The 72089-nt window shown below is 30.8% G+C and overlaps 2 protein-coding genes across 3 annotated transcripts; both read right to left on the reverse strand.

Annotated features, from left to right (window-relative positions):
• Positions 1-17555: 17555 nt before the first annotated feature.
• Positions 17556-55181, reverse strand: LOC126681312 (lupeol synthase-like). 2 transcript variants are annotated; one of them, XM_050376838.1, is made up of 17 exons: positions 54876-55181; positions 47297-47482; positions 47113-47202; positions 46786-46983; positions 46612-46696; positions 46358-46524; positions 45744-46046; positions 45207-45326; positions 43154-43276; positions 42965-43063; positions 42281-42337; positions 42149-42195; positions 41518-41661; positions 40801-40978; positions 30054-30134; positions 29873-29956; positions 17556-17832 (listed from the first exon to the last, which is right to left on the reverse strand). In XM_050376838.1, exons 1-17 carry the CDS (start codon positions 55074-55076, stop codon positions 17710-17712), a joined length of 2286 nt encoding a protein of 761 aa, XP_050232795.1. In that variant the 5' UTR covers positions 55077-55181; the 3' UTR covers positions 17556-17709. The 2 variants fall into 2 exon arrangements, with proteins under 2 accessions (XP_050232795.1, XP_050232805.1); XM_050376848.1 differs by lacking the exon at positions 29873-29956.
• Positions 55182-59974: 4793 nt separating this feature from the next.
• Positions 59975-66381, reverse strand: LOC126681880 (scopoletin 8-hydroxylase-like). Its single transcript, XM_050377436.2, has 6 exons — positions 66324-66381; positions 65065-65174; positions 65001-65017; positions 62619-63194; positions 61149-61494; positions 59975-60411 (listed from the first exon to the last, which is right to left on the reverse strand). Exons 1-6 carry the CDS (start codon positions 66379-66381, stop codon positions 60163-60165), a joined length of 1356 nt encoding a protein of 451 aa, XP_050233393.1. The 3' UTR covers positions 59975-60162.
• Positions 66382-72089: the final 5708 nt, after the last annotated feature.

Consider the following 72089-nt stretch of genomic DNA (forward strand, 5'->3'; position numbering starts at 1 on the left):
CACAGGAGGTCTAGTAATAAAGTTTCCCTCTAGTTGACTAGAAGTACTGAAATAGGATCCACCGTGAGTAGCCATAGATAAACTCTGAAAATGCTAAAATAGCAAGAAGCAAGCAGATCCTGCTCTAATACCAAATGTTGGTCCATATGGCTTTCTCAAAGGGGGGGGGGATGTGAATTGAGAACTTAATTTTTTTTTTAAACTAAATGTAAAAATAGCTTATAAAATATTTAAGAGACTGATTTAAGAGCTTTATAAGCTAAACTGGAAATAAACATAACAATTATAAAATAAAGAATACTGAGTTTTATAGTGGTTCTGCAACTGCATTCATCCACTACCCAAGATATCACCGCTTAGGATTTCCACTAACCAGTTTCTTTTCCGGGCAAGAAACAAAAAATCTTGAAATACAACACTAAAAACTACATGTGCTAGTTTCATTTTCCAACTCTGGTTTTACCAAGAACTAGAAATTTACAACTAGTAAACTTATCACCTAGGCGTTTACAAAACCTTAAAAACATAAATTTTTTTCTCGTGAAAAGAATAAACTCCAAAAATACATATTAAGCTAATAAGTAAAATGAGTTTAATAAAACACCAAATATTTAAGCTCAAAAAACCTTTTAAAAAATGAATCATAAATGCATAAAACTGTTTGCTGCTTGAAGAAGATTTTTGCTCAGAAATCTCTTACTTGAAATGAAGAAGATGATGTACTATTTATAGAGAATTGTAAAATGCCCTCTAGATATTTTGCAAAAGATTCCTTTAGAAATATTTTTATGCTAGAGGATAACAAAAGAAAGCTTCTAGAAGTAGAAAGAGAGAAACAGCCAGTGCACAAAAACCGTTATGCAAATCAGAGAATGTTTTTCTTTCCAAAAATGTGTAATCTTGTGTGCACATGTGATTTGGTGATGTCATCATTTCAAAATGAATTTAATGCAAGGAAACAAATCTAGAAGATGCATTTTGATTGAGCTTTGATATTTGAAATTTAATTAAGCCTACAAACCTTTACATAAGATCCTATCTGCTGAAAGCCCATCTTGAGTTTTCTTGAATCCATTTCTTACTGTTGATCAACATTAGCCTACTCGATCAAAATTAGCTTCATTATACCTGTGATTTTATAAACAGTAGACATCAACTGTTACTTCGACCTTTTCAGATATAGTTGGAAGACCTTGATAAGAGAGGTTCCCCTCTCTCCAGAAGCTCAATTTGGCTCCAGGTAGGAATAGACAAGGATCTGTGTACTTATAATGCAAGTCATTTTTGATTCTTTCGAAAACTTGAGATTTCCATTCCTCCATCAATAATTAGTTCATCACTCATCATAATGCTTGAAAAATGATTTAATTTTAGTAAGATAAAAAAGTAAAATTATGCAAAAATTATATTATCATATCATTACAGTTCAGATGTAAAAGATCAACAATAGATTTAGTAACAGCTAACAACCTTCAAAAAAACCTTCATAATTTGCTTGAACAGTGAATGAACGTGAACCCTCGAATTTCTGAGCTGTAAATACCCAAACTGATCTTTCCCGATGATGTCTAAACGATTATAAAAATGAACCAATGTTATAATTCTCATTCGGCCAAATGGTTATTGGAAACCAACTCGACAAACAAGGTTTCTCTTAAACATGAAAAAATTAATCATTTCTTTATAAACAAGCCTAATATGAGCAAAATCCTTATATCCAATTATTTAACAGTAAGTCCACATTCATGCCTACTCTCCGTCTAAATTGCACGGAAATTTTTAAATAGAAAACATTGAAACGTGAAACAACAAAAGGGTTATTTTAAAATATTAGTTTATAAATATGAAATTTGAGAGTTTTAAAAGTATTTCCAAATATGGAAGTGAAAGCAATGCGACAATTGGACACATACATATGATGATTCGGTGTTATTTTAAGGTATCATATGTTAAAAATGAACACGCCAAATTTTCGACACATTATCTGTTTCGGGAAAGGTTGATTGAATGACGCGTATATGCTTCATTTGTTGGGTGTTTTGATTGAAAGATTTTCTGCTTCTAAGTTTACGGTACTGATGTTAAGGTTGTGAACTTCTAGCTGTGATGATAGAGTTTGTGAATTTATGGTTGTGATTGTAGGGTTATGAATTTTATGGATGTGATGTTAGGGTTTGCTATGCTGTTAGGGTTTATTATAATTTACCTCTTTTAATGTAGGTGATAATGTAAGGTTAATTCTTATTTACCTCTTTCAATGTAGGTGGTAATTAGAACCTGAATTTGTCATGTGTGTCCACTGATAGTGATTGCTTGGTTTATGTGTACTTTTATCCCAGATATCTGTTATTTGGTCTAACTATTATGTATTTGGTTATTGTTTGAAGTACAATGTCTGCAATTTCTTTGAAAGGCCACGCTAGCGCTAGCGAAGCAATCCGGCGAGTCACGTCGGATTCTAATAGCCGGAAATGGGCCTTAGGCTAAAACTTAAAAACATTTGAAAGGTTGTGCTAATATTTGAGACAAAAATGGTATTTCATGCTTAAATTGCAAAAAAATACTAAAGGTGGTGCTATATGGTAAGAATGATCCAAAAAGACGTCGCATGAAGAAGGCCACGATGGCGCTGACGAAGCAATCCGGCGAGCCACGTTGAATTTCAATGGCGGGAAATAAGAAGTAGGGTAATAAATAAAAGGGGCAATGTACTAAAAATTCACAAACTGTACACGTTTTCTCATTTTAATCATGACATTTAAAAATTATCATTTTCATACACCAACTACCAATTTTTTCCGAATGCATACACCGTTCAACAATCCGGAAAAAATTGCTGATGTGTCACTATGTGGTTCGCTATGGCATTGTCACTATCTGGTTGCCAACTCAGCAATTTTCACAGGATTTTTGAACGGTGTATATGAATTTAGGAAAAATTGATAGTTCATGTATAAAAATGATGATTTTTAAACGACATGATTAAAATGAGAAAACGTGTAAAGTTGGTGAATTTTTATGATATTAACCCTAAATAAAAATATTTGATAGGTTGTGCTAATATTTCAAATGGTAATATGTGCTTAAATTGCAAAAAATGCTAAAGGTTGTGCTATATGGTAGGAATAACCCATTAAATTAATTAAATTATTTACAAATGTTAGCCATAACAAAATCAAAAATCAAATTAATTTAAAATTTTAATTCGGTTCGGCCAGTTCATTCGATTATCATCCAAATAATGCTTGCCCCCTAAATATAACCAAAAAATTTGAATAAAAGGTCATTTTGCCCCCTGTAAATATATATTTCAATAACTCGGACTTCATTTATCCAAAAAGAAAATAATTAATTTCAGACAAAAAAATTTAGAAATCGAATTTTAAATTTCATACGAATGTATATTCTGAGAAACACCTTACAGGCACAAGGGAAATTCTTACCTAGTCCCGGTCCATGAATTTTCCATGCACCTATCCAATGAGGTGTTAGAAAATCTAACACAATTTTCTCTCTCTTTTTATTATTTTCTCTTTCTTCTAATTTCTCCAACATCTCATTGGATAGGTCCATGAATTTTTCATGGACCGGATGTAGATAAGAACTTCCCCACAATAGATGTTAAAGGAAGATAACAATTGTCATGTAAACCACCACAACTTTCATGTTCTATTATATGGAACAAATATATAATACAACAAAAAAATAAACCAAATCTATATATTATATAATTGAGAGGACCAACGGAATCCTCTCATTCATTCTCACCAAATAGAGCCCTCTCATTCAGTCTCACCAAATAGAGCAATCTCATTCATTATCACCAAATAGAGCAATCTCATTAGTTCCCACCTTTTTAAAAACACTTATTTTAATTTAATTTTTAAAATTATATTTTATAGTTACTTTTAATTTATACAGTAACACTCCTACATGAAATCAACCTCATTCCTATTAATTCCCACTTTTTTCAAAACACTTATTTTAATTAAATTTTAAAACACTTTTTATTATATTTTATAAATCACTTTAATTTGACTTCTAAATTAAATCAATTTCCAACAAGTAACGTCATTCTAATCTAATTCTGTTTCTTATCACCTTTGAGTTTTGTTTATATATCTTTCTTGAACAATTTGATGAAACAAAGAAGAGGAAAAACCCTATAACAATAAATACCGACTGAATTTGCATCCACTAATTAAAATTCTTATTCTACTTTGGACAATTGGGTTAGGTGTTGGTTGCCTCTATTTCTTCCAGCGATTGAGTTTTTTTACATCAACTTCCTAATACAAGTAACTACATTCCATTACTACGATTTCAGTTTTATTTTGCTGAAGGTGATTTTCGTTAATTTTGTTAAAGCAGTTTTAATTTACATCAATTTCCAATTAATTGGAAGTTAAGAGAACGTTTGATTTTCAGGTACTAATATGAATTTTAAAGCGTTTTATCTTTTGGATTTTAGCTTAAATCTATGGCCGTATTTTTTGTAGTGCTAATTTAATACCATTGTATATTTTGATTTTTAGGTAACTAATCAGCATTCATACATGGGTTAAATAATAACTATGTTGCTCATCATTCTCAATTGTTTGAATTTTATGATCTTAATTAATTATGCTTGCAATTTGTTTGTTTTATACTTTTATTTTTAATTAATTTTACGATAATCACTCCGATCATCATCGTCGACAACGTCATGTAGCAGCTCCTAATTCGGTCAAAAATGGCGGGAGGTTCTAATCGGGAAGACCAAATGAGTTATTAGATTATCTGAATGGAGTGGATGCAAGTGCATAAGAGTTTATAGATAAAATGCAAAGAATTTAGAAATTTGAACGCTAGATAAGATTAACTTGATTAATATGTGAAATACTGAACTGAAACTTTAATTAGTTGTTATTTCTCTTTGTATTTTGTATGGCAGCAACTTGCATCAGAGAAGAATTTGATTGTGCATGTCGTGTTGGTCTATAATTTGGAGATTAACAGGGTCTTATCAGGCAATTAGATGTTTTCTGGGACAAATTAAAAGAAAATAAACAGATTTTAATGCATAAATTGATTGTGGAACGATAAGCAGAGGCTTCAAATAGTCAATAGAATTGGAAGGCTATAGGACTCGAACTAAAAAAATGAGAAAAGAGTAACTAACTAGCTCAATGTTCAAACAGATACTCTAGAACTCAACCTCTCAAATAAGGAAGCTCTTGATCAAGAACCGAATGTTAAGAGGTAAAAATAAATTAAATTTAAAAAGTATTAAATTTACTCAAGACTTTTTAAATCGGACATTGCAAAAGTCATATACTAGAGTTGAAAATTTAATACTTTTTAAAATTTACACAAGACCATGCTAAATTTACACAAGACTTTTTAAATCGGTTTTGTACATTATATATACATAACACACAAAATGAGATTAATAATAGAATGCAATGTGTAAGAGGTAAGGAAATTGCAGACGATCTTGATGTTGACATTGTCGAAGGGTTGCGTGATTTGTTGGATGAATATAATCCATATGCCAAGTCTTTCAAAATGACAAAAAATCAATTTTGATAAAAAAAGTCTTCGATGTCCGTCTTGGATTATTTAATATAAGAGAAAAAAATAGTAGGGTGTTTACCACTCCTACACCATCTGAAGTGGTTGCACTTATTGTTGATGATAAAATTTACAGAGAATAACAGAACTTCATCCAAGGTTTTTGTCTATGATGTATGCACTGATTTACATAATTAAAAAAAATTAAATGAAAAAAATGTATTGTGGATATTCATTATTGAAAAACAATTCATTATTAGGATTATTATAATATATTTTAATTTATTATAGATTGTGAATTTTATTTTTATAAATTATTTATATTACTTTTTCAAATTTAATCATATTTTAAATCATATTTGAATTTGATTCCGCGCAAATGCGCGGGCTTACGACTAGTAATAAAATAAATCCTAAAGCTTATGCGTTGTTGTAATTTTATACATAATTTTTAATTTTTGTAATCTAATTTCAATATTTCGTTGCAATTTCAACAATTTAATTGTTCCAATTTTTAGTTGAATTTATATATTAACTCTGTATTTAGTAAAATCCTGTCACGACCCGATTTCCACTCAAAACTCGAGCCGATCGGTGCTAAGAAATGAGATTGTTAGCTCCGAAACCCGTAGCAAGCCTAGAACCTCTATTATTTTTTCACAAATATAATACTAGATTATACCTCATGTACGATCCGTTTTTAAAAAATATTGTTAAAATATTTCTCTCTTCTAACGTAAACATGTTTCTGAAATATATATTTAAGCGAAATACGTTTTCAGAAATACTGGTTAAATAACCCTGTTATTTTAACCTTCATTTCTATCTGAAAAACGGTGTGGAAACACTTGAAAACATGAACTTATCTCGTTTGCCTTATCACATAGGCAGCCATGTTTCAAACCACACTTCAAACTTTACTATAATAATATGTTTAATAAAATAATACAAACACCTTTGCACTAAAAACCGTTATATTAAAGGGTTAATTACATATAAAATCACCACTTTTACGTGGAATCTCAAAAATAACACGCCTTTTAAAACATGTCAATTCAGGGCACCACCTTTCATTTCTTTTTAAAAACAACACAGGCACATTTTTAGTGGCGTTTTTGCTGACGTGACAATGACATGTGGTACTCCCATCGGACGTCCAAGTCAGAAAAATTTTACCTAAAGATGTGCCATTGTTGTTTTTGAAAAGAAATAAAAGGTGATGTCTGAATTGACACGTTTTAAAGGTCACGTTATTTTTGAGATTTCGTGTAAAGGTTGTGATTTTATATGTAATTAATTCTATATTAAACATATTAAAATATACACAGCTGATCGGTTACATATAACCGGCATATATAAATATAATGTTTTTGCAACCCAAAAACATAAAACCCGTCCTATATGTAAAAAACCAGTAACTAGATACACGATGCCAACTATGTAGCCACCAAAATGGTATACGAAAAAGCAGTGGATCCTATCAGAGTATTTGAACAAAGGACCATTGGCACGCTGCCAGCATATTATGCCTAAAACAACTGCAGCATTATAAGAGTACAAATGTATATATACACATAAAAAAAGAAGCTAACCTAAAGCAGAAGTGTGGAAGCTCGACTAACCCCAAAGCTAATCATCTGAAATTAGGAAACAACAGCGGGGTCAGAAATATAAATATTTTTGAGTGAGTAAACAGGTTTACAATTAAGTACCAAAATCGCATATATATAAATCATTTATATAATGAAATATTACTAATTTGTCGATTCAGATGAAACCCTAGTCCACAATTGTACTAACTTATATACTTGACTCACAAACCTTATATACTACAGAATATAGACCATGAACTGAATCACTGCCATCCAATTCTGTGCCTTGGTACCTAGACCGTAACCATGCTACTGCCATTTTAGAATTACCCAATTCTGGGTATTTGGACCGTAACCATGTTATTGCCATCTCAGGCTTATTCGTTAAGTCAGGGCCATAAATATCCCAATGACCTAACATATACTAACTTACCTCAATACCAACGATAGAAATAATTCTAGTATCAGAGCTGGTGATCACGCAGCCCTATTGCTGCCCAATAGGTTGCTTGTTCCAATGGGTATTTCCTTGGCTAAATTTCATATTTAGTGCAATTTCTGGATTTAACATAGTTGAATACGGATATTCAAAAGTAAACACGTAAACTCACAACACTACTCTGTCTAGTACTTAATCATGTAGTATGTGTGATAGATTCCCTATGGTCCTGGTCTGACTGCTTGATAACTGGTCGAATCAAACACACAAAACAAACAAGATAAAACATCAATACATGTTTCATGTATAACATATAACACTTATGGTCTCGTTCTTTTAAAATTATATGAACAATTCTCGCCTTGAGAAAACGTTCAAACTTCTCTTTAGAAGTCTTTTTAGGTATAACAATACCTAAATAAAATCACTTTGTAGTATAGACTTGGTTGTTAAAACAATTCACAATCCTATATTAATCATTTACCAGAATCAATTGTTAAATCTTTTAAACCATTTAAACATCCACTTTACTTCTTTTAAATTCCATTTAAAACGTTTGGTTTTACTTTTAAAACCTCTTTTTAAAACATTTAGGTTTAGGTTAAAAACATTCATTCAAAATGTTTAGGAATCGTCAGAAAACGTATCGAGTTACTAGGCGAAAACCCCTCAGAATTTGGTTATGATCCACGTGTGTGTATACACAATGATTTTTTAAAAAAAAAAATTGTTTTTTTAAGATACAATTTCTGTCTAAATATTTTGATATACTTATATAAAAATATATTTGTAAACTGAGAGATTTTCATTGAGAAATTTTTACCTATTTGAGAAAGGGATGAAATTTTATCCAAGTTGATTAAAAGAGGATAATGAGTTTTACCAGTTGAACGATTTTATAAATTCGTGAACTCATTTAAAAGTAAGGGTTAACTGCGAATTCAAAGAATGGGTGTTTTTAAAATATTGATGTGTTTATGAAGCTAGAAGTTGTCCAACATTTAATTTATTTTCGACTTTGAAAAGAATGTGAAGTATGAGATGCTAATGTCTTTTAATTGGAAGTGGATAAAATTACAATAAGATATTTTGAGTAAACAAAAATTATTTTACTGTAAAAAGGGTTTTGAGCATAACCAATGACCGACAATTTGTATTTTGGATCTGAGAGATCCCTCGTTGAACACAACATCGAAGTTGGATTGGTGGAGTAACTTTGGAACTTTGAGTATGATTTAGAGATAAGGTTTAGCTTGTTGTTCGATTTCAGTGTGTTGAATGCTATGCTGTGAAAATTACTGTGGTGTGTACTTTGGTTGCATTTGAGATGCTAGTCCTATGTGGTGTCTAGTATTCTTAGAGTTAGGGGTTGTATGGATTTTAACTTATACATTGTTTTAGACCCGTCAACTGCTCGTGCTTCGGAGTCTACGCAGGGTTAGCTGTTTGCCAAGATTTCACGTGGATAAGCAAGCAGTGAGTTTGTAGAGTTATTTACCGCTTTATTAAGTACCGCACTTTATTTTAGTATATCAAATGTTTGTGAACTGTTTTAAGGATTATGGATCTGGATTGAAACGAGCTACTCGATAGGCTTATATCGAGACTGTGTGCACCGGTAAGTACTTTGGGATTGGCTGACCAATGTCTGGCCTACTTTGGGAATCGATGAGGATATGTTCCCATCTACTTTGGGTTAAATACTTTGGGATTTCATTTCAATACTGTTTTCCATAATCAAGTATATATATATTAGTATAAAAGGATTTGTTTTAAGGATTTTAAACTTAATAAATGTAAATAGCATTATGAACTCATCTCAGTATATTTGACCCCGTTGTTTTCCAAACTTTCCAGGTTTATGATTTTGAGAGCATTGGTCATCTCCGATCTTTTGATTCCTCGGAGGTCTTTTTATGTTATCAGACTAGTCAACTGTTTTACTTCTTAGACCGCAGTAGAATTAGTTGTCTCTATCATTGTACTTTTGTTTGTCGTAGTGGTACGACTTTTATATTATTATACCTTGGTATGTTACATTGGATTATTTATTATATGAGGCATGTTTCGTAGTTTCGAATTGCTATTAAGTAGTTATATTAGAACTGCTATATAAGTTGTTAGACCTAGGCTGAAGTCTCGGTTGCCCCCGAGCATTGGTTTTCTTGCAGGTTATATTGAATATAAGATTTTCTGCAAGGCTTGCTACGGGTTTCAGTACGACCATACCCATACCCTAGCGCCGGTCGCGATCCATGAAATTGGGTCGTAACAGATTATTATCTCACGACAATTTAAATAGACATTCTTTAGTCTAAGTCCTTATTATTTTAACTTCATCCGACGTTCTCAATTTTAATTCTCACAATTATGTCACATGACACTATACTTGGTACTTTTAAAAGTACGGGGCATTACAGTAACACTGTTACTATCTATATTTTGTATCAAACTATGGTGTGATATATATTTTTGTTCATACTATATTTTATCCATTATGGAAATTGATGTTTAGAGTTTCATCTAGATCAGTTGTCTAGCTGCATTAAAAAATGTTTACATGTAATTTTTGTTTTATTAATGTTCTTAAGTAATTTTATAGAGTCACTCAATATTGACCCCTTTAATGCTTCCCCTTTATAGGTAAATAGTGGTTTGACGTGACCAAGTTTTCAGTCCTTGCTTCAGAAGTCGTTTTTGTGTAATGTCACTATGGAGCTGAGTATTTCAGTCTATCCGACAATAGTTCATTTTGAATGTTTACGGTAGTTCATTTTGAATGTTTACTCTAATCGAATTGTTGTTACTGTATATTGTTTTGAAAGGTTGCGCGTTTATAGAAACCGTTCTTACCAGCAATTTGATATGTTAAACTGGCTTGACTGTTTTGAACAGTATTTGAAATAGGGCGATTACGTTATGAAATTTTTGTTCATGCCCTAGTTTCTAGAAGTACAATAAACATTTTTGTGATAACGTCTGAATAAAGGTTTTTAAAATTTTTCTGGAAAGAAGATGAGAACCTTTTTGTTATTTTAAAACGCAAAAACTTTATAGAGGTTTCTAGGCTTGCTACAGGTTTTGGAACTATCATTTCCGTTTCCTAGCGCCGGTCTCGACTCGAGATTTCGGTTCATGACACGTATATAGTGAAAGTTATCTTAATTATTGGATTATAACGTTTAAGTTTGAAAGATATTATTCGCTAAAGTGGGTTTGAAGGGACTGAGAGTTATCATGAAACATTGCCTTGTTTCATATCCATTGTCCATTAATTATTGTGATATGGTTTCCTATTTTCCATTTGTCCTTGCGAATCGATACTAGCAGTTGTAACGTTTAATCTGAATCTCGATGTTGATTGTTATTTCTACTGATTTTATTAGTTTGTTGCTTGTTATACATGTTATGGACTGATCTAACATGTTTGAGGTTGTTTATGAATTTTGTAGATTAGTATGTGGATTCAAATCTATTAAGTGTGGCTTAATCCGAAATTGCGCAATGATTTTGATTTGTTAACTGTTGGTTTAATACAAACGTTTACTGGATGTTCATGATTGATTTATCTTTTTAACATTGATTATGGTTTGTTGTATTCGATTCACGTTTGATTGAAACCAAATAGTTCTAAGTGATGTTATGCCATGCCATGTTTCGTTTTGATTGATAACATGTTAAATGGTTTGGTGTTATTGTTGCTTGGCATGAGCATGTTTAGTGTTTAGATCACATACTAGGGTGTTGTAATGCTTGTGTTAGCCTATTTGAGCATGTTCGTCCTTTGGGGACTTTTATCGAACACCTTGTGGGCATGTTGTTGATATTGGATTGTTGAGGTTATATTGAGTTTCTTTGCTTTCAAATTGATATATGGTTTATCGAATGATTTTCCGGACTTTAAAATTTGGTTTACATTTTGTGAAACGTTGGTTTGTGTTAGACTTGGGTCGCCCAATTTGTGAGTATAGGTTTGGCAATTGCGATAACTCGGCTAACTACCACTTTAATTTTAACTTGGTTTTAATGATTTAAATAAGTTATTTGAAATGTTTTTTCCGGATTATGTTTTCAAAATGGGAACTCAATTAGACTTGACGACTTTGGCATTTGACTGAGTATGTACGATTACTCTATGTTGGTTTTATGCTTTGGCTTGTTTAATGATTGTGCCAGTCCTATGTGGTGTCTAGTACTCTTTAAGGCTAAGGGTTGATTTTGATATTTATTTATGCTTTGTTCTTAGACACATCAGAGTTAAACCAGGTTTAGTTGCTTGCTAGGCTTTTCCTAGGGATACACAAGCAGTGAGTTTATATTTACTATTTAACGGTTTATTAAGTAAATTGTATATTTTGCTATATATATTATATACGCATGTTTTACAAATGTTTTCGAATCATTATAGTTTTGGTTGGAACAGGCAACACGATGGGCATCATCGGGACTGCGTGCGCACCGGTAAGATCTTGGTATTATAGTTGGGGTTTGAGATATGTCGCGCTTTAATAAAAGCGCTGGTAGCAGATGCGTATCCTGGGACTCACCTGTGTTTATATGTTGAGTGACGGTCGGGGATCGGTTATGGAGATACGTCTCACCGACACGACACTTGGATTATTAGATATATATTTGTAGACTAGGATTTCGATACTTATCTGTAATTATAGAATGTGTTTAAAGACTTTTAAAGAGATTCCACTTATTAAATGTAAATAGTAGTATGAACTCATCTCAGTATATCTGACCCCGTTGTTTTTCCATTTTCCAGGTTTATGTTTTGTGCGCTCTGAGTGACTTCCATTTTCATTATTCCACGGAGGTATATTTTTATTTAATAAAGATGGTGAACTTTTAAAATATTAGACCGCAGTAGTATTCGCATTGTTGTCTTTATTATTTTTAGATTTATTATTTGTCGGATTGGTCCAAATGTTATATTGTTGTTGGCATGATATTTACATTGGTTTTGTATATTTATATATATGCCATGGTGTTGAAGTCTCGGAGTTGTGCTGAGCATTATTCTATGTTTGTTGATTTAACTATTAAACTAAAGTTGGAGTCTCAGTTACCCCCGAGCGTTGGTTTTATGCAAATTATTTGTGTTATTTATGTTTGAATGTTTTATTTTCAAGACTAGATACGGGTTTTGAAGCTACCATTTCTATTCCCTAGCGCCGGTCACAATCTATGAAATTAGGTCGTGAAAGATACCATGAATGATATTCATACTGATTTAAAAATGTATAAGGATTAGAAGGATGAGTATAGGTATTAAAATTGTGAATAAGAAGTAACAAAGTTTTGGAATAGTTAGAGAATCATAACGAGTATTGAAGTGACATGTGCAAGTGAAAGGTGTATTGAGATATAGTAAAGGTGGATTTTGGAGAATGTCTTCAACTATTATAGGTAGTAATGAAAGGTTGTGCATTCTATGATAGAGATGCTATTTGTATGATGTGATCGGTGAGATTTTTATAGATTAAAGTGAATTGAATCTCAGGCATAGAAAGTGATTGAAAATCATTTCTAAGCCATGATTACACTACATATATATTCCGCAAAGATTAATATTATAGCAAGTGTGATGAGTTTTGGGATAATCTCGCGCATGATGAAATAGAATTACATGGATTCTTAACTTGGAAATTTCATTGTTTCCCAGAGAAATAAAGTTATTAAGGTAATACTTTTCGGTAATGAAATTGTTGTGCTAAGGATACGAAAGATACTGCAATTAGAGTTTGGTGAATGAAGGAAAAGGATATACGTGTAGACGAATCCTGAAAAGGATTTGAAAACAAAAGAATTTAGAAAATGATAAAAGAACAGATAGTAAAATGAGGAATGAAGTACAATTGTGAGAATGTAAAGTAAAAAAAAAGGAAAGTTATTTGAGTGATATGTTTCATGTACTTTGGTAGATTCAGATTTGGAGAATAACTAACAACAATTTCTGATATTAGTTGAGTGAGAATTCAATTAGAATTTGAACCCAAGTAGGGAAGTTAAAATGATATGATTTTTATCGGTTAGAAAGAAATACAAGTGAAATGAATATGAAAAGCATAAGACGATTTATAAATTGCATAGATATAACGTGCGAACGAGATAAGTGAACAAGAGGAACGTTCGATATCAAAAATGAGATTTTAATTAGGAAGATTACAAAGTATAAGAACATGTGATTTAAAAGAATAAAACAAGTATATGAGTGATTACAAGATATAAAATAAAATAAGTGCAAATGGAAATGTGACGTTGGATAAGATGGACGGTGACGATATGGATTTCTTGTGAGATTATGTAGAAACAGTTAACAATTGTGTGGTGAACAAGATGTACAGGTCTAATAGAATAAAGTGTGAAACAAGTGGAATAAATCGTAAGGATTTTATTATTAAACCTACAGTAAACAAAATTTTGATCGTATAATAAGGATAAGAAAGTTTCAAAAAGATTTGATTGTTTAATGGAGGATGTAGATATTAAAATTGTGGGATGAACAAAATATTAAAATGAGGAAGTATGTAAAGTGACGAATGTTGTTGAAGATAAAAGGACGTAAATATGAGACGTTGTGAAGTGTATGAAATTAAAAAAGAATAAGGTAAATATATGCAGATGTAGGGAATCGAGAACGGTAACGTAAGGAAGAGTTACCATAAAAGTAAAAGAAGATAAGGTGTCGGAGTAGCGCAGTGAAAACGTGAAAAGTCCAGTAATTGAAGGTGTTGGAAAATATTTAAATTGCATACGAGTTAGTTGCAATTTGAGGATGAAGTGTTTATGTGGAGAAGAATGTAATACCGCATAATCTAGTGACATTAGAAATCGTTAAATGACATAAGTTCCGTCAATATTCCGACGAAAATGTGTAGTTTTTGACATATGTGTCGTAGTCGATGATTGGTTGAAGTGCGAGTCATATTATGGTATATGTGGTCAAATATATGTTATTTAACATTAGGAAATTTTGAATTGGTTTGGGAACCAATTCCATGTATTTAGTTAAGAATAGTCAAGTTTCGGGTACGTATTTCCTGAAAACTGACATAGTTTGGTAAAATTCAATCTCTTAACTAAACTGTTGGATCGGACTCATTTTGAGATATGTTGGGCCTAAGAGATTTATATAATATTTGAATGGCTGGAGCGTCGTTTGGAGGTCCAGACGATCGTCTATGTTTGTCAGACAATCGCTTGAAACTACAAGCTATTTTTGATGGGTTTCCTCTCACTAGGGTTGCTATATCTCTCTAGAAAACCCTAGAAATCCATACATAGGCTGTAGATGATGATCAAGTCATAGAAACCTCTTCTCCATCATCTTCTAGCAAACAAATTCAACTTGCATGTTGAATTAAAAATAGGAAATTGAAGGATTATGGGGTTCTTGATCTAGAACTCTCAAAGCTCTTAATTTCTTCATTTCTTAAGGGTTTTGGCTGTTATTTGGAGAAGTGCTTCAAAAGGGTGAGCTTCTTAAACTCTTTAATTGTTTAATTATTGAGTGATTAATTTTGGAGTTGAATTGTTTAATAGATTTTAGTGTATTTTGTAAGATTTTGGAGGATCAAACTTTAAAATTCATATGCATGTGTAATAAGATGATTGATGCTTTGTTTAAACTAAACATGCATGATTAATTAAAAGTTTGGATGATTAATTTGGTGTTTAATCATTTATGGGCCAATTAAAATAAATTTAATGGTTAAAATGTGAAAATATGAGAATTTTGAATATGGAAGTTCATGAGTTTGCATGTCAATTTGAACATAAATTATTCGGTGAGGTAAAATTGAAAAGATTTAATTTGAACATAAATTATTCGGTGTGCGCTCTGGAAAAAAAAGGAATAGTATTTTCCGATGTCTTATAAAAGTGAGTTTTAGACATCGACGTTTGAAAAGAATTGATTATATTGAATCAAGTTCCACAGTAAGAACCAGGCTGGTATGAATGGACTATACCGGCAGGTCACGAAAATGGACGCCATTACCGTTAAGCAATGAATAAAGTACTCAGCCGACGAAAGACGGGAAACCATATGTAAGGAGAAAAGATTGAGATTTTGAAAAGGAGTTAATTTAAAAGGTTTGTTGATTTGAAAAGAGTTTTACGGAGCTTGAAAACCCGGTAATTATTTTTAAATGTGAAATAATAAAATAATGAATGAACGAACGATCGGTATGATTAATTGGTTGTGTGTTCAACATGTTATGTAATTGATTGTATAAGTGAGTGAAGTCTCTATGTGTATCCTAAAGTTAGGAATTCATGTTTTTAAAAGTACAAATATTAATTCGTCTTTACTTGACAGATTTGTTGTATTCCGAAGAGTTGGGGTCCAAACTTTCAAGAGTTCGTATCGCTAGGAGGAGGTGCACGATTTGTGAGTTGTGCTTTACTTTTTGGCGTTAATCATATAAATTATTCTACAAAAGATAAGAATTGCTTGAAAAGGAATATATTGTATATGTTTTGAAATGCCTATACAGTACCGAAAAAACAAGCTTACCTATTGGGCGACAATAGGACTGCGTGTACACCAGTAACATCCGTAAGTATGGGTTGAGTTAGAGTTAAGTTGTGAGATATTCGAGTTAACGGCTGATGGTTAAACGCCCTGGTCAAAGGTGACAATAGTGAGTTGTGTAACCACGATTAAGAAAGTCATGCGGCACTAGTCGAAACCCCGGTCCAATGTGACGCCAGAGAATGTGTCCCCAGTCTATTTTGTTAATGGCAGAGGTGGAATTCCCGATTATAAGTAGCAGCAGTGGTTGAATCCTTGATTAACATAAGGATTATGAAATAATAAATTAATGTGGTTGAGTTGGAATACTCGTGAAATGAGAATTAGGAACCAATGAATAATATATGTATATAAATTATGAACAAGGGTTTTGTCTGGTTTTCACTATTTGGTTATGCCGTATATGTATTTTTTTAATGTTTATTTGTGAATGTACAAACTCAGCAGTTTTAACTGACATTTTAAAGTTGAACCATTTTCAGGGTTGGTTAACGAGTTTTTGAAGATATATGAAGAATTTTCTTGTTCTTGGAGGTATACAAATTTTGGAATCAAACATTCGTACAATTATTCTACTCTAGTAGATCTACAGTAGGTAGTAATAGCCGGTGACGACAATATTTTGGTATAGATGATGTCGGAGAACAGTCGAGTCTGACCATATTATGAGTTGTTGTGGTCTCTATTGTATGTAATGTACATGTTGTAAGATTGTGATACTGCTATATGTTTATGTTTGTTGATATAGCATAAGGTACGCCCATTGATGTGGAATCAGGGTTAAAAGAAAATAGTTTGTCATGCTAATATAGCATAATGAAATGAAAGGCATGTTAACTAACATAAGATAAAGATACGCATTTGTTAATAAAATGACATGGTGGAACATAGAATGGCATAAGGGAAAGAGAAAAAGATATGTATGCTAAAATGGTGGAATATATTATGCTTTGTTGCGAATGCGATAGAAAATTAGGCTTGCTATTGGTTTCGGAGCAGCCATTCTTGTTCCCTAGCGCCGGTCGCGACTAATGAATTTGGATCGTGACATCCATATTTATCTAATCCTATGTGATCCGGTCATTGCTTCATAGGCGAATCCATATAGACTTGGTTTTATGTGGGAGGGTCTCATAAGACTTGGCCTCACTAGTATGAGTTAGACTCGATCTATAATTTGATCTTGTCTTTACTTTATTCTTCAGCGAGTCCTGAAATTTGCTTCGGTAGGTGAATCTTATAAAACTCGGCTCATCATATTTAGGATGTGGAATTGAGTTTCCACCAATAACTCATAAGAGTTTGTTTTTAGAGTTAAAGTTTTTATCTTATTAGTTTTGTCCTCTATCATTAGTCCAAACCAGCATTTGACCATGCACCGGGTCTTTTATATTTATATTATCTAGAACCAACAAATTCAAATTAATTAAATATAAACAGAAAAATTAAAATTAAACCAAACAAGCGATAAACAATATCCAATTATTCCAATCAATACAAACGGTAAACGAAATTTAAATTTGTGGAGTTTCAACTCATTTTTTTAATTTATTTTATTAAAAAAATCTATATTTATTTTTTCAAATAATTTTAGAAGGCAAAGGAACATGCTGACAGTATTCCGCTAAAGCCCACAAGGGAAAAGTATTTCGGTACAAGCCATAGTGCAGAATACAGTTGCTCAAGACTGTTCCTGTTATTTCCTGCCATAAACAAAATAAATGTTAACACTTCTCAAACTAAAACTTAGATTATAGAAAATTTTTTGCAACTTAAATTGTAAATATTAGGATTAATTACATAAAACATCGCGATCTTTTCACGTAATTTCATTTTAAACATGACTTTTAAACGTTTGCATTTAAAGACACGACCTTTCATTTTTTTCAAATCCATCATTTTAATATTTTTTTGTTACTTCACTAAGATATTAATGAAAGACCTAAATTATAAACCGACACCAAATCTTGTTATCTTTCAGTAAGATTTGTAACAAAATGAAATGTGTCTTTAAATACCAACTTTTAATAGTCGTGTTTAAAATGAAACTATGTGTAAAAGTCGTGTTTTTTTATGTAGTTAACTTTAAAACTTATAATATATATCTAATAAAAATAATTTAATGTAATTAGGCTCATAGATAAATTAATAGTTAGTAATTATTTTTATCAGTTAACTTTAATAAATTTATTCAGTATTTTTTTAGCAATCATCATTTCTTTTAATAAGTTCATTTAATATATTTTTTTATCAATCATTTTTAATAAATTAATTTGATATATATTCTTTTAATAAAAAATTCCGATTTTCAAACACACGATGTTTTCTCTTTCTAAAACTTTAACCCAAACTCTAGCCAAAATCATTCTTCTACCCTAGTCCATGTTGCCAAGCTACCAAACCTAACCTAAACAACTTCATGACCTGAAGATTTACTATCATCGCAGCCCAATAGGATTTGAAAAAATTTATCCTCCAAAAAAACAGAAGAAAAAGCCGCAGCTTGAGACTCAGAAAGACAATGCACCAACAAATTATCTAGAGAAAAATAAAATATAGATTGCCTTTTGTATAACTTCTTGTAAAACAAAAAAGCATGCTCTTTGAAATCACTAGGAGAATCATAAGTAATATTGCCAACCAAAATCTCAGAGATCAAATTGTTCCTAGTATGAACTGAAATAATGGAATGAAAGAATTTAAGATTTTTGTCCCCAAATAAATTCCAATTCATGGACTCCCATAATCAAAATCATACCAGCTAACCGTTTTCTCTCTCCTCTTTTCTCTCTGTGCGCACGTGAGGAAATAACCGTTTTTTTTTTTCACAACGCCGGTGCTAGATGGCGAGGAAAAGAGCTCCGAATAAGACGGTTACGGCGGCTAAGGCTTCTCCGATCTGCCCTGAGGATGGAATTCAAGTAAGTGAATCATCTCCTTTAATCTCTGAGGTTGACATTGTTGGGAAACTAGGGTTTACTGGGATTGAAATTGAAAATAATCTTGGAGAGTCATCTGAGATTATATTGAATGGGAATCAATTAGACTTTGCTACTGAGACTAAGAAGGAAAAACCTGATACTGTAGCCGAAGCTCCTAAAAAATGGAGTAAATTGTTTACTGATAATCGAGCTAGAGCTGAGGATAGTGAATTGAAGTTTGTGTCTCCTGCTGTGAAGAATGGTGAACGCATAGTCAGTTTTAATACTTCAGAAGTTCTAAATGAAGAGTACAAATGGAAGAAATTCTTGATAGGTTGCGTCTATGGGCTAAAACCTATTTTTGAAAGAGTTAATGCGTATGTGAGGAATAGATGGAGTAATCTTGGTCTGTGTAATGTGACTAGGATCAATGCTTCTATGTTTCTTTTTGAATTTGAATCAGAGGAGGACTGTAACATGATCCTTGGGGCTGGACCTTATACTTTTGATCAGAGACCACTGATGCTCAAGAAATGGCAACCTCGCATGGTCATGGACCCATCTGCAATAAAAGCTATTCCTATTTTGATTCAATTCCCAGGCCTTCCATGGGAATTCTGGACCAATGAGATTCTTAGTAAACTTGGCAGTTTCTGTGGTATGCCTATGTACTGTGATCAATGTACAATTAACAAGACAAAGCTGGGATTTGCTAGAATTCTGGTTGAAATGGAGATTGCAGGACCTTTTCCAGATCATGTAGTCCTTCAGGATGAATTAGGAAGATCCTTCTATCAAAGGATTGACTATGAATGGAGACCCCATATCTGTGAAAATTGCAAAGCTATTGGTCATTCAAAAGCCAACTGCAGAGTTATTACAAAGACAGAAAAAACAGAGGTTATGACAAAGGAGAACAGTGAAGTGAATGAGGAGAACAATGAAGTGAATGAGGAGATAATCACCAAGATCAGTGAGAATAGTGTTATTGAAAAGGTAACCAAAGGCAAACTGGTCCTAAAGTCCAACTCCTTTGAAATTCTATCAAAGAATGAAGAAGACCTAAAGGCTGATATGTCTGGGAAGAAAAGTAAGAGTGTGGGTATCATTGGGGAGGGTAGGAATGGAGGGAATCCTATCAAACCCCGTATGATTGATAAATGTTAGCATCCTGGAATATAAGAGGGCTGAATAACCCTCTTAAACAATCAAAGGTGGTATCTCTGATTAAAATTTTCAAGCTTAGCATTATAGGAATAATGGAAACTAGAGTCAATGTTACTAGTTTTGATAAAACTTGGAAAGAAATGAAAAAAAGAATTCCTTGTTGGGAGGTATGTCACAATTATTCTTGTTCTGATATGGGTAGAATCTATATATTGTATAACAAGGAGGCAGTCAAAATTACCATTCTAAAGACTCATAAACAATTTATCAGTTGTTATGTGGAATTTGAGGATGATGAAGTTTATGTTTCTTTTGTGTATGGTTCCTATATTCCTAATGAGAGAAATTGATCTGTGGTCAAATTTGACTATGCCTGTGTATAAAAATGGAGTAGGTTGGATTGTTCTTGGGGATTTTAATGCAGTGATGTGTAACTCTAACAGAGCTGGTGGTTTAGAGATAGATGAGAGAGCTGCAGGTGAATTTAAAGACTGGGTGGATCTTTCCAATCTGTCTGAGCTGTGTAGTACAGGGCCTCACTATACCTGGTGCAATAATCAACTAGGGGATAGTAGAGTCCTCAGAAAGCTTGATTGGTGTTTTACTAATGACATTTGGAGTTTGAAATGGGAGGATTCCTTCTGCAAAGTGCTGAATCCTGGGGTGTCTGATCATTCCCCACTAGTAGTTCAAAGAATGGCTAGAACCTGTATCAGAAAATCTGTCTTTAGATTTTTCAACATGTGGTGTGATAATCCTAAATTTCTCCCTCTGGTTAACCAAGTCTGGGATACTCATGTCTCTGGCTTCACTATCTTCAAAGTGTACCAGAAACTTAAGATTCTGAGGAAGGAGCTAAGGAAGTTCAACAGATCAGAATATAATGACATTTTTGAGAGGGTGGTGAAGACTAGATTGATGCTTTCCCAACTTCAGGAGAACCTCATTCAGGACCCTTTTAACCCTATTCTCCAGGATGAAGAATGAGCTGTCTGTCATCAGCTTTACAAGTTAATTAGTTCTGAAGAGAACTGCCTCAGACAGAAGTCAAGAGCCAACTGGATCAGACTTGGTGACCAGAACACTAAGTACTTCCACAGGTGTTTTAAAGTGAGAAATAGTAGAAAGAGAATTAATTCTCTTAAACTGAACAATGGTTGTATTTCAGATGATCAAGAGTTAATAAAAAATGATGTTCTTAAGTACTTCCAGGAGTTCCTTGGGACCTCTGATATGTCAAGAACTTTCACTGAGCCTGCTATTTTTGAGGAAGGGAAGGTGCTTACAGAAGAGGATAGAATCCAGTTGGATTTACCAGTCACTATGGATGAGATCAGAAAGTCTTTATTTGACATTGGTGTGGATAAGGCCCCAGGGCCTGATGGCTACAGTAGCATGTTTTTCAAGAAAGCTTGGAGCATAGTTGGTCCAGATATTTCAAAAGCCATTTCTGAGTTCTTCAATTCTGGTAAAATGCTATCTCAACTTAATGCTACTTCTATCACCCTCATCCCTAAAGTAAATGACCCTCAAACCATAAAGGACTATAGACCAATTGCATGTTGCAATGTGATTTATAAGTGTATATCTAAGATTCTTACTAACAGGATGAGAATGGTTTTAGATAAATTGGTGAACCCCTGCCAATCTGCCTTTGTTCCCTCTAGAAACATAGCTGATAACATTCTCTTGGCCCATGAAATTGTTAGAAACTACCACAGAGGTAATAATAACTCTTGTGCTATAAAAGTTGATATCCAAAAGGCTTATGATTCTGTGAACTGGGACTTTATTGAGGAGGTTCTAATAGGTCTTAGATTTCCTAGAAAGTTTATCAGCCTAGTGATGTCCTGCACTAGAAATGTTAAATATTCCATTATGCTCAATGGAGAATCTGTAGGATACTTTGATGGTGGTAGAGGGCTAAGGCAGGGTGACCCCATCTCACCCCTCTTATTTGTGTTGTGTATGGAGTATTTCTCCAGGATGATTGTGAAAAACACTGCTCAGGGGTCAGGTTTCATTTACCATAAGGGATGTAAAAGTACTAAACTGTGCCAATTGTCTTTTGCTGATGACTTATTTCTCTTCTGCATTAGTGATGTGCAGTCTGTGTCCATTATTAAAACAACTTTGATGACCTTTGCTAGTTGTTCTGGCTTGAGTCCTAATCAGGCTAAAAGCTCTATTTTTTTCAATGGAGTAAACAGGGATATTAATAACCAGATCATTAGTATTCTTGGCTTCCAGGAGGGATCCTTCCCTATAAAGTACTTAGGCATTCCCTTAATCTCCTCCAAGCTAGATAAAAGTCACTGTGATAGCCTGATTAATAGGATCACAGCTAGAATTTCCCAATGGTCTAGTAACTGTCTCTCCTATGCTGGTAGACTCCAAATGGTGAATGCAGTCCTGCTAAGCATGCATATATACTGGTGCTCAATCTTTATGCTTCCAGCTTCTATTATCAAGGGGGTTGAAGCAGTTTGTAGAAGATTTTTGTGGCATGGCTCTGATACAACCAAAACTGGAGGCCTTGTTGGCTGGTCAAAGGTCTGTGATAGCAAGGCCACTGGAGGACTAGGAGTTAAGGCTATTAAGAGCTGGAATATTGCTGCTTTGTCAAAGCAGGTTTGGGGCTTAATCACTCTTAAGCCTACCCTTTGGGCAAGATGGGTCAATGCCAATAAATTGAAGAAGCTCAGCTTCTGGGGTATCACTAAACCCTATGACAGTTCTTGGAGTTGGAGGAACCTGCTAAAAATCAGACTTGCTATTAAACCTTTCTTTGTCTACAAGCTTGGAAATGGAGAACAATTTTCATTCTGGTATGACCCTTGGATGGAAGGGAAGAGTATGACTGAAAGATATCCTAATATTAGTATTCTTGATGCTGATATTAATAGAAATGCTGTTGTTAAAGATCTCTGGAGGAATAATCAATGGGCCTTACCTGACCCTATTGATACCATCACCCAAGAAGCTTGGAACAACCTCAGGGATAACTACCATGTTAGGCCTGATATTGCTGATAGCATCACCTGGAATGCTCAGACTAATGGTATCTTTACCATTAAAAGTCTTTGGAGGAAATTAAATCCTGAAGGCAGCAAAGTCCCTTGGTGTAAAATTGTCTGGTATTCAGGAAACATCCCCAGACATTCTTTTACTACCTGGCTAGCTCTAAGGGATAGATTAAACACAAAGGAGAAGCTGTTTAAATGGAAAGTTATTCCTGCTAATGTATGCAGTCTGTGTAACCAAAGCCATGAGGATGTTAACCATTTGTTTTTTAGCTGCAATTTCTCTTATGAGATATGGAGTAAAGTACTTGCAGAAATTGGGATTGTCAGGCATCCTTTGCCTTGGAGAAGAGAAGTCAGCTATTTCACCAGAAAATGCAGTGGGAGATCCATGAATGCCAGGAATAGAAGACTTTATTTCTGTGCTTCTGTGTACCAGATTTGGATTGCAAGGAATGACCTCATCTTCAATCAGAAGAATGCTAGTGTTGATCAGGTATTCAGAAGAATCAAAGCAGATGTGATGTGTAAAACCAGCAGAAATTAGTTGGTTTTGTTTTTGATTTGGTTCTGCTTTGTTTGTATAGGCTTTGCCTGTTTTTGGTTTAGCTGTGTATCAGCTTGTAATCTTTGCCTGTTTCTAGGCTTTAGCAATAAAATTGCTCTTTTGGTGATTGACCAAAAAAAAAAATTCCAATTCCACTTTAATTTTTGATACCAAAGAGATTCCAACTATACTTAAAAATAGAGTAATTCTCGGAATGGAGAGTATAAAAGGCGTCCCTGCCAACATCAGAAAGATTAAAGAAGTACAATAAATCCTCCAAAGAATGGATACATTGATGAATCAAATCCAGTTTTCTGTTGAGGTTCTCAAAACATTCAAATCCACCCTTTAATCAAAGATCTTGGATCCCACAACTTATTAACAATATTAACAGAATGAGAAGTTAAAATCTAAGACCAAAAATCAAAAACAAAAAAGTGAAAGCCTTTATGATCCCACTAAGCATTAATCAACCTAAAAGGCTTATAACCCATAAATTTTTAAAGTATTAGATCGTGCCACGTGTCCTAAATTACGAAATTTAGGTCAAGTAGGTCGGAATTGGAAATCAAGTTGAGAATAATAGTTGGATTAAGTTTATTAAGTTAGTCGCGGGATAATAATTTTATTTGGTAATTATTATTCATTTGAGCGGGTATTAGTGGGACTAAGGAAAAGTTAATAAAATTAATATAAAATAAAGTGTAGGTCCCAAGCTAATAATTTTTATGCCGTCGTCCGAATAATATTTTTGAAAATTTATCGGTAATTATTTGGAGATCGTTTTAAAATTGGATGCGGACGTTAATTAAGTAATTGAGCTAAAGTATGAGATTGAGCTGCTTGAGCCTAAATGTACTTTAGCCATTATATATATTCTTCATCATCAACTTCAAAATGAAGTTTCAGAAGCCAAAATCTTCATCTTTCACGTTTAAACATAGGTGAATCATAGCTTTTCCGTTTCTCTTTGAAATTCGATGGTTTTTGTTGCAAACGATCCTAGAACGAAGGGCTATCAAGGTAAGCTAGTCGTTTTAATGTTTGTTTGGTTTAATTTGGTGGGTTTTGGATATAAACGTTAGGTTACGACGAAACCGTATCGCGATTACGTTTTTGATTCGTTTTAAGTGTTTCTATTACATTTTTAGATGGATTTGAGTGTTGTTTTGAGGTTGGATATGTTCGGAAGTGTCTTAAGCAAGTCAGAATGTTTTTTTGAGTGATTTTGTGGCTGTTAGGGCTTCCTGCCCTCGTCTGCACGACGTGCCAATGCTAAGTCATGGGTGCCTTGATCGTTTTCGATCCATTTTCTGTAGAGAAGTTTGATGTTACATGTCTTGAGTCACTTGGAGCTTACGGACTCCGAAAACGTGAACTTTGGACTTTGAACATGAAGAATATGATTAAGGTTTTAATAAACGGAATTGGATGTTTAGGTTTAAGATTTATGTCGTTAACCTAAAGCCGTATAGCATTAGTATCGAAGGTTGATAAGTAACGAAGGAATGAAATGAGATTAGACGAGGTTAGAACTAGACGAGTTACGTTTATGTTTATATCTCGAGTCTAGAATGTCAATAGATTTAGATTCTTACTCGAGTTATAATTGTATGTTTCCTAGATCCAGCGAGGCAACCAGCTACCGGATAAGGAGCTTGACGGGGGTCGTATGGTCAAAGTATTGGAAATAGCAAGCAGTGAGTTCATAAATGTTTACTTTTGATGTATTGAAAATGCATTGTCTTCTAAATGAAAAATGTTTTATATGAATTGCATAGCATGATTTATTATCGAAATGCTTTGTATGAAATGCACGCATCATTATCTTGAAACAAGTATTGATTCGATGAAACATGTTTTCCTATTGGGCGGCAATAAGAAATACGTGATCACTAGTTAAAATCGAGCGATATAATTCTTTGTTGTGTGTGTGAGTTCGATACGAGGTTAGCATGGTTGAACTATCCCGCTGCCTGTATCTAACGAGACGCCATGGTTGAACTATCCCGGGACTCAGATCGATTGTTGGATATAAGATGGTACGAGTCGCCATGGTTGAACTATCCTGGGGCTCTACCAGATGGTATGGTTGACATGGTTGAACAAACCTACCATCAGGATTAAGTTATTAGTTTGATTGCAAGAAAGATTCAAGGAAACGAGGATTAGGGTTTCAATCGGAAGTTATATTCGAATGCATATGAATGAATGATTTATAGCATTGTTTTGTTTTATAGAATGCCCATTAGTAAACTATGAACTCACTCAGTTTCGATTGACCCCGTTGTTTTAAACATTTTCCGGTAAATAGTCTTTTTAACGTGACGGACTTCTATCCTTGCTTCAGAAGTCTGTTTAGAAGTATGTACGAAGGAAGTTTTTATCGATAGCGCTGCAGTAGTCTAGTCCTAGACTTTATGTGATTTTGTCAAACGGTTTTATGTATCTATATATACTCTGATGTTTTGTAAACTTGAATAGTTTTACTGCGCTATAAATCGTTTGCTTTTGATGTGCGAAATAGGGCAATGCTTGATGTGGCATTGCATTGTAAGACCCTAGTTTCTATTTATAGTTTTCAGAAGGTGAATAGATGTTTGACATCATATCGTTTTAAAAGTTTTTCTGAAAATGCTTGCATGATTGCTATTTGATAGTATAGCAAAACGTTTATAGTGGGTTAGATTTGTTACGGGTTTTGGAGCTACCACTCCCATTCCCTAGCGCCAGTCTCGGCTCGAGATTTCAGGTCGTGGCAAAGTTGGTATCAGAGCAATGGTTTAGATTCCTAGGCCATTGCCTTATGTGTTATATGATATGTGATCCTAGGATTGTTGAGTTTACTAAGTTGAACTGTGAACTACTGTAGCTATAGGATTCAAGTCATGTCATTGATGTCCTCATTTGATTTCAAACTTTCAACTCTCCTCAATAGGATGTGAGTCTGTTATGTGTATGTGATTAATAGTGTGCGAGTAGATGTGATTGCGTATATGCTTAGTTTTGTGCTTGAAGTGAGCACACCTTTATCGTATGGTTACTGATCGTTGTGTTGTTTGCTTTGGTCAGGATGGCTGACCAGAGACAAACAAGAACGCGTGCCGCTGTGGCACCAGAAGTAGCACCATTAGTGGCGCCAGGAGTTGCACCAATAGTTGTACCAGGAGTTGCACTAGGAGTTGCACCAGTAGTGGTACCAGAGGTGGCACAAGAAGCAGCCGGAGAGGCTTAAGATGCGTCTTCTTTCCATGGAGGACACCCACAACCGGTGCAGTAGACGGAAGAGGTAGATGCCGTGGAAGAGACCGAGGTAGAGGCAGAGGTCAAGCTGTCAATGTGCAAGAGCCAGTACAGTCACCAGGGATGCCTCAACCAGCGAATCCTGCTGGATTGAAAATGGACCAGTTTTTGACTGGAATAGCAACTATGGCGACAGCTCAAGCGGAGAACCAGAATATGCAACGGGAGCAGTTGCTACAGCAGCAACAGCGTTTGTTTGTTAATGTGGATAGAGATATCGTTTTGGCTTACATGCGCCTTAAGCCAACTGACTTCGACGGTGCTAGAGATGCATTGGATTTTTTGGAGAAATGGAACGTAACGCTAGACGTCTCCAAGCCGATGAGAGACAGTGTATTATTCTAATAGAGATGTCACTGAAAGGACCAGCGAAGGATTGGTTTCAATGTGAGATTCAGTCGACTATGGGTCAGATGACCTGGGGTGAGTTTGTCAATCGCTACAGGGAGTTCTATCTTCCGTATTCAGTGACGGAGCTGCATCGTGATCGATTACTGAATCTGAATAAAGGAGATAGATTAGTGCAAGATTATGTTATGGATTTCACAAGGTTGAGCAGATTTGCACCGAACTTGATGGTGGAACCAATTCGAGTGAATACGAGGTTTGTGAAGGGCTTAGGACCCGAGTCGTGAGTTTGATGTCGAGTGTGAACAGGGATTTGGTTCAGTTGATTGATAATGCTCGATAGATCGAAACTACCCTGATTTAGTGTGGAAGACTTCCAAATCCTTCTGGTCAAGTGCCGATTAGGAGTGAGAGTGTGCAGATGGTACAGAGTGCCCCAAAGCAGTCTTATGATGGAAACTTCTCTAGGTCCCCGCGTAATCGAGAACGTAAGAGAGATTGATATGATTCGCAAGCTAATACTTATGGAGAAGGATTTGGTGAAAGGACAGCAAGTGATGTAGGAGTTGGACCTCCTATTTGTCAGACTTGTAACAAGAGGCATTATGGAGTATGTCATATTGTCTCGGGAGCGTGCTTTAATTGTGGCCAACATGGTCACTTTGCTAGAAATTGTCCGAGGCATATACCCCAAGGTTCGATAACCACAGTCGCACAACCATCCTATAATCAGTAGAGAACTGCATATCAGGCAACATCGGGATATGGTCAAACGAGGAGTACTTTTATCGGCCAGGGAGGCCGAGTTTATGCGAATCAAGGAGGAAAAAATGTTGGAGGTCGTGGTACTGGTTAGACTTCATAGGCTGGTGGGAGTCAGGCCAGAGTTTTTGCTTTGAATCCGCCAGAGGCTCAAGATTACGATGTTGTCGGTAAAGGTATCTTTTATAACTTTGATGGATGTGATTGATTCGTTCTCAATAGCCATGAGATGATCATCTTAGGGTGATCCTTTTGTCGACGGATGCTCCTATTACACTCGTGGTTTCATTTGATAAGTACGTGACTAAGATTTAAATTCGAGGACAAATTTATTATAAGAAGGGGTGAATGTAATAAACTATAAATTTTTAAGGTATTAGATCGTGCCACGTGTCCTAAATTACAAAATTTAGGTCAAGTAGGTCGGAATTGGAAATCAAGTTGAGAATGATAGTTGGGTTAAGATTATTAAGTTGATCGCGGAATAATAATTTTATTTGGTAATTATTATTCATTAGAGCGGGTATTAGCGGGACTAAGGAAAAGTTAAGAAAATTAATATAAAACAAAATAATGGAAACCGACTTCAGAATATCTGATAGAGCACTGAGTCACGACGGAGATCCACCATAAAGGAGGATAAGAGGACTCATCTAACCGGATCACTACCGAATCCCAATTGCACTTGTCTTCTTTTAAAGAGTCTAAGAACATTCACCCTAAGACATTAGATATTGACCCCTAGAGGATTCAGTATCTCCTATAATGTCAGATCTAACGCGCTTTGCTAGAGATTCACGATGACGTATAAAGATCAAATATCTCCAAGGGATTCTAGAAGATCTGAATCCCTCGGATCTCGCAAGAATGTCTTGATTAGATCTTATCTCCTATTCGAGAGTCCACCCTTATTTAGGAGTTTATTCCTAAATAGGACTTATCCAATAAGGAAGTACAAATCTATTAGGATTCATCCAGATTTAGGAAATCATATTTCTAATCCAACTCAACTAAATATCCTCCTTTTACTACTATAAAAGAATCAAAGGTATGCCCACAAACACAACTGAATAATCACGCGCAAGCTCTATCTAAATTGTTTATGACTTTAGCATCAGAGAGTTAATCGGAAAATTACCGTCTGATTGACTATCTACTCTGTTTTATAAATTAACCACGCTGCGAGGACCAGACTCCATCAATAATTATGTTTCGAAAAGCAATATTCTAGAAAATTTTCTCTTCCTTTTTCATTCTAAACTTTTCTTTACAATAACCCTCTTTTTTAACATTTTAATTATTTTCTTATCATGTTATAAGTTTTACTCAAAATAAAATATTAGTAGAAACCTCTCTTATAAATAAATAATATATGAAAATCTTAATTATAGTTTTTGTGGATAATTTTAGATTAAAAATTTCTATAATAAATTTAAGGTAATAACAAAAAAATATTAGTAACTATGTATATACATAACGAAATAATTAAAAAAAATAATTTTAGTTTATTTTTAGTTTATTTTATATATGTAATTGTAACGATAACAATATATAAGTTAAATTTAATATATATATTTTAAATTTAAATTTAAATATTTAGAATAATGTAAATAGACAGAAAAAGTGCACCCTATAATTAATTAAAGATGTCATATAATATAGTAGCTCATACCTGTTGAGGAAAACCACCGAGTTCAATTTGAGAATTTATCAACAATTTTGCAGCACGATGTAAAACTGTAGGCTCTCTTTTAGCCTTTTTCATTCACAAATTTAAAATGTATGCATTATCAATTTCGATTTGACAAGAATATGATGAATTATACTAATCTTATCCACAATAGTAAATTTACCTGCCCACCATGAATCAAGCCCATCATAGCAAACGCAGTTTGTACTAAGTTTGATCGGTTGCCTTCAAGGGGAACATGTACCTATACATAATAGATTATTCAAATTATAGGTGTTACAAATATCTCTAAGATTATATAATTCTAACTAACAAGTCAATTATTTTTTTCATTGATGTTTGAAGATATCTAATATTACTCTACTCTCTTTTATTAGTTAACTAGTACTAAACCCGCGTATTTACATGGAATCAAATTAATTATTTAATTTAAATAGTAATTTTTTATAAAATAAATGAAAAAATATATCATTCACCATTTAAATATTTTTTTATTGTCTTTTAATTTTTATTTACAAAACCTGCATTTAATAAAATGCCATAAACATAAAAAAAGACGAAAATATTGTATTGTATTGTATGGGTGTTTTTTATAAATTGTTTTTTAATTGTGTTTTAAGTGCTTTTCTTATTGGTAAATTTTAGAGTTTTTTGGTTTATGTTTGAGTGTTTATTAGGTGTCTTTAAGTATTTTTTTGCATGTTTTTCGACATTTACCAGTATCGAAAAATAAATCAAAAAAAAAACCTGCATTATATAGCATACCAATTCTTTTGATTTATGAGAAAATAACAAAAAAAACCACAATAATGACTCACTATTTCACATAATGCAATATTAAATAATTTGTTTATTTTATTATAATTCTTCTTTCATAAAATGCCGACTTCCATTATTCTTTTCAACCAACACCACATTTCTCCTAAGGCAACATGTGTCCACACTCACTATGTCATGCACATGCTGTAATATTCATCCTTATCAAATTTAAGGTGCACCATTTGGTGCACCTGCTATAATGAATGACTCGCGTGGGTCATTCTTAATAAATATCAGGTGTATCGTTTAGTACACCTGATATAATATTTTTATTTCTTTTAATATAAATTATATATTTATATATTCGTGAATTCATAGATTTATTTAAATTGGACATAAAAATTATTTATTATATTTAAATTTTAAAAATATTAATTTTAATTTTTTAAAAATACAAATATATTACTCTTTTTTTTGTTTATATATCCGATATATTTTTTATATACTATATAATATATTTTTCCCATATATATATTTGATAAATATTCGATTGTTCGAACCTATTTTTTATTTTTTTATACATTTTATTACATATATTTTTTTATACTTATTTGATACATTTTTGAGATGTGTCGAAATATTTTTACATATTACATATATATCTTTTATACATATTTGATACATTTCCGATACATGATAGATTTATTTAATAGATACATATTTGATACGTTTAATTGTAATTAGAATATATATTTTTAATATATCTCTGATACACAATTTATACATGACATATACATATTTAATACATTAATTGAATCAACTGACTAATTCGATTGGTTTGTTTTTATATTTAGAAAAGGTTATAAACATATATGTAATAATACTAATTAAAATGAACTAAGTGTTATTATATTTATTGTTTTGTATATATTTGATCGGTTTGACTGGAAGCCTAAGGTGGCAGAAAGAAAAAAGAGTAGAAGTGCAAAATATTCGATAAATATTTGATATATCTCAGATACATATGTGATACATCTCCGATATATAATTTATACGTGATATTTATAAAAAAAAAACATGATAGACACATTTGTTTTTAAATGTATTTAATAGATACATCGCTGATACATAATTTATACACGATAAATATATTTTTAAATGTATTTAAATAGATACATGATAGATATATTTTTATTAAATTTATACACTGTATATTTTTTTACATATATTTGTTTGATACATTATTCATACATAATTATTTATTGTAGTTAATTAAACTAGCTTTTTAATTTTTGTAAATATTTCTTTGAATAATATTGTGGATTTTTTATATTTATAAATATACAGGAATAATAAAATATGATACATAATCAAAATGTATTTTTAAAAAATAAATAAATAACTGTCAATTTTTTTTGGAGAATGTATCATTGATATTTCGGAGATGTATCAGATGATATTACAAAACTGTGTCTATAATTTGTTGATGTTTGCGTGCTATAGGCTGACGCTCTGACGCGCTCTGACGTGCTGACGCGCGCTGACACGCAAATCACATGTGCTAGTTGTTTTTATTCTTTTTAATTAAAATAGTGTCATGTTTGCCATGTGTCACCTATTTTATGGAATGGTGTTTGTTGTAAACTTTTGTGGGTTTTTGGTAGGAATGATAAATAATGGAGTTAGGTGACAATGTATGAAATGTTGAGCCATTTTTGTGACATTCTCTTGATTTATTTCTTGTATTTTTTAATTCAGTAATTTTGCAAAAAAAACAATTTTCAGTACCTGGTGAGACTATTTTTTCCGTGCAAACATTTTTATAATTTTTAGGTAGTTTCAAAAAAATCCCTAAAAAATTAATATTAAAAATGTCAAAATAAAAATTCATGATATGTAAATTATTCAAATAAAATAGAATAAGATCTATTTTATATAAAACAAATAATACAGAAAATATCAAGACAAAAATGCCTATTATGTGGAGTATTAAAATAAATAAAATAACAATCTATTTTAGCAATTGTAGTAATGAATTGTTCTATAATATTGAATATTTGTCATACATTTTTTGTATTTTATATTTTGATATATTTATTGTATGAAACTCTTGATTTTTTCTGTTCGATGATTTTTTACTATTTATTCATAAAATTTGTGTTTTTCTCTCCATAGTATCTCGTAAGAATATTCTATTAATAATAATATTTTATATAAATATTAAAAGAAATAAAATAAAAGTATACTTTAAAATTCTAATATTGGATTATTTTAATGTATTGATTATTTATGAAAACAAATTTTATATTTTATATTTTATAATTTATATTTTAATATATTTATTATGTTGAGATTTGGTATTTGGTCTCTCCAATAATCTTTTTATTATTTTCTTGTAAAATTTAAATTTTTTTCTCTAAAATTTCATATTTATGTTCCATAGAATATTTAATTTATCTCATAAATGTTCACTATTTTATTTATTAATATAAAAATTAATTCATATTATTTTTTAGTTTTAAATATCAAATTAACACACATATCAAGGCCTTAATGGATTTGAAGATAAATTGATAATGATTATAAATGATTCAAGCTATAATTTTTTTTCTCCGTAGAAATATTAAGCTATTATAAGAACTAAATAACAAAAATAATTTTTAAAGTAAAAACAGAAGTAGTTATATATGCAAATTAGTAGTAGTTCAAATAAATAAAAATTAGTAGTTTAAATGATTTTGGAATTTCAATAGGTATTTTAAAACAATTAAAATTTATAAGAAAATTCTATTTGATGAGAATTGATGAGAAAATTTAATTTTATGAGAATTAATTAGACCGTTGGTACATTTAATTATACTAATTTCGCATTACGTGCTATGCACGTGGCTCGTAACGTAACTCGTCAATAAACATATTAGTAAACTTATTATAATTATATCAATTTTTTATTTATAATTAATATTAAATTAGTTAAGAATTTTTGTAAAAGTAAATATAATATATCCATATCGAATTTATTCTTCTTTTGGTTTTATAATAACCATAATTAAATAATTAACTTAATTTTATTAATAATATTTTTAAAAATAATAAGATAAAAATTTAAATAATATTATATTAACCAAATACATTATTTTAATTTTGTAGTTCAATCAAACTAAAAGATAGGTATTCCTACTAATTTGGAGACAATTTAGTGATTTTTTACATACTAAAAACTAAATTGGAGATAATTTAGCTACCTATTCTAATTAGGACTTTAATTACAATAATGATTAATTAAATAACTAACTAGTTAATGACTATAAAACCTTTATTTAATAGTAAACTGAAAAGGATTATTCAGTAAATTTGTCTGTCCCCCCCCCCATCCGTGCTTTTATATATAGTATAGATAAATATATAAATTATATTAGTTAACATTAATAATTACAAAAACAATAGTAATTAGTTTTTAACTACTGATCCGCTCATGATGGGCCGATTGTATAACTCGATTTATTAAGATACGACTTTTTTTAATAAAATGAATTGAATGAGTTCAATTAGCTTGAATATCCAATATTTTTTGTCGAAAAACTGATTGTCCAATTAAATTCATCAGAATTATAATTAATTTTTGACTTAATTACTTAAAAAAACCCCACCTTGAATTTTTTTTTCGTTTATACCCTGATCTTGTAAAAAAGTCATTTGTACTCAATTCTGGGTTTTTAGGTTTCATCTTGTAAAATGAATTAAATGAGTTCATTTAGGTTTCATCTCTACCCAATACAAGAATATAATTGACAATTTAATAAATTAATGGATGAAAACATTAAAAACAATTAAATAAAGAGTTATATCATACGTCTAATGAGTATATAAATATGAATTGAAAGATTATCTTAAACTTTTTTTTCAAGTGAAAAGAGACAATTTTAGTACTTTGGGGTAGGGATGAAGCATAAAAACACAAAATTGGGTACAAATGACTTTTTTTACAAGGTCATAATATAAATAAAAAAAAGAAGTTTAAGATTGGGTTTTTTTTTAGGTAACTAAACCTTTATTTTTTAAGGAAATATATGTATTAGTTATATATAAATCTAATAACTAATTAGAATTAGGCCAATCTAATTCTTGTTAACAAACCAAATTCTATCCTTATCAAATGAGAGATTAAGGAGAATAGAGGTAGCTAAAGTGATGATTATGAGGAGCCATGTGAAAAAAAAAAAGTGAGTTTTTTTTTTATGTTTAGTAGCAAGAAGAAACAAAATAATTCGTATTATTCCTAAAATTCTAATTATTCCGGAACTATTTTAATTTTTGAATTAATAGCATATAAAATCATGACCTTTACACCAAATTTCAAAAATAATATTACCTTTAAAAACGTGTCAATTATAGACACCACCTTTCATTTTTTTTCAATTTCATCATGTGCACATTTTTTGGTGAAATTTTACTGACTTGAATAGCCGATGGGTTTGCCACGTGTCATGCCACATCAGCAAAAATGCCACTAAAAATCGCCGATGTTATTTTTGAAAAAAAAATGAAAGGTGGTGTCTATAATTGACACGTTTCAAAGGTTATGTTATTTTTGAAATTTGGCGCAAAGGTTATGATTTTATATGTAATTAACCCTTAATGTTTTATTCTAATATATGATGGATAATTTATTACGCATATTATTGGTCATTGTGTAGAAAAATGAATTATAATCCTAAGATTAGGATGAATACTCCTTATTCGTGTTAACTTTATTTAATTTTTATAAATAGACAATCTTTATGACGTGTAGAATTTAAAAGTACGAGATAAATTAGATTCAGCTAAAAATATTATTTGAATTTATTGTTGGGTTTTGCGCATTAGAGTACATCCTTACTATTTTTTGTAATTTTAGTTTATTAGTGATTAAAAATTAATTTTTTCGCCCGTGACGTTTTATGTAAATCTTGTATTTGTTTTGTTTGATTATCTATTTGTTTATAAGATTGATTTCCTAATTGATTTTTTGCTATTCTGCTACGACTAATCTTTGACGTTTTATGTAAATCTTGTATTTGTTTTGAGCGACAATTCTGATTCGGGAGTTATTATTTGGGAAATTTTCTAATATGGCTATGACGAAATTTTAAATTGAGAAGTTTCATCGTACAAAGAATTTTGTCTTATGAAAAATCAAAATGTGTGATTGTTTTACATAAGCTGAATTGCAAAAAGCATTATTGGAGAAGGATATGCCGACAGAGAAGATGTCGGAGGAGGAGATTCCAGAATTGGGTGAGAAAGTTTTATTTGTCATTCGCCTATGCGTTATTTGATGATATCTTGCGTGAAGTTCTATGCGAAAATTCCGCTTCAGATTTATTGAAACGTAATTAAAAAGATCATTCTCAAACAGATGATCAATTCACCCACTTAATTTCGCACAAAATATTAAAAAGATCATTCTCGAGCGAAAAGGGTCGGACAGACTCAAAAGCTATCACTTTCGTGTCAAATTCACTCCTCTAACAGAAAAGGAGAGTGCGATTACCTAATTAAAAAACTTAACTCTAATTAATTTTAATTGACCCTAATTATCCTAAATTAAAACTCTAATTAATTAAAACTCTAACTAATAAAAAGTTATGGACCTTTTCTGTCCTATTTTCCTAATTAACCTAACTAAACCCTAATTACTTCTAATTAGATATAATTAAACCTAAAATCTTAATTAACTTTAATCTACCGTCACCGGCCACCAGAACTCTTCTTCTTTGCAACCAGGAACCTAGCGGAACAGACGAATCTATTTAGGTCTATCTGTTTCATCTCGCAACAGACGAACCCATATAGGTCTGTGTGCTTCTTCATTAATGAAGAAACAACGGTCCCAAATAGGTTGTCTGTTTTGTCTTGCAATAGTATGTTCCTCTCGCAAAGGCTAGGACGACGACGGCCTGGGAGAATAAGATGGGCAGGGTTGAAAGAAACAGATGTGTCGGCGGTGGAAGGAAAGAAGAAGGTTGCAATTCAAAAAGGGGAAAAAGGTCCCTAAACTTTTATTTGAAAATAAAATGATTGTTGAATTGTTAACATTATAATGATATAATTGAAATTTGAAAATTCTTAAGAAACAATTTAAGAAATAAACAAAATACTAAGGGTTTTTTAAACTTTTTTTAATTCATTACGGAGAGTGCAATACATACGGTGGGTTGAAAGTGAGATTTTTAATATGAAAGTGACAAATTCTGGGTCTGTTTGACCCTTTTTGCTTGACAATGACCTTTTTAATATTTTGTGCTAAGTTCAGGGGATAATTTGATAATCTCACAATAAGTGGCATCAAAGCGACAATTCTGATTTTGAGATCTATTATTTGGGAAATTTTCTAATATGCCTATAATAGAATTTGAAATTAAGAAGTTTGATGATAAAAAAAGTTTTGTCTTATGAGAATTTAAGATGCATGACTGTTTGACACAAGTTAAATTGCAAAAAGCATGATTGGAGAAGGACAAGTTGTTAGAGAAGATGATAGAGGAAGAGATTGAAAAATTGGATGAGATAGCCTTTTCTATATTCGCTTGTTTCTCATTTGATGATATTTTGCGTGAAGTTCTACGCGAAAACAACTCTTTGTATTTTTGGAGAAAACTGAAAAACAGTTCTTGCGAAAAAAAATTACCCAATAAACTTATGGTCAAACTCGTCTATATATATTCAACATGGCTGAAGGCACGTTTTCAAAAATACACTTTGGGGGACTCAATTCTATTCTTATGGATCTAGAGATTTTGAATTTTAAATATGAGGAAGAATTTTTGCCTCTTATATTGCTTTTTCATTATCTTTTGATTAAAATAAATTTCGCGAAAGTTTAATATTTAATCATGTTACGCTCTCTAGTGAGAGAGTTAAATCAACCCTCTTTTCAAAGGAGTTTAGGGACCATAAATTTTTGGAAAATTTTAGTCAGACGTCTGATTTTTCCTTTTCAATTGGTACTGGCATGAAAAGGATAGATTGCGATAGCAAAAATGTGAAATATATAAACTCTACTTGTTATTATTGTAGGAAGGATGACATTCTAAAGATTGATTTTGTAGAAATTCAAAAAGTAAGAACTATCAAAAACCTAGAGTTGAAGCCAATTTTATTGAAGATGAATCAGATGAGGACCATGAAGATGTGCTAGCAGTTTGGGGCCGAATTTCAAGTTTTCAGGCGTTTTCGAAGTGAACCAGATGTACGGCCGATTTTACCCAGAGAACTGGCCAAAAAACCGGTTGGAACCCGACACAGGCAGAGTGGTGAACTGGTTCTACATCTGGTTCTGTCTAGAGAAGCGGTTGCAGAATTGGTTAGATCTTAGGATGAGCCGGTTCTACAACCAGTTCAACCCAGAAAACCGGCTACATAACTGGTTTGGGCCAAAATTTTAGCAAAAACGTTTTAATCCAAATTTTTTATGCAGATTTTGATTGTTCATATCACATTTGTGCTAATTTTATCGGTTTTTCCAACTACAACATAATTGATAGTGGGGGTGTAGTTATGGGCAACGGTTAAACTTGTAGAATTTAAGGCGTTGGTTCAGCAAGATCAAGATGTATGATGGAGAAGTTAGAACATTGATCGACGTTCGACATGTTTTCGGAATGCGTAAGAATCTCATCTATTTATCTACTTTAGAAATTTGTGGAATGAATTTTATGGCAGGAATAAAATTTAGAGATATTAAAATATGTTATGATGTTATTGGAAACTCATAGAGTTGGTCGATTGTATGAAATTTATGGATTAGTTATAATTTTGTTTCTTTTGTCAGATTCTACTAATGACATTGCCAAGAACAATGCCAACCAATTCGCAGCTGCGGCCAATTTGTTGATAAGTTATTTGATTTATCTTTTATATCATTTTGAATTGACAAGTTCAAGATATTTTTCTAGTTGTTTGGAATTTTTTAATTGTAATAATCAGTTGTGGTGAACTGGAGAAGATGGGGCTTGGTTGTTGTTCCAATTTATTAAAAATGCAGATAATTTTAGTCAAGTAAGAAATTGTTAGGATTGTTCTTACAATTCTAATTAGATTAAGATTGTTTTAATTATATGTATAATATCTTTAAAAACACTCACATTTTAACTCCTTTTAAAATAATATCATGATCTTATAAAATCGCCAATTTTGCCAAAATTTTAAAGTTTCACTTTTAATTGTATAGACAAGTACTAAATTAATCTCTTTTCCATTTAAAAAAAGTTAAGATAAGTCAATTATATTAAATTTTTGAGTGGAAAAACGTTCAACTAACTCATTCATAAGGATTTTTTTGAATACTCTTCGAGTAAAAAAGAGTCCAATTTAAAACATTGGATACAGTTGAAAGTAAAAGATGCTAATTTGGACAAAATCGGTGATTTTATAAGGTCACTATATAATTAAAAAGGGACTAAAAGGTGAGTATTTTTAAGGGTTAATTGCAAATGCATACACGAAGTTTACCCTAATTTGCAATTACAACATATACTTTGAAACTTAACAATGTCAGTAACCAAATTTCATTTTTTGGCAAATTGGTACACCGACTAATCACGCAACGACACATGGCGGTATTTTACAATGTTCACGTTAGTGTTTTTCGTGTTTGGTGTATCGATTTGCCAAAAGTGTAAAGTTGGTTACTATCATACCAAGTTTCAAAGTTTATGTTGTAATTGCAAATTAGGGTAAAGTTTGTGTATAAATTTGCAATTAACCCTATTTTTAAAGACATTTTACCTTAATTTTTTTATCCTAATATGTGTTGGATAATTAATTATGTCAATTATTATTTTTTTGTGTAGGAAAAGTAAGTATAAACCTATTATGATTAGTACTCTCTTTAGGCCTAATTTATTCTTTGTAAATAGGCAAGTTTTATAACTTGTAAAATTTGAGAGTATGAGGCAGATTAGTACAACTAAAATCGTCATTTGGAGTTATTGTTGGATTTTGGGCATTATTGCGAATCTCTACTATTTTTTATAGGCGTAATACCTTAAAAACACCTGACCTTTTCACTCCTTTTTAATCCTACCCTGATGTTAAAAACTGGTCAATTTTACCCTATTTCACATTTTTCGTTTCAATTGTACCCTTAAGCATTGAATTGACCTTTTTTATTTGAAAATGTTTCAAAAAAGTTCTTCAAAGGGTCAATTTAATGCAAAAAGTTCAATTCAATACAAAAAGGGTCAATTTGAAGAACCTTTTTTGAACTTTTTTCAAATAAGAAAAGGTCATTTAATGCTTAAGGGTACAATTGAAACGAGAAAATACAAAATAGGTTACAATTGAACAATTTTCAACCTCAAAATAGGATTGAAAACGGGCTAATAGGTCGAGTGTTTTTAAGACATTGATCTTGATTTGGTGATTAAAAACTAATCCCTTCGTCCGTTTGTAGTATTTGACGATCCATGCAAATTTTGTTTGTGTTTTGGTTCGAATTTCTATTTCATTATAAGCGTGATTTTCTATTTGATTTTCTGCTATTCTGCTGCAACTAATTTCATGATATAGATCTTATACATAGTACATGCATCCGGTGTTTTAACACCGAACTAGTGACCTAACCGATGAAGCCACCGGTTTCCGGTTCAACTGGTTGAACCGATTTAAAGACTAGTTAAACCAGTTTAATAAATTTTTAAAAAATAAAAATGTTCTAGTTTGTCGGTTTGTCACCGGTTCAACTCCCGATTTACCGGTTCAACCTTCGATTTTTTACTGGTTAGATCCGGTTCAGTCCGGTCCGACTCGGTTAAATCGTAAACCCCAATTTTTTTATAGTTCTAGACCGAACCACTGGCCGATTTCCGATTTAACCGGTCCGATCAGGCGGTCCGATAAGATTTTTAAAAATGCATCAAACGCGTCATAATATTTATTTTTCCAACTCTCACATAACATTGAGTGCATCTCACGTGCACCATAATTGGGCGGAAAATCTGAAAAAGTCGTAGTTAAGGGACCAACTAAGGTAAAATTGATTATGAAGGACCTCCGGAATTAAAGTTAAAAAATAAAGAATCTCTAGATGGATTTAGCCTAAATAATAGATTTCCTTAAAGATATTATATTTTTAGTAATTAGTCCTTTTTAAATACAATAATACGTACCTTTAGTGTGCATGAAAGGCTACTCTCTCCCCATCCACCATCATTTCCTTGTAACTTAAGAAGAAAATTGACACCTTCACGAATAGCCAGACAAGTCTCATACGTCTTGCCGGCAGCAGCTAGCCCTTTGATTGCAAAGAATGTGCCATAAGTGAAGCATATTCCAAAATTTCCATACCTTAAAATACATACAATAACTGATCAAAACAAATACATACGATAAATATTCTAATTAGTAATTCCTCTAATCTATTAACTCACTAAAAATTAATAATAACATCCATTAATATCATCAAAAATATTATTAAACTATTTTTATGTGAATTTTTTGTTAAAAATATTAAGAAACACTAGTTAAGTAACAAATATTTTTTATTTTAATCCTACGACATAGGAAAAAAATGAGTCATACTGATACGGATTTTATTTATAAATCTGGAGAAATTCTTAGGTATATTCAGTTTATCACGTCATCCGTGGACTAGCCTATCGCATTATGACACGTCATTAAAGTAGTGGCATTATCGTAATTTTGTTTATTATTTTTTTACATATTTGAATAGTAATATTACGATAGTGCCACTATTTTAGTGACGTGTCATAATGTGATAGGTTTAGTCCACGGATAACGTAATACATGGACTGAGTCTACCTAAAAATTTCGCATAAATCTGTCCTAACCATTAAAAATATTAGGATTAGAAAAGATATATATACCATGAGCCATCTGCATTTTGTGTGCCTTCAATGAACTTAATAGCATTTTTAATGAAATGATCAATCTCTTTCTCCTTGTGTGTAGGGTATAACTTCTTAAATAAAACCAACGCTTGGAGTGATGACGAAGTGCACTCCATGTACCTGAATCACACTATTTTATTAGTCTTAATTATCTACCAACTTATAAACTCTAGCAAAAAAATTAAAATAATCAAATTGATTTGGCTTAGTGGCAAAAAAAACCTAAATCTTTACGACTTGTTGCAATTATATCCAAACCTTTTAATTTTTGCAATAATATCCAAATTGCATTATTTTGTTGCAATAATATCCAAATTGCACTTTTTATGTGATTTTTTTTGAGTTTTTTGCCATTTTTTGGGACTTTTACTATATTATTATATATCAAAACATAATAATAGCCTAATATCTTAATTGAAAACAACAAGTTTAGCCATCAATTTGACTATTATTGCTACAAAAAATGCAATTTGGATATTATTGCAACAAAAAAATGCAATTTGAATATTATTGCAAAAATTAAAAGGTTTGGATACAATTGCAACAAGTCGTAAAGGTTTGGGTTTTTTTTTACCATTAGGCCAATTGATTTTAGAATTAATCTTACTCATACTCAACGGCAACTTTTTCAAGGAATTCCACCGGACTGAACCACTATTTATAGAGAGCAAAGAGGGAAACAAATTTCAAATATTTCTCATATATAATTGTTCAGAGTCTTAATTAAATCAATTCTTACCTCCAACCATGGCCCTGCTCTTGGTGGTTCATAGATTGGCATGCCACCATTCTTACCCTAGTAAACTCACAATATTTAATTGATTGTAAATTAATGTATCAATATCAAGATATAGTTAACAATCATATATTTATATAAGGCCTAATGATACAAAAGTTTATATTACAAAAAAGTTTGGTTTTTTTATTTGGTTTGATTTTTGACATAATCGAATCAAAAAACAGTCGAATCAAATTTTAAAAATTTCGTTAGTTATAATGCAAAACGGACCAAAATAATGGAATTAGAAAACAAATAAACCGACCAAACTGACCGGTTTGTTTTTATTTGAAAAATTAATTCTTTAAATTCTCAGCTTGTTGCTCTTTAATTTTAGAAAAATAAAAAAATTCAGCTTAAGATATAAACAAAAAAATTTAAAAAAGCAAGGTGTTTTTGGATGATGTACATAACCTAAGCAACCATTTTTAAATTTCATTTTCATTCTAACTTGTTGGAGTATAAATAAAATAAAAGAAGAGATTTTGAGTGATTAAGCCGAATTTTTATAGGATCCGTTATTCAAAAGTCGAAACCAAAAAATAGTGAAATGACTTCATCTTTTTCAAAAAATTAGAATAGGCCACGTAATATAATTATGAATTTACAGAATCTGGTTTAAACAAAATCATTAATGATACAAACCTGAAGAGAAAGTATGACATCAACAGCATCGTATAACTCGATAGGTTTTATATTCTCACCGATGATTTCAGGCGGCATCATTGAGAAAAGAAGACAGAACTATGATACAAAAAAATCGTAACAAAAAAAACAACTTAAATTAATATTAATTAGTTGCATTTTAAACTAATAACTAAACAAATTAATTACCTTCATACATTCTGCAGAACTATCAGAAGCTTGCAAATTATGGTCAATATCTGCAAGAGGCCATGTACCCTTAAACACAGGACGTGACATGATGTTGTAGTCGTCTAATGGAGTTTCACATATCTAATAAATTTCAAATAATTGAGAAAATAAGGCCAAAATAAACTTAAGAAAGAAAAAACAAATTTATGCTGGTCCATACTTAAAAAGAAATATAAAAATTGGGCTAAATTATTGATTATATGCTGAGAAACAAACCAACGAGCTGTAGTTCAAATGGTATAAGCGCTAGGCAGCAACTGCCAAGGTCTTAGGTTCAAATTTTCCCACAAACGAAAAAAAATATGCTGAGAAACAATACAATAGTGTGTCCCAAAGTTTTTGCAATTGATGTCAATTATATTAATTCACAAATTTAGAAACATAGGAATTTAAACGATAAAAGTTAAATCCTTTGTATTTATTTAATTAATTTCTATGATAAACTAATTCATAATTGAAAAAACGATTATAAATAAATGGGTTAATTCTATAAAAAGTCACGATCTTTACATAAATTTTCATTTTAATTACGATTTTTAAAAATCGTCATATGAAACAATGACCTTTTTTTTTAAATCTATCACCGACTATTTTTCTGGTGAATTTTATCTTTTATTTTTTTCCAAATCTGCCGGATTACGGTGGCCACGTCATCAAAAATACACCAAAAATTAATTTAGTGATAGATTTGAAAAAAAATGAAAGGTCGTGATTTTATTTGACAACTTTTAAAAATTGTGATTAAAATGAAAATTTGTGTAAGGTTCGTGACTTTTTATGGTATTAACCATAAATAAATTGACTCAACTTTATAAGTTCACAATTATCTAAATGAATTTTCAAAGTTTATAATATTGTAATTATTATGATTTTACTAAATTTTAAATTACAAGGTTTTTTAGTTAATCCCTTAAATGTATATTATATTAAATTTTAATAGCCAAATCCTCAAAAAATATCAAACCTTTGTGATTTTTTGTCAGTTATTACCAACCTTTTAAAATTTGCAAATATAACCCGTTTTGGCAAATTATGTTTCTTTTATAGCCAAATTCAAATCAAATTAACTTTTTTGTCAACATAACATCCATGTATATAAGATTAAAGTAGATTTAATCACAATAAAATGTCAAATATTTGCATGTTGTGTCATAATAAAATGTTTAATCACAATAAAAAACCAAATAAATTCAAAAATGGGTATAAAAGGAACATAATTTGTCAAAACGTGTTATATTTGAAAATTTTAAAGATTTGGTCATAACTGACAAAAATCGTAAAGATTTGGTATTTTTTGAGAGTTTGGCCAATTTTAATTGAAAGAAAAATATATTAACAATTATAATCCGAAAAACAACTAAGTAATGTTTAGTTAATTTAGTAAATTCTGTTTAAAAATTTGCAGTAAAATGTAGTAAGGTTTCACAGATGTTATAATTTTATAATTTTAAATCTTTTACAAAATAATAATTTCAAAAACTTCATCAATTTATAATATTTTAAAAGTTTAAATCAATAAGCTTTGTAAATAAATTATTTTAATGAAAAAAGTCAAATATGTATTAAAATACTAATAAATGAGATAAAAATACATAAATAACATCTTATTTACTAGTTTGTCTAAACTTTTATAAGTTTATAAATATTTAAAAATTATTAGATTTTAATTATATTTTGTAAACTATTTAAATTTTAAAAATTCAGTTACCTATGACATTAGAACTTCCCTTCATTAGTTAAGTAGATTTTGTTTTAAAATATTTTGTAATGTTTTTCAATTTTGAACTAATTTGAAAAAAATTAATTAAAATATTGAATCATATTTTAATTTTTTGATTCAATATAATTAACATCAATCATAAAATAGAGGACCAAATAAATATAATCTTTTATTCCAGATACAACTAGCAATGCAAGCTAAATTTTGATTTAGTAAATTCGTTCTAACTTTCGGAGTCGGCAAGTGAAACATAATTAACAATCTTGGTTTATTAATCCTAAAAATAATTACCTGAGTATTCTTTATAAAATTATATCCTTTCTGAACTGTATGTCTGACTTCAGCAGCAAGATTACTAGCCAGCAGAGCTTGAAGAATCAAACTAGTATCCCATAATTGAGTTCCTAGGGGCTATAAAATTTCAAAAGAAAAGAAAGGGAGATATTAGTTTATCAAGTGCAGGGTATTAATTTTTACAGTCACTGTACTTTAACTTAGTTATAAAATGGATATAATATTTTATTTTGTTTCTTTTTTGTTATCGAGGCTATCGTTTTATTTCACTAGAAGATTACTTGCCGGAAAGTTATTTTTTAATTTCAGATTTAAATTTAAAAAGCTCATCGACTTATTAAAAATTCTATTTCAAAAACAATATTAACTTTGGTAACCGAAAAGATACAAAGTGATAACTTGGCATCGATTTCCGGCAAGTGACAACCTCAGGTGAAATGAAATGATACCTTTGGTAAACAAAAAAAAATGAAAATTAAAAAAAATTAATACCCTCAAGATGCATGAAATGCTAAATTAGTTATGAAGACTGACCATCATTTTCATTCCATCTTCTGCAATCCACATGTAATCTGGAACCCTTGCAAGATGTTTCTTAAAAGCTTCTCCATTAGGGTCTTCAACCCAGCAAGCAAGCATGTTAAATGTCTTGATCAAACCTCCTACAGTAATGTATCGACTGTTTTCGTCTTCGTAATGAATATGATCCATTGCTATTTTAACAGACTTCTCCCGTAACTTATTGAACGGCCATTTACTTGGAAATGACTCCGTAAATGTGTAAAGAATGTCCGACAATAACTTCTGCATTGAAGTCTTGGGATACAGATTATCCTCCTGCAATAATAGTCACATTGTGCTTTTTTAACTGTCTAGAAGAATTGTGCAGTAATAGTCATAATAATAGTCATAATAATCACATTGTGCAGTAATATAATGTTATATTTTATTTTTTTTCTTTTTTGAATACACCTTTAAGATTTTAAGGACGACTAAATTATACCCTTCTGAAATGAAGCGTTAATGCATATTCATAAGAGACATATAATTGAGTCAGTTTTTAAAAACTTTAAGATTTTATTAGAGATAAAAAAAAATCGAAATGATTCAAGTCCTTTTCCGAAAAAGAAAACATATTCTAAATTCACCTTTGCGCATAGATGGCGCGCCTTTTTCCAATTGATTGTGTTATAGGGTTCATTATAAATTTCATCTCTTATTTGTAAAATGAGTGGTGTGCTTGGACAAACGAATCTCTTTCCATATAGATATGACATAGGTGCGAAACTATTCCGAGAGAAGCAACTCATGTTTGCTGCAATAATTATAAAATGTTACATGTGACAATTAGAACGTTAGAATGGCAAATAGATGGACAAAATTAAATCAACAAATTGCAAACCTGGATGAGTTGGAAAACTTGCTGGAAAGAGCCAAAACTCAGGGGGCACAGGATTGTTCCCCTCCCACTCATACATTCCCAGAATCTGATACCATTACTACAACGTATGATTTCTTTTATTTAATATGATAACAGAATATATATATATATAACAAAAAAAGAAAATTTACTTACTGATAACCATATCTTTCCCCAAGAGCATATGGCAATTGCACCACCATGATCAAGAATCCACGTTCTACCTCTTTCACAAGCCATATCTTTTCCGCCATCGGGTCCTTCGCCAAGTATTCGCATACATATATAGTTGAGAACCGTACAAAACATGGTGCTCTCACCTTCTATATGAAATCCCCAACCACCATCTTCATTCTACATATATAATTAGTGCGCATAGTAAATTCAAATTCATTATCCAAGCCAAACCATACTCAAAATGTTCAGCAATTTGAAATGGCTATTGTCTCTCTAATATTTTAGATATGCGTACACTTAATTCACCTGATGGCAATAAATATAACGTAAAATTTCTTTACGATATTCTGCTGGAAATACGGAATTGAGATGTCCGGTAATATATAGACAAAAAATCTGCATTAAAGTTTAAATGTGTAAGTTACTTTATAAATTACATGAAAATCTCAAGTATATAATTCAATATTATTATGAAATTGCGTATAATTACCAAAGGTGGTGTGAAGAACAATGGACCACTTTGTTCTGCGCCCCAATGACCATCGCTCGCCTGCAAGGCAGACATAAAGTGGACGCTCCTCCGCAAAGCAGATGTTGCAGCTTCTCTTGTAATTTCTTCGTCATCTCCAATCTTGACTTTCGGAGTTATTTCTTTGAAATTTTTCTCTCTTAAAAACTGTGTTTTACATATTCAAAAACAACTCATCTATCTATCTATAACTATCTTATATGTGGGAAGGGGGGACAGGTAAAATTATCTTAATAGACTTCATTAAGGGTTATTGATATTAAAATATAGGTTAATCACTCAAAACCCCCTCACCTTTAACCCCTTTTCCAAATATACCCTGACCTAAGAATTTCTCCAATTTTACCCTAATTTGGCCTTTTATGTTTCAATTGTACCTCAAAGTATTAAATTGACCTCTTTTTACTTATAAAAAAGTTTAAAATAATCTTTTATTTTTATATTATTAATAATATTAGGGTCTAATTGAAATATAGGTTAAAAATGGAGAATTATTTTAAACCTTTTTCAAGTGAAAAGAGGTCAATTTAATGCTTTAGGGTACAACTGAAACATAAAAGGGAAAATTAGAGTAAAATTAGAAAAATTCCTATTTCGGGATATATTTGCAAAAGGGAATAAAGGTGGGGGATTTTTGAGTGATTAGGTCTAAAAGAATCGGATGGCAATATGGGGCGGGGTGGGGACGGGGAAGCCATCCCCATCCCCATCCCCGTGTCTATGGGGAATCCCCATCCCCGTCTCCATTTAATTAATGGAGATAAAATTATCCCCGTCTCCATCCCCATGGATTCCCCATTCCCATGGGGATCCCCGTTCCCCGTACAATTAAATATAATTTATAAATAATTTCATTATTTTCATAAGATATTCTAAAAAGAATTAATTACAGAAAATACTATTATCTTTTATATATTTATAACTATACAGAAACTAATAAAAAATTAAATTAAATTATTTAAAATTATAAATAACATACTAAAATTTATAATATAATATAAATATGCATAAATATAAATCGGGTCCCCATGGGGACGGGGATGGGGATCCCCATGGGGTGGGGACTATACTTCCCGTCCCTTCCCCATCCCCGTGGTTGGGGAATGATTTTCCCCCATCCCCGTATCCATGGGGGTAATTGGTGGGGATTCCCCGCCCCATTAGGAGCGGGTCCCCACGGGGAACGGGGAATCACCTCCCCATTGCCACCCCTATAAAAGATAATAAAGTTAATAGTGGTTTTATTTTAAAAACAATAATAATTAAAATTGCTAAATATACATGACCAACATTATTCATCAGTTCAAATACTTAATCAAGTAGGGCTCTAATTACGTGAACGACAGAGTTTGCTCACTATATTGCAGGGTCTTTTTCTGTATAAATTATCGGGCAAGCAGTTGGGATAGATTTGGCATGAAAATTTTCCTCCTCAAGTAAATTGGACAAGCAGCTATGAATATCATTGGTTAGGAGCTTTTTTTTGTTTTTTGTTCTTCTGGTTTTAGCTGTTTTATTATTAAATTATATGAATTCAAAAATTCTGCAGCAATGGTTTTTCTTTTGCTTTCCAAATTCTCCTTTATGTTGTCTATTTGAATACACATTAGTGCAATTTTTGTGTTTAAATAATATATTTTACTTTTTGATCGCGGCAAATCTCTTCTTACAATCTTGACAATCGATTGCTCCTCCACAGGTAACATTCTTTATATGGACAGTTATTTATATTTGTGTTCTAACATTTTTCTTTCTAACTATTTGTTTGATTGTTTATGTGATAATATTTATTGTGATTTATGTGGCCCGGAAAAAAAATAAGAATTATTTATTCTTGCCTTTTGAATTTATTACTAAATAAAAATTTACGGTGTTTACTAAATAAAGATTTTATAATTGAAGTGCTAATTAGAATAGAATTCTAACTAATTTCTTCCTTTTACGTTTAAAGAGAATAAAATTGTACAAATTGGCAAATACTTTCATTACTTGCTTTGGCTTCTTTTACGTTTTTGTAGCATAAAATTTTGCAAACAATAATTTTTTTAAATCAAACTTTTATTACTTTAATTATTACTATATGCATTCTCTTCACACAATATTTAAGATATTTTAATAAAGAAAATTTTATTTTATTTTTATGCCCTCATATAATATTAAATATAATATTTTTTTAAAAATGTTTTTAAGTTACTACTTCACTATAACAATTTGTCCGCTAAAAGATTTAATTCGTTTACTAATAAACTATTATTATTTTATTTTATTTTAGATCAAATTTAAACAATCATATGCACAAGATTTAATCCTTTAGGTAAATCATTATCTAAGTAAAATCATCATTCGAATTTATAATTTAAATAATTGTATGACTATTTATTTGCTAAATTATTATGGTTCCCTAACATATAATTACATCATACTATTATCGATATCATTCAACTAAATACAATATATAGATATGATTGATATTATCAATCAAATTACTAATGATTTAAATCAAGCAATAGGTTAAAAGGATAAATATTTAATTAATATATAAAATAAAATAATAAATAAAATAATCTTCAATTAAATATAAATACAATTGATGTTATTTAATAATTTAGAGCTAATCAAACATCAGGAAACATAAGGAAGGAAAAGACAAATATCATGTTAAAAGAATATATAAAATATATTATCAATATGATTGATATTTGTAATGGGTTAGATCTAATCAAATAATAAAAAAAGAGCAAATAAGTGTTGTGCCCGGTTGGCAACACTTATATTGCATTTAAAAAAATTATAGGTTGGATCCATTTTTTTGCAGCTAGTAGGTTGAATTAAAAAATGAGAGAATTAGCTAATTATCTAGATTAGAAAAATATTAGCATTTAGTAACTCTATAATTCTAACTTGATTTACATACCCCAAACGTGTCAACTATTTATTTTTTTACTCTGCTATTTATTTTTTATACTCCACTTATACCTAACACACTTTATTCAAAGTTTCTTCTTCTTCTTCTTCTTTTCTTCTCAGCTCATTTAAAGAGAAAAAAAAAATAACAAATCAACAATTAAATTTAAAATCTTTAGCTCATAATAATTCAAGAAATTGATTTCTCTAATTCTATCATTTTACTTTTTAAAAATTTATTGTGACTTTCAAATTTAATTTCGATCCGCTCGAATTTTTAATTCCTAATCAAATAGCTTCAAATTTCACTCCGAATTCAAATCTAACGATCATAACTTTCTTAAAAAACAAAGAAAACTGTAAATTATTAATTTATTTGTTCTCATTAAAAATCTATTAAAAACGGTTTCAAACGGTATCAAAATACAGTTTCAATTGCAGTTTCAAACCGTTTACGAAGGTTTCAAACAGTCTAAAACAGTTTCTAAAAAACGCTTTCGAACAGTCTAAAAATAACAGTTTCAAAAAACAGTTTCAAACCGTTTACAAAGGTTTCGAACAGTATAAAATAGTTGCAAACCGTTTACAAAGGTCTCAAACAGTTTCTAAAAATACTTTCAAATAGTTTAAAAAAATAACAGTTTCAAACAGTATAAAACAGTTTCAAACCGTTTATATAAAAAATAATAGTTTCAAACAGTTTCAAAAAAACAGTTTCAAACAGTATAAAACAGTTGCAAACCGTTTACAAAAGTCTCTAACAATCTAAAATAGTTTCTAAAAAATACTTTCAAACACTTAAAAAAATAACAGTTTGAAACAGTTTCGAACAATATAAAACAGTTTCAAACCGTTTACAAAAATTTCGAAGAGTATAAAACAGTTTTGAAAAAACAGTTTCAAACGATTTCTAAAATTAATTTTAAACATTTGAAAACCAGGTCAAAACATCACCAATGAAGAAAATTACGTTTTTTTCAAAAAAAAGTTGTAAAAAATTACAGATAACAATGATCTAATAATTTAAAACAACATAGAAAGAAAGAAGTAGAAGAAGAAAAAGAAGAAGAAGAAGAAGTACTTTATCATCTATCATCCATCATATTATCTCTTAAACTCTTCTTTTTATTCAAATTTCTTTGTCTTACAGTTCATTTATATAGTGTGGAAAATAGAAAAAGCAGAAAACGAAAAAAACGAAGAAAAAAAAAGTTGCAGAGAAAAGAAGAAGAAGAAGAAGAACAAAGAAAAGAGAAGAAAAGAAAAAAAAAGAGAGAAAAAAGGAGAGAGAAAGAAAAAAACGAAAAAAAAAGGAAAAGGAAGAGAGGAAAAGGAGAGAGAGAGGAAAAAAGGAAGAATGAGATATGCATGTGTTTAAAAGAAGGAGAGTAAAAATACAAATAAGTTATTTTGCTAATTGAGAGTACAACTAAAAATAATAGAAAAATAGAGTATAAAAATAAATTTTTGAAATTGAGGTATTTAAAACAAATAAGTTAGAAAAAGGAGTTTTTTTGTACAAATTCCTCTTAAAAAATGATTATCTCTATTAACTTTTGCTAATATCTAATATAATGTAATGCTATTTTTGATAAAAAAAAAATAGAAAAAGAGAATGAAATATTTGACCAATATATACAATAAATATTATATATGCATATTTATGGTAACATATTATTAAAATAAATATGTCAGGTTTAGGGTTGCGAGCCAGTTTTGTACTGGTTCTGTATTTGATTGGTTTCAGACTGGATTTTACCAGATAGTTCGGTAGGTATCGAGCCTGGGAATGGCTATCTCTACCAGTACCCATTCTAATGTGCATATATATTCTTGTTTTTTTTAAATAATTAAAGAGTTGGAAACGCTTGTGCGAGGATTTAAGTTCATAACATTGATCGTACTGTTCAATGCTTGTGCCATTTAAGGTAGAGCTCGTCGATACATATATATTCTTGTTAGTCGATCCAATTGATGTATAAATAAATAATTTATTCTATTAATGTTTAAATAAAAGGATTGATGTATAAATAAATAATTTATTCTATTAATGTTTAAATAAAAGGATTGATGTATAAATAAATAATTTATTCTATTAATGTTTAAATAAAAGGATTCTTCCAAACCGCGAGATGGCCGGCTGGATATTATATTTCCTTCTTTTGGACAGTAATGATGGCAGTAGTTGGAATTTTAACATTTACCTGATAGTTTTATCTTAGATATGGTAATAAATGTGTCGGATCATTATTTTTAAATTTTTTAGTTTAATGTATTTTTAAAATTATCCAAAAAATTACAAAAGTACCGAGAACTTTTTCGAAATTTCTTGAACTACTCGAATTGTTTTTTTATAAAAATATCAAAAATATACACTTAAAAAAACACTGCAACATATATAAAAGGCTTAATGGCAAAAAAAAAAACTCAAACCTTTACAACTTGTTGCAATTATATCCAAACCTTTTAATTTTTGCAATAATATCCAAATTGCATTATTTTGTTGCAATAATATCCCAATTGCACTTTTTATGTGATTTTTTAAATTTTTTGCTATTTTTTCTGGGACTTTTACTATATTATCATACATCAAAACATAATACTCCCTCCGTTCTTTTTTAGTTGTCCATTTAGCAAAACATATTTGTCTCTAATTAGTTGTCTATTTAGAATTTCAATGTGTTTTTAGCTATTATCTTCCAAATTTACCCATCCCTAATAAATGACTATATGGTTTAATTTAAAAAGCATTTATTAACTAATAGGGCTATATTAGTATTCCTCTTTATAAGTGAAGACAAAAGGAGCACTATCTTGGTATGCGCAATATTGGCTAAATGGACAACTAAAAAAGAACGGAGGTAGTAATAACCTAATATCTTAATTGAAAACAACAAGTTTAGCCATCAATTTGACTATTATTGCTACAAAAAATGCAATTTGGATATTATTGCAAAAAAAAAAAATGCAATTTGGATATTATTGCAAAAATTAAAAGGTTTGGATATAATTGTAACAAGTCGTAAAAGTTTAGGTTTTTTTTACCATTAGGCCTATATAAAAACACCTAAAGACACCAATAACCACCTAAAACATATCAATTAAACACCTAGAATGCATTGAAAAAAAAACACTAAAAACACCGAAAAAACTCAAAAGAAAATAGAAAATAAAACACTTAAAATACACTAAAAAGACTCATAAAAACACTCATACATAAAAAGCCAAAAGTCCGCATAGCATGTGTTGACCGCGATGTTAACCACTATTACCTGCGGCCGGCCGACATATTTCCGGCCAAATTCGGGTGATTTGATTTTTTTTTGTGAAACTGCAGCAGTCGTTTCCGGTGTTTTTAGGTATTTTTTTCAAAAAAAAATATTTTTATAAATACAATTTTTTAAAAAAAGGTTAAAAGTGTAATTGTTTTCAAGTATTAATGTAATTTTGAAAATATTTTTATAAGTAAGTTTAGAAAGATAGTTTATATGGTAATTTTCTCGTAAATTAGTGCGCTTAATATTTTAAGTTAATATGTGTCGAAATTATTAGTTTATAAACATGTTAAGAGTTAAAACTCTCTAAAATTCTTACCTTACGAGCTCACATATGTCGAAATTATTAGTTTATAAACATGTTAAGAGTTAAAACTCTCTAAAATTCTTACCTTACGAGCTCACATATGTCGAAATTATTAGTTTATAAACATGTTAAGAGTTAAAACTCTCTAAAATTCTTACCTTACGAGCTCACATATGTCGAAATTATTAGTTTATAAACATGTTAAGAGTTAAAACTCTCTAAAATTCTTACCTTACGAGCTCACATATGCTCGTATATATGGTGGGATACAGTCATATTCTTTGCTATATGATCGTATACAAAATACAAGTTTAATAAAAATCAGTAACAAGCAAAGATATGGGTTGCAAATGATCATACCTAACAACACCATATGATCATATGCTGCATTTTATTCATAATACATTATGATTGTTGGAAGGCATACAATGGGAATAATTTATGACCGGATTGTACATCGTGCGTAGAGGTCCATTTGATGAACAAAACAAGAAGCTTCAATGAAATTATTTTCAATTTGGACCAATAAAAGTTCAACAAATCATAGAACTATATCAAATATGGTTCTAACACATTAGAGTCGTTAGGGCAACATATAGTAAAACTCATAGTAATTTTGTAATCTAACTCTCATGTGCATCAATTTTAATAGAAAAACATTATTTTGAATATTTAAATTTTTAATTAAGTGGTGAATATGTATTTGGTCACTCCCAATCACTCTAAATTTCTTTGTTCTTCTTTAACGATACATCTATTTATCTTTTTTTTTTAAAAAGCCCATCCGGTTTTCAAGACTTCGCCCTGACTAATCCGGATCCGACCCGCGTCGCGCACCTGGCATGGTGGGGGAGTCTTTCACTGGAAATTTTCTGCATTCACAAGACTCGAACCCGAGACCTTGCTTAAGCGATATCAAGGCGCTTAGCACTTGAACCAACCCCCATATCTTATTGATCCCGAAGAATATATATTTTCTATTATATCGAATTAATTTTATTAAATACAAAAATTCTGCTGAGAATAAAAGAGAACTCAAAGAGTTTGGATGAACCTGAAATTGGCAAAGAAGATCAGAGGAAGGCTTGACTTGAAAGCGATTTTTCCAGAAATTATGGCGAGCTTCTTCAACTTGAGCTAGCTCGTCAGGAGTACCAGCATGAGGATCAAACTCCCATGTTTGCCTTCCTAAAAAATTGTTGATGCCGTAAATGTAAGGATCATTCCCTTTTTCTGATATCTTAAGCTTCCACATTTTCTCTATCTCTTAAGGCTTTACATCTCTACATTTACATACATTATATATTCATGTTAATGCTACAAATGGGGGTACAGTCTCTTCAAGGGGCTTTGTTTATTGTTTTTTTATTTTTTTATCCAGGCAATTAATTTTTTTAATTATTTTATTTTTTTAAAGCTGGCATGTGATTATGTGCCCCCCATTAAAATGTTACAATAAATGGGACAAACGTCCCTTCAAGTGGCTATATTTATTACTCCCTCCGTCCCACTTAAGAAGGGACATATCCCTTTTACACATAGATTAAGAAAATAATAATTACTCTTGGCTTTTCTTATTTTACCCCTATTAATTATTGTCTTGTAGTTTGTGTGTAGAGTATTAGCTTTAATTATAGAAAGAGAAAATGAGGGTATAAGAGAGAATTCCTTGTAAAATGGCACAAAAACCATGATTTGGCCTTCTTATGTGGGACAAAAAAAATTGAGATATGTCCCTTCTTAAACGGGACGGAGGGAGTAGTTTTTAAAAGTTGTCATGTGTTAATATTGCCATCCATCAATTTTAAAAAAATAAAAAAGCATATATATTAATAAAATAAATTCAAATTATTATAATTTTAAGGTCTAATGGTAAAAAAAACCAAAACCTTTACGACTTGTTACTTTCAATTAAGATATTATGCTATTATTATTTTTTGATGTATAATAATATAGTAAAAGTCCCAAAAAATTGCAAAAAACTCAAAAAAATTCACATATAAAGTGCAATTTGGATTTATTGCAACAAAATAATATAATTTGGATATTATTGCAAAAATTAAAAAGTTTGGATAAAATTGTAACAAGTCGGAAAGGTTTGGATATTTTTGCCATTAAGCCTAATTTTAATTTTTTTTTATAGTAATAGTTTAATTCTAATATTTTGTTGTAATATTAGCTATTTTTTTAATTAATATTTTTTAGATAAATTTATAAATTAACTCTGTAACTAGCAAAAGTAATTTTTCAGAATTTCAAATTTAACTTTTGAAATTAACATAATGCCAAAATTTAATTGTAATTTTTTTAATTTATTTGATGATTGAAGTTAAAAATAATCGGAAAAGTCAAACGAAACTAATAAGTATTATATTGAGGTGAAAATTGAGAAAATTAAATTGAATGGAAAAAATAATTGTTGGACAAAGTTTTTTCTATCACTAATTTTGACTTTAACAATCAATTAAAAGATTCTAATATTGTTTATTAGCGTATACGAACCTATTAAAACCATCGTGGATCAATTCAAAGTCTCGGGCGTGACAAAGGCAGAGTCACGGGAGTGACTTAGGGTTCCATAACACCCTTTCTTGGAGTAGAAGATCGCAGACGTGACATAGGAGTATCACGGGTGTGACACTAGTGACCGTTGGAAGTCCAACGGATATATCTGAACATCCCAATGAACGCCTACCATATGTCACAAGATCGCGGAAGAGTCTGACAACTTTCAAGATCGCGGGCGCGACATGCCAGTTTTCTACACAAGTTTTGTCATCTTCTCTGATGGCTTAGAGGAGAGTTGTTGGATGTTATTAATACCCTTCGACTACCATATATATGTGGTTAGACACTATAACAACAACTACAACTCTCAAATTGTAATGCCCCATGTTTTTCCGGCTAGTTCCGTTAGACTTTTCGTTATACTTTAGGCTCGTTTGAGTTGGTTTGGCTACTTGAAGTCGTGGTTTGAAGGTTCAATACCTTTTATATGTTGTTTTTATATGTCTTGGGTGTGGCTTCGGGTTTCGGAACGATCCCGAGCTCGATTTCAAAAATCAAATTTATGAGATGGCAGTAGCTTTTCGCAGGCGCGACAAGCGTGGATCGCGGGCGCAATCTGTGTGTCGCGGGCGCGACATCAATGTGTTGCGGGCGCGACAACACATTGCTTAGTTCGCTGATTTCTATTTAAACTCACATTTTTCGACCAAATTTTGTTTTCATTTATTTCTGAAAACCTAAAACGGCCGGAGTTTATTTATAAATCATTCCCTATCATTCCCTTGTCCTATTAGATCATTTTAAGTGTTCTAAGCTTATTTTCAATGTTTAATTCATTGGTAGCATGGTTGTTTCGATTTAGATTCAATATCTATCGTGTTGGTTGATTGTAGGCTGATATTGAATTATTATTTCTGGGTTTTCTTCTATTTTGTTTATCCAAGAGGTATGTGACTCCATTTCTTTGTTTTCTTGTAAGGATTCATAAGTTGTTATGCTAGGTATGTTATTGTGATGAATCTATAATTTGGGTGATATGGGTTATAATTTTCTATTTTGGCATGTTTTAAATATGAGATTTCATACAATGGGTGTTTATATGGATTTATGATTGTTGTTAATGCATTTGGAAATGGGATTCATTGATTAGCTTAATGGTTGTTTCAATTTTTTGTTATGACATGATTTGTAATCGGTTTGTATATGGTTAAGGGGCTTGAAATCTTATACCTAGGGTTGAATTACTATGTTAAAGTTAATACCTTAAACATTTAAGAGTTTAGTGGCTTAATTGTTGATTTGGGTTTGTGTTGCCTAAGTATATATTGTTTACTTTCGTTGTGTTATTAAACATATATGGGGCTGGGAATGATAGACATAGGGCTGTTTTTGGTGGTTTAGTATGTTATCATTGTTTTGGTTTAATTGGTAATCGTTTGGCGATATTACTTACAAATTATGTTAAGTTTTTGCCATTGTTTTGTTATTATTTTAATGGATAATTTAGATCTGAGTTTGGACATCTAAAAGTGTTTAAAATTATTTTTGATTTCATTTTAGGTGATCTATACATGTTGTATATACATTGGGTGGGATTGCCAAGTGTTGGCAAATTATTTGGGCTTGTTGATTATTAGTGAACTTTGGTTGAGTTAAGCTTATAATGAGTTCTTTGTTTTCAAATGAATTTGGTTTTAGCTAAAGGATATGGTTTTACTTTGGATTATACTTTGGTACACGTTTGGGTCGAGTTAGACTTGTGTCACCCGACATGTTGTGCTGAGCTCATTATGTGACTTTTAGCTAACACACTACTTTGGGTAACCCATTTGGTTTTAAAAGATTATTTAAGTTATGTAAGAACTCCAAATTCTGTTTTTAAAATAACAACTCATCTAAGCTTAGTTTGTTGCTTGTTTTGTATGAATGTATACCTTACTTTGGCTTGTACATTGCCTGTGATTGAGATGCTAGTCCTATATGGTGTCTAGTATTCTTAGAGTTATGGGTTGTTTGGATTTTGACTTGTGCCTTGTTTTTAGACTCGTCGTCTGTTCGTTTTTCGGAGTCTGCACAACGTTAGATTGCTTGCCAAGATTATCACGGAGTTTCACAAGCATTGAGTTTGTAGTGCTATTTACCGATTTATTAAGTAAAATATATTATTTTAGTATCATAAATGTTTTCAAACTGTTTTAATGATTATGGATTTGGATTGGAATGAGCTACTTGATAGGCTTGTATCGAGACTGTGTGCACCGGTAAGTACTTTGGGTTTGGCTGACTAAATGTCTGGCTTACTTTGGGATTGATGAGAATTTGTTCCCATCTACTTTGCGTCATACTTTGGGTTTCATTTCAATACTGTTATTTCATTATCGTATATATATATATATTAGTATGAAAGGATTTCAGGTTTTAAAGATTTTAACTTAATAAATATAAATAGTATTATGAACTCATCTCAGTACATCTGACCCCGTTGTTTTCCCAATTTTCCAGGTTTATGATTTGAGAGCGTTGACCGATCTCCAATTTCTAGATTTCTAACTGGGAATGTAAAAGCTGTCGATGCCCCTTTCCAGCAGCATCAAATCGTGAACAACATGGGAGCTGTTGCAGTTTCATCAACTGCTAGTGCTGCTTCTTTTCGGCAGCTTCCTGCTGCAGTTTCGTCAACTGCTGGTGCTGCTTCTTTTCGGCAGCTGCCTGCTGCAGTTCAGCAACCTGTGGATGCTTCAGTTTGGCAGAATACATCAGTAGATTAGTTCAGCTTCAGCAGTCCAGCTTCAGCAGTCCAGCGGTTCGGGTTTATGGCACTGTTACTGTTCATCAATCAGCGGCGACAAGAAGAAGGATAAATGGAGAGAAAATCAGGTAGTTTTGGGGTCAGAAAATGGACAATTTACAACAGGTAATGAAGTCCAAGTTCCTTTTTTGATTGTTTGGAAATCCTTAGCTCCCCCGCGAGTTAAATTTTTTATCTGGCTTGCGTTGCATAATGGTGTTCCCTCTCTGGATTTTTTTGGCAAAACGGCTTATCATTAATGTGGATAACTCCTTATGCTCTATCTGTGGTGTTGTCGAAACACAAGCGCATATATTTATTCACTGCGAATTTGCTAGAAGTATCTGGTGTGAGATTCTTAGGAAGATGAATATGGTATAAATCACAGAGGATTTCCAAACAGTCAAGATGAATATGGCTTTTCCGGCTTCGTTTGTGAAATTTATGACTCAGTGGCAGAGTATAAATCACAGAGTTCCTTATAGTAAGTAATGGCATACTTTATGGTACATTATTGTATGGGATATTTGGAAGAGTAGGAACATGAGAAATTTTTCATGAACAATCACAAACAAGGAGACAGTGTTGTTCAACGGATTCAACAAGGCGGTTTTTCTCTACAAGATTAGTAATAGGAATTTTTGCTATTCTGGTTTGGATTTCTATAGGAATCTGAGTTGTATTTTATTTTCGGATACTTGACTGTTTTCAGCGTTTCCTCTAAATCGTAGCCTTTAGTGTGCACCTTGGTGTACTATTTTTTGTGCGAAAATTTAGAGTTTTGGTTTTTGCCACATCTTGTGACTTTTAATATACTTTTATTTATAAAAAAATACTTTTATTTATAAAAAAAAAAGTTATAATTGTCATTTTATATTAAAAAAACAAAAAGTGGAGTGTAATTATTAATGTGGGAAGTGCAGAAATCGCTACTCTAAACAAGTAATAGTAGAGTGCATTTATTTGTTCTTCTTATCAAACCAGAAATTTAATGCAGTAAAAGATAGGGATACAATATTTAAGGAAGTGAACATAGAATTGAAAATTAATTGATTCCCGCAAAGTGGAGAGACTTGTCCTTTCCTTGGTGTGCATTGCTAAAAAAATTGGTCATGTAATCTCCGAACACAACTTCTTTATAAAGAGCCAACCCATCTTTTTTCACCAGCTGAGCCAACGGTCCAATCTTTTCGGTTGCTTTTGGAATTGTAAAAATTGGAATCGACACTCTTGATTTTGCACTTGTTGTCCTCACTCTATGTTCGGCACTTTTATATTTTCCATTGCTCAGTATCTGCAACAGTTAATCACATGTTTTACTAGAATGAATTCCTCCTACTATCTTTAGAATTATATTTATTTTTATTTGAAACTAATAGCAAAAAACAAAATTTTTTAAAGCTGTTTTGTTTAAAAAGAATTAAAAATTCACAGCCTAAAATATTCAAAGATTTTCATTGTTATGATTCTCTAATATGTTTGAAGTTTCCGGATTAAATACTGTTATTATTTTACTAAATTTTAATATAAAGTAGTCGCTACCCATAAATTAGGGGTGGCAATGGTCCATGTTTCATTTAAAAATAGAACATGCCATTTTCGAACCGTTGAGTTTATGACTTTAGTTCCGTCTTATTTGAAAAAGTTATTCAAGTTTCATCTCGTTCGGCAAATTAAAGGAAAAACTTACAATTTTAAGTTAAAATTTAAGTTACTTATTTCAATTTTAAAATAAAAGAAAAACTTAAACTTAAGTTATATATTCTCTGAGTTTAGAGGAATCAAAGCATATGTTACTTTTTAAGTAATTTTATTAGTTTGAAATTAAAATCACTGATTTAAAAATTCAAATACGGCTTATGATCCGAAATATTAATTTTAGCTCCACCAAATGAGAAACCGGTCTAAAACCTATTTTACTCCGGTTTTAAGCCGGCTTTAGCCCGGTTCCATATCCATACCGGCCAGCAGATGCTCATATCCATAATGAATTGAAGCTCAACAATATTTGAGTTTTGGCGTAATTCGAACCTGTAACGTGTCACCGATATTAATGACTAAAGCACCGGGAAATGGCGGGATCTCTATCCATTCCCCTTTCTTCATGCCATTAATGGTGTCTTCCGCTTTGACATATAAACCTCCAATCTCATCTTGCAACAGTACAGTAAGGGTACCCATGTCAGAGTGTCGTCCCACCCCAACTGTAAGCTCAGGATTTGGGCATTTTGGGTAGAAGTTCATGTTCACCATCTTCAACCCAACCAGTGCCTCTATTTTTTCATCATCTACTTCTACTCCAAGCTTTTCCATTAGAACATACAATATTTTCTTCACCATCTGCATTGATGTTTGTAAGTATTCTAAGGCCACATCCCTGAAAAATAATATTTATAATTCGTTGTAATATATGGCATAATTACTTAAAAATCACTCACCTTATAACTTTTTTTCATTTATACTATGATCTAGGAAAATTTTCAATTGTACCATATTTTTGATTTTTATGTTTCATCTCTACCCTAATGAGTTAAATTGACCTATTTTTTTTAAAAAAATAAATAAATTAGTCCTTTATTTTTAACCTATATTCTAATAAAATGTTAATATTAATCATTTATGTATCTTGTTTTTAATATTTTCATCCTTAAATTAATTAAATTATCAGATTTTTTAATTTTGGGGTACAAATAAAACATAAAAATCGAAAATAGAGTATAATTGAAAATTTTCCTAAGTCATTGTATAAATAAAAAAAAATTACAATACGGATGGTTTTTAAGTAATTAGGCCTCAATACATTTATCATAACTTGATAGTTAATAAAGTTTACTTTATGGGTTGTTTTTCTATTATTATTCTATTTGAGATTCACTTTATGAACAGTGTGAGCTGCACAACAACAAATACTTGATTATTTTTTTTATCAAACCCGATCGCAACCATGTTATAAATTGTGTTTTTCTATTGGCAGATTTAGACTTTTGTTATTGTATAGTTTAGCATGTAAGTCCGAAAAAATAAAGTGAATCAATATAAATATAATTAATTATAAAAACCGAACCGACCATATTTTAACTTACATTAAAAGAATTGAAATGACATAATAATAATAATAATAAAAAGAGTTGGAGGAGAAGAGATAGAGGTGCTTATTAGTCAACTTGGTCAAAAAAAAAACTCATTTAAATAAAATTAGCATATGTTAAAAAAAACTAAAATTGAATTAACTAAATTATTATGTCTCCTATTATATCGAAACCTAAATATCTGAGATTTTAAAAACTAAAAATTCAGCTAACTCAATTTTTTTAGTTAGTTCAGTATAAATATAAAGAATGGCATAAAAAAAATAATAAATATCCGGTTAGTCGAATTTTGAAATAATTAACTATAATCAAATCAAAAAGTTTTACTAACCTGATTGAACTTACTTAACTAGTCAACAATTAACTAAAAACTTTAACATGTTTTAACCAAAATAAGTATGCATGTGCTTACTTGCATTCCTTTGGCCAATATCTATGTGCTTCTGCATCAGTAGCATAGATCATACTAATATAATCTTTCCATTCCAACGCCTTCTCCTTCTCCGGCACGAAACTGGTGCTGTACTTCACCAGCGGACTTGGGCTCGCCCCCTTACAATACATAGCCTTTTTCTCAGGTGGTAGGTTAAAGAAACTATGAGCCGCAACCTTCAACGACTCGAGTAACTCAGCTGGAACACCATGGTTCACAACTTGGAAGAACCCTAGAGTCTCGGCGGCTCTAGCCAGTTCCTCCGCTACTTGATCATGGTCCGGACCATCTAGTTTCGATAAATCTATCGGTGGGCTATGATCTAAGGTGGATATAAGCTTGTCTATTCTTTCTTGTGGAGGTTGAATGTATTGTTGTGGTACCTCCGATATGCCCGAGTCTACTATTCCTTTCACACCATTGCCATCTCTCACTACAAAATTGAAGAGTGAGTTTGATTGTAAGGAACTTTTTGAAGAGTGAGTTTGATTGTAAGGAACTTGGAGCCATTGATTATATGGTAATAAGTCTCTGATGGGGAATTGATAATGAGGCCTATATATACACTATAATTAAATGAAATTAGTGAACCATACTTGCAACGTGGTGTTTTTAATTTACTAAAATTCATAAAAGAAATATTAAATTAGGAATATTTAACAACTAATGGTCCCATATGTGGAATCTTATTTCTTTTACATGCACGTGTAATTTAATTTCAAAAAGAAAATGTGTTCTGTATTTTACTTCAATCCTAAGTACCAAAACATTTAAATAGACTATTTATTGGACATAAGTTATCCTTTAATTTCTAATTATATCTCGTTTTGCAGTAAAGCACACAAATCTACGATGAGTTATCTTCCCATTAACCCCACAAAAACCCTAACCCTAATTGTTCCATCAGCTATGTTGAGGCCTTGAACTCTGGTGATCCCAACGTTGAGATTATTACTGCTAGGACATCGGACTTGTGAACGAGTTTGATTTATTTCTAAAATTTTCCGTGTACATGGAAGTATCGTGATCTTGAAAAGGTGTTCGTGAGATATGATGTTATTGGTCGAGTTGCAACTCACCAAGAGAAATTGCAGTTTTTGTTTCCTGAAGCCTGATTACGGAAAGGATTTGGCTTGGATTCTCTATAGGAAAATTTAAGCTTAGGACTTTTCGATCAAAATTTCCAAAAAATAAGACTATTAATGTGAAACAAAACCCTAGTTTGGTGCAGGTCCCTGTTCATCCGGTTATGTCTCCTTCATGGAAAGATATGAGATCATACATGGAGGCTGTATCCGGAAGTGGACACTACAAAATAAATAGTCTATTAACCATGAAAAAACAATGAGGGTCCTAAGATTTCGTCAATAAAAGCATAATATCAATACCTTGAATGATGGTACAATATATCCCTATTATATGTACTGCTATTAATGATGGGTTTTTTTTATTTATAAGCAGAGGAAATTACACAAAAAAACTCTCTTTTCTAACTTATTTGCTATGAATACCTCAATTTTAAAAGTTTATTTTTTTATCTCATTTTTCTATTGTTTTTAGTAGTACTCCCAATTAAATTAAATTTATTATTATTTTTACTCTATCCTTAATAAGCATGAGCACCTTATTTTTCTTTTTATTTTGTCTTTCTTTTCTCTTTCTCTTCTTCTTCTTCTTCTTCTAATTCTCTATAACTTTATTTTTTCGTTTTTTTATTTCAATGGTTTTTTTTAGCAAATTTTATTTATATTTTCTATAATTTATTTAATATATTCGATTTATAACACAAACAATTAAAGATTTGAAACAAATAAAAAATCAACGATGAAAAAATCAATCGTATTCGTCTCACAAATTTGAAGCAACGGAAGATTATGTCGCCAACATCATATCCTCTTATTATATTTCTTCTTCTTTTTCTTATTTTTCTTTTTCTTCTTCTTCCTCTTTTTATTTTCTATGTATTAATTTTTAATTTTTATTAATAATTTTGTTCATACGTTTGAAACTGTTGTAAATGGTTTGAACTGTTATTAAAAAACGTTTTGAATTGTTTGTTTGAAACTTTTGTAAACTGTTGAAAACTTTGTAAACTGTTTTTATAACTAATTTAACTTTTTTATAAAATGTTTGAAACTATTTTTAAAATGGGCTAATGGGATGAAAAAACCCCGACCTTTGTTTTAGTTTTCAATTCCACCCTGACGTAGCAATTTTTTCAATTATACCCTATTTTATATTTTTAGTTTTCAATTGAACCTTGATGTATTAAATTGAACTCTTTTTATTTGATTAATATTTAAAATAGATCCTTCATTTCTATTAAGAAACCTAAAAATCCTTTGATGTTATAAATTATACCAAAAAAACCATCTTCTCTGCAAATAAAAAAAATTAAATTAATTAAAAAAATAAAAATGAGCACAGATCTGCTCCTCCGTTGAGGAGCAGCAACTCCTCGTTGAGGAGCAGATGCTCCTGGCCAGAGGAGCAACAGCATCTCAGGCCAAGAGCTGCCGGAGGATCCTCCGGCAACTAAATAAAAAAAATTAATTTATTATTATTTTAGGATTTATTTGAATTTTATTTAAGTTTAAGGATTTGTTTGAATTTAACCAAATGGAAAAAAATATAAATTAATCCTTAAATGTATTTGTTTTATATATTTTAATCCTTATAATAATAAAATCATTTAATGTTTTTAATTCAGGATGCAATTAAAAATTAAAAATGCAAAATAGGGTATAATTGAAAAAATTGCTACGTCGGGGTGGAATTGAAAACTAAAACAAAGGTCAGGGTTTTTTCAGTATATTAGCCTTTTAATATCTGTTTGAAACCGGTTTATACCATTGTAAACTTTTTTTAAAACTGTTGTAAATTGTTTGAAACGCTTGTAAACTGTTTGAAACATTTGTAAACTATTTGAAGCTCTTTTTTTGAAACTGTTTGAAATGGTTGTAAACTGTTTGAAACCATTGTAAATTGTTTGAAGCTGTTTGAAACGCTTGTAAAATGTTTGAAACCATTGCATAAACTTTTTTTAAATGATAATAAAACTGTGTTTTAGAAACTTTTTGAAGCCGTTTGAAACTGCATTTGAAACTGCATTTGAAACCGCTTTTGAAACTGTTTAAAACCATTTTTAACGATTTCTAATGAGAACAAATAAATTAATAATTTACAGTTTTCTTTATTTTTGGGGAAAATTATGATCGTTGTATTTGAATTCGAAGTGAAATTTGAAAAGATTTGATTATGAATTAAAAATTCGAGCGGATCGGAACTAAATTTGAAACTCACAATAAATTTTTAAAAAGTTATGATAGAAGTTGAAAAATTAATCTATTTAATTTTTATGAGCTGAAAAATTTTATTTCTTTGTTGAATTGTTAGCTGTTTTTTTTTGTATGAATTGGAAGAAAAAAAAGATAAAAAAGAAGAAGTAGATGAAGAAGAAGAAGAAGAAGAACAAGAGCGTCAGAGTATGAAAATAAAAAAATAGAGCAAAAAAAAAAAGTAAACACGCTGGAATACAAAAATCAAGTTGGAAAATTATGGTTATTAAATGCTAATATTTTTTAGGCATCCTTCTAATTATATCTTATAAGTATTGTTGTTTAAATCCCCTCATTAATGAGTAAAATTATTGGGCTCCATATCCCACCAAAACGTTTTTGAAACCGTCATCGCTTACTACAAAACTGAACAATGAGTTTGATTGGAAAGAATCTGGAGCCATTGATTATGTTGTAATAAGCAATGTTTTTAAAACCGGACTGGAGATCAAACCGATTTTATTAGGGGTTTATGATTTGACCGGTTCAACCGAATTTTTAAATTATAATAAATATAAATTATTTAAACTAAAACACATATATTATAAATAAAAAGTATGATATAATATTTTAATAAAATTATCTTTATAAATTTTATTATATAAAATATAATTATAAATAATTATTTTTTTAAAAAATATAGAATAATTACTCTAAATAATTTTTTTTATTTTAACAATAATTATTATTAAATTAAAATTATATAATTAAAATTTATGAATAAAAAATATGACGGAATATTTAAATAGATTTAATTACTCAAAGTATGAAATACAATTATAATAGTTTATAAAGAATAATTATATTGTATGGAAAGAAAAAAATATAATTTTTAATTTAAATGAATATAAAATTTTATAAAAAATATATAATATTACATTTAAATAAAAAATTATATAAAATAAAATGATAAACAATTTATAATTAAGTTTTTAAAAGGAGGTACAGGGAGAGATTAATTACTTAAAGAAAAAAAGGGACTAATAATATCAAATGTGTTTAAAAACAAAGAGAGATAAAATCATATATTATAGGGTTAAATTCTTCAATAAACAATTAATGAAAGACCCAAATTATAAATCGACATTAAATCTTATTATCTTTTAGTTAGAGTATATAGGATTAGGAATTTTTGGTTCGATAAAATACATCGGATTTTACTTTGGCGATAGATTTGAAACAAAATGAAAGTTCGTGTCTTTAAATGACAATTTTTAAAGTTCATGATTAAAATGAAATTTCGTGTAAAGTTCGTGATTTTTTTAGGAATTAACCCTTTATTATATGTGTCACTAAAATATAGAAGGCTTTGTGTGGGAAAAAAAAAAGTACTACTCACATGGGTGTGTAAGGGAAAGGAGAATTAAGCCATATATGGACAAAAAGGATGCTGATTTAGACAGAATTTCCAAAAACCGGGATTAACTGATTTTTACAAACAACCGGAATTTTTTGGGTTGATCCGGTTTCTGGTGATTTTCTTACTCTTTAGATTTTAATATTTAATCGGACTGGACTGCTGTCCAGTTCTCTGTTAATCCGATCCGACCAGACGGTCCGGTTCGATTTTAAAAATATTGGTAATAAGTCTTTAATGGATTATTGATAATGGAAAAATTATTGCACGCGATTGTTGTATCAGGTCATTCGTGTAACAAATCAATAATACATGTGGGAAAGTTAATAATAAAAAAATTAAGTAATAATTAAAAGATTTTTTTATCGCAAACGCCTATTGGTTTGTTGTAAATAAGCCAAACCCATCTAGAGGCCCCTGTACTTTACACTATTTTTTTGTAGGTCCTCATACTTTATTTTTGTATTATCTGGTCCCTCGACTTACCTATTTTTTATTTTCAGGTCTTTTTTGAGTTTTTTCCAGTCCTTTTGTGTGACTAGAGGAAAAAAAGATTGTAAGTACAGGGACTAAAAAAACTTAAAAAGAACTTGAAAATTGAAAATAAGTAAATAAAAGAATCAAATAATATAAAAATGAAGTATAAAAATTTACGGAAAAAGAAAATGTAAAGTAAAGGGGCCTCTAGATAGATTAAGCCTTGTAAATATGATATGGCACAAATAATATATGGGATAAACACTCATTGATTTATGATAGGAGGAGACAGTTAAAATTCATGACAATAAGAAATTTAAGATGACCTATAAACATAATAACTTAAGAACTCCGATTCGGATTTCTATCGAAATTTTATGTGTATTCTCTATCTGGGATCTTGATTTTTTGCCTTTTTTCTTAGCCATAGCCTTTTTTGAGTGTGCTACTTCTTGTACGAAAACTTTTAACTTGCTTTCTACCACTTGTGGTTAACATACATATTATTTATCAAAAAAAAAATTATGACAATAAGAAGTCTCAAAGTGATATTTTTACCAATTCAATTATTATGCAATGTAATAATGTAGGATTAAAGGAGTTTTAAAAAGTAAAACCTTTGATAGGCGTGTAAATAGCTCGAGGCAATTAAAATTCATGATATAAAAATTTAATCTAAATAATTTAATCTAAATAAGTTTTTTTTAGAAAATGAAAATTCGTGAAATTGTTTTATTTGATGAGTTTATGTAGACAATGAAGTTGTAAATTAAAACGCATAATAAAAATAAATTGAAAAATTAATTTAAGTAAGTGGTTTGAAAGAAATGGAAATTCATTAAAATGCTCTATTCAGTGAGAATTGATAAAAAAACCTGTTGGTCCTCTCAATTATATACACTACTAAAAACAGCCATTTAGCGGCGAATTTTTCCATCGCTAAATGGTTAAATTCCGTCGCTAAACGAGTTTAGCGACGGACAATGACAATCGCTAAACTTCTTGTCGCTAAATTTATAGCGAACAAATCTCAAACATTTTGCGACGGATTTAAAAAATTAGCGACAGATTTAATCCGCCGCTAATTAATAAAAATAAAAAAAAGTTTTTAAATTAAAATCGTAAAATGAAATATTATTTAATCGGTCACCCACGTCACACAACTTCCCAATAGGTCACCCACGTCACACACCCACCCGCTATATACACCACACACTGCTCCCACCCAATCCTTTTTAATCTTGTAATTCCACCGCGGGTGCCTCCATCTTAACCAAATCACATTCTTGTTATATATCTATATATATTATATTTAAATAATAACTGAAAGTAACAAAAAGTTACTTCTGCAATTTACATACATATTATAAAATAATTATTTTTTCATACTAATTATTTTTAAATAAATAATTAATAAATTATTTTTAATAATTATTTTAAATAAAAACAACAAATTATTACTTTTACACTTTACTCTTGCATTCTAATATAATAATTTTTTTAATAAATAATAATTTTTTCTAAATAATAATTTTTTAATAGATTTTTTTTTAATAAATAATTTTTTTTTGTAAATAATAATTTTGTTGATGAATAATTATTTTTTTAATAAATCATTATTCTTTTAATAAATCATTATTTTTTTAATAGATTATTTTATAATTAATATTATTTTAATTAATAAATATTTTTTAATTATAATTTTTTTAATAAAAATTCACTTTTGGCGACGGATTACAAAATCCGTCGCCAAAAGTGAAAAAAAAATTGTCCGGCTTCATCCTGCCACTTTTAGCTACGGAATTTTCGTCGCTAGAGTTGGCGGGATGAATCCCGTCAATTTTTTTTATGATTTAGCGACGGATTCAAAATCCGTCGCTAAATTTGATTTTAGCGACGGATTCAAAATCCGTCGCTAAATTTGATTTTAGCGACGGATTCAAAATCCGTCGCTAAATTTGATTTTAGCGACGGATTCAAAATCCGTCGCTAAATTTGATTTTAGCGACGGATTTCAAATCTTCGCTAAAATCTGTCGCTAATCGACTGTTTTCTATTAGTGATATATATATATATATATATATATATATATATATATATATATATATATATATATATATATATATATATATATATATATAAGTACCACAACATCTAAATCGAAATTTTTTGTGATATAGATTAATCCCTTCATTCCTAATTATATCTCGTTTTGAAGTAAGGCACACAAAATTACGATGAGTTCTCTCCTCTTTAACTCCACCAAAAACCCTAACCCTAATTGTTCATCAGCTATGTTGATGCCTTGAACTCTAGCGATCCCAATATTGAGATTACTGCTAGGACATCAAACTTATCTTCAATATCAAGGAGTTTGATTTATTTCGAAAATTTTATGCGTACATGGAAGTATCGTGCTCTTGAGAAGGTGTTCGCGAGATATGGTGTTATTGGTCAGGTTTAATTGGCTACAAAACTGTCACGACCCATTTTCATGAATCGCGACCGGCGCTAGGGTATGGGTAATGTAGTACCAAAACTCGTAGCTAGCCTTTCATTTAATACATAAACATATAAACCTGCAGAAAATCAATGCTCGGAGGCAACCGAGACTTCAGCCTAAATCTAGCAGTTTATAATATTCAACAATTAAAATAACATGCTTTCCAATAATAATGTTAATTCGGTTAAACATAAATAATTCTGAATAGTATTATAACATGCCAAAGCAATAATAATCCAGTCGGACCAATCCGACAACAACTAAAATAAAATAAAAACGTCTAGTCAACTACTGCGGTCTAAGAATAAAATAGTTTGACAGTTTATCAAAAATAGATGGAACCTCCGAAGAAAAGTAAATGCGGAGATCACCAGACTCTCTCAGATCATAACACTGGGAAAAATTGGGAAAACAACGGGGTCAGATATACTGAGATGAGTTTATACCATTATCTACATTTATTAAGTGGAAAACCTTTAAAACCGTTTAAAACATTTAATAACGATATTACGAATAATAGTTGGAACCCTAATCCACAATTCTAAATATAAACATAATCCAATAGGTCTGTTCCCGAGAGCTGAGCTACACCGAGTTACTCTACCTGGTCCCGAGAACTATGCTCACACCGAGTTACCACATTTCCATATATAACTTACCCAGATCAATGCCGGTGCGCACGCAGTCCTAATGATGCCCATTAGGTAGTATGTTCCAACTAGAAGCCATAATATAAAAACAGTTTGAAATATACGTACAGTATATATATTTAATATTAAAATAACAATTTACTTAATTAAGCGGTAAATAGTAAGTACAAACTCACTGCTTGCTAATCCACGTGATAACCGGCAAGCAACTAATCATGGTTCGCCTCTGAAGCACGAACAGTAGACGGGTCTAGACAAATAAAATAATTTATTAAAAATAGACCCTACCTCTAGAGAGTACTGGACACCACATAGGACTAGCACAATTAACACGTCGGAAATAAACAAGCCAGAACACACAAAAATACCCATTAGGTAATAAAGCCCAATTAATATAAGTCTATTGAGTTCTCGCTTTAAAATCCAATATATAAATATTATTTAATAATCTTTAAATAATGATTAAATTTTCAAATAGTGGGTTAGCCGAGTTATCATTAACTGCCAAGCTAAGCCCACTTGTCGGATGACCCAAGTCTAACCCGACTCAAAACGTTTATCAAATATAAACCCGAGTTTATAAAATAATTCCATAAAATAATAAACCATTTTAAAAGCGGAACTCAATAACTTCAATTTCAAGTAACCCAAGTTACACCCCAAAAATCTAACCATTTTAAGTTTGTAAAAGTTTAGGGACTAAATTGTACTTTAGCCAATTAGGGACTAAACTGTACTTTTGCCAATTAGGGACTAAATTGTACTTTAGCCAATTTGATATCAAAAATCAATTTAATTGCTTTTGTTTATATTTAAGCAAAATATAAAGTAACCAACCAACGATCCACTTAATTAAGTTATAAAATAATTTCATGGACTAAATTGTAATTTAGCCAATTTCATGCCAAATTGATATTCTTAATTAAATAGAATTACCCGAGTAATTATATTAACTAAATTTATAATTAATTATCGTTTTCAATATTTAATTTGTAAATCAAAATAAAATCCATGTTATTAGGTAAAGTTAAACTTAAAGGATTAATTTTCTTTAAGCAAAATAATTTGGTGGTTAAATTGGCTATTTAGCCATCATTTTCCTTTCAAAAAGGAAACAAACCCGCC

Source organism: Mercurialis annua, linkage group LG5, assembly GCF_937616625.2.
Source record: "Mercurialis annua linkage group LG5, ddMerAnnu1.2, whole genome shotgun sequence".
NCBI lineage: Eukaryota > Viridiplantae > Streptophyta > Magnoliopsida > Malpighiales > Euphorbiaceae > Mercurialis > Mercurialis annua.

What these genes read in the sequence shown, in the direction of transcription:
- LOC126681312 (XM_050376838.1), bottom strand. Translation starts at nt 55,076, where the DNA reads ATGTGGAAGCTTAAGATATCAGAAAAAGGGAATGATCCTTACATTTAC. An exon ending in GGGGAAAGATATGGTTATCA is followed by an intron (nt 46,697 to 46,785) that starts GTAAGTAAATTT and finishes TAATGGTATCAG; the next exon opens with ATTCTGGGAATGTATGAGTG. An exon ending in GTTCTGCAGAATGTATGAAG is followed by an intron (nt 43,064 to 43,153) that starts GTAATTAATTTG and finishes TTTGTATCATAG; the next exon opens with TTCTGTCTTCTTTTCTCAAT.
- LOC126681880 (XM_050377436.2), bottom strand. Translation starts at nt 66,381, where the DNA reads ATGGCTCCAGATTCTTTCCAATCAAACTCATTGTTCAGTTTTGTAGTA. An exon ending in TTTTGTAGTAAGCGATGACG is followed by an intron (nt 65,175 to 66,323) that starts GTTTCAAAAACG and finishes TTTTTTATTTAG; the next exon opens with TTGCCGGAGGATCCTCCGGC. An exon ending in TATTGGCCAAAGGAATGCAA is followed by an intron (nt 61,495 to 62,618) that starts GTAAGCACATGC and finishes ATTATTTTTCAG; the next exon opens with GGATGTGGCCTTAGAATACT.